At 36.3% G+C, this 72,089-nt stretch overlaps 1 protein-coding gene across 2 annotated transcripts; it reads left to right on the forward strand.

Moving 5' to 3' along the window:
• Positions 1–4,211: 4,211 nt before the first annotated feature.
• Positions 4,212–46,480, forward strand: EIF4E (eukaryotic translation initiation factor 4E). Of its 2 annotated transcripts, XM_032861221.1 has the most exons (8): positions 4,212–4,230; positions 5,210–5,256; positions 27,938–28,044; positions 38,255–38,350; positions 41,016–41,079; positions 41,772–41,885; positions 43,153–43,292; positions 45,385–46,480. In XM_032861221.1, exons 2-8 carry the CDS (start codon positions 5,239–5,241, stop codon positions 45,497–45,499), a joined length of 654 nt encoding a protein of 217 aa, XP_032717112.1. In that variant the 5' UTR covers positions 4,212–4,230; positions 5,210–5,238; the 3' UTR covers positions 45,500–46,480. The 2 variants fall into 2 exon arrangements, with proteins under 2 accessions (XP_032717112.1, XP_032717103.1); XM_032861212.1 differs by lacking the exons at positions 4,212–4,230; positions 5,210–5,256 and adding an exon at positions 5,869–5,940.
• Positions 46,481–72,089: the final 25,609 nt, after the last annotated feature.

Below are 72,089 nucleotides of genomic sequence, written 5' to 3' on the forward strand. Positions count from 1 at the left end.
CATCTCATCAACCAAGCCTCAATGTTAATGTTAATTAGAGGTTGCTTTAGATTATATCTGAAGTTAATAGCAGATTGAAGAACAATCAACCAAGAGATCCATATTTTAGCACCAGAGCACCTTGTCTGCAGAAAAATACTAGAGACAGATCATCAAATATTGTTATTCTAGATTTCTCTTCTATAGATAGCAAGCAGACCATCTGCCACCCATTAATACATTTCTGTCTTTAGACAAATTCAATGCAGGCATTTACTCACATAGGTGGCAATGACAATTCAGTCATGTCTCCCTGGGAGTTCCACTTAAACATCTGAATTTTGGGTGTTTACAATCTTGCAGGTTACTTCTAAATACTATAGATTCCTCTCATATGTTTACATTTTTCTTGATTTGTTTTAAAAGGCAAATTAAGGTAGATCATTTTGAGAGCTACCTTATTGTTGCCCAACATACTACTTATATGAATTTTTCATGTACTCTTTGCATATTATTTCTTTCTCATTATTTCAGACAATGATTTCCCTTACTAGGTGGTCCAGTCACAATCCAGTCAATATTATATAGTGTTAAGAGCCCTGAAAACCAAACTGTGTTTGTGGGGAAGTTATTTAACTGCAGTTTCCTTATCTATCTCAGAATGTTGTTTTGAAGATAAAGTGAAGTTATTACTGTGGCAAGTAAACTGCGTAACATGGTGCTTGACATATAATAATTTTTCTATTACTTACATTATTTATTTTGAGGCTAGAAATTTTACATAGTTTTACAAATTATATTTGAATTTTCCCAAATATTTGTTAGCAATCTACCTACAAATCATCAAAAAGCTAATATTTTAATACTGGATACCACCTATAATTGGTTAAACAATGTTTTATATACTCTTGGGTGTTGACCTGGGGTAATGAAGTAGTCTGAAGAAAAATAAAGCAAAGTAAGGAGATAAAAAGTAATGAGCATGCTAACTTAGGTAGGGTGATCAAGGAAGTCTTCCCTGAGGAGATGGCATCAGAACAGAGACCTGAGTGAAACAAGGGAAGGAACTGTGACTGTCTCATTCATTAGATGAATTAGTGTTTGTTTTGGTGTTTGTTAGCTGCATCCTTTTGGTTCTTAGTCACACTTCTTTATATGGGTACTGAACTATTTATATTTCTATGACTTAGGATGCCAAGCAGATTTTACAGTCCAGGAAGGAAGTGCCTGGGCTTTCCATGTGCTTTAAATATCTGCCAGTGATTACACATTTCCCATTACTGACTTAGTACTTCTTGAACGGTTTGTCAGTTCTGTAAATGAACTTAGTATTAGAAGTCCTTTGAAAAGGACTTTGGAAGGCATTTGGAAGAACCTATCAGAGGAAAGCCGCTATGGTATGGAGGAAAGAATCTTGAGTCAAGAGAATTGGGTTTGAATTCCAGCTCACCATTGGCTGTGTGGATTTGCATATGTCCCCTAACTTTAAGGCATTTGCTCTTTATCTATAAAATGGGGATGATAATGCTTAATTCACATAATTGTTGTAAAGGTCAAACAAAGTAATTGATATGAATAATACTTAGTATGTTATATGAAATCAATAAATGTTACTTGAATTTGAAAGCTTAGAGTATCCTTAAAGATAATGGTCTGGGGTTGTTGGTTCTCTGCATTCAAGAATTCTTAAGCATATTAGACTAAACTAAGAAGTAATAATAACAAACTTATGTTACTACAATATCCCAGTCATAACAATTATAGTTAACATTGAGTGCTCACTATGTTCTAAGAACTATCCTAAGAATGTTACATGGATTAAATCATTTATTTCTCACACTAACCATACAAGTACTATTATTCTGCCCCTTTAACTCATGACAAAATTGAGGCTCAAAGGTGGGGCTCCTGGCTGGCTCAGTCAGAAGTGTATGTGACTCTTAATCTCATGGTCATGAGTTCAAGCCCCATGTGGAGTCTACTTTAAAAAATTTCTTTAAATGAGACAAAAATAGATTAATCTGCATACGGTGATATAGTAAGTGGTAGGATTGGGGTTAGGAATTAGATAAATTGACATCACAGCTCATTCTTAAATTTTATTAAACTATACAATTATAATTTAAAAGATTATTTTTCTTGTCTGAAGCCATCATCTCAGACCTTTCTTTAAGGAACCTCACTGTAGAAAGTGACATTAAAAAAAGATAGAGTTTAAGGTATGACCAAGTTTAAAAAGACAGTGAATAAGGTTAAAAAAAAAAAAAAGCAAAAAACCAAGCCTCAATGTTAATGTTAATTAGAGGTTGCTTTAGATTATATCTGAAGTTAATAGCCAACACTGTAATATTAAGGATCATTTACTTTATTATGCAATTTCATATCTTCTGTTTGAAGATCTACTCATTTTAAGAAAAATGCTTGCTTAATACTGACTAGAGACTAAGAAAGACATCTAAAAAGAACAGATTGTCTAAAATTCCAAGTCCTTAAAAAAAAAAAAATCCCAGAGGGTGAAACAGTAACATTTTTGAGGGATTGATTGTATCAGATGTGATCAGTTTGAACCACAGCTGAACAATGTCCAGTAAAACAATGATTCTGGCTATCTAGAAAACCTAAATAAAGTTCCAATGACAAAGAGGTAAATAAATGAAAAAAAAAAAAACCTGATGTATTCTATCAAATTATTTAAAATATTTTACCATGAGTTAAATCTATAAAGGCTGGTAATATACCAGCTTGTGGAATATATTATGTAGGAAAAAGATCATGACTATTTATACATGCTAAATGATAACCAATCATCCCAGGCTTATAAGTAACAGTTACCATGATACAATGCTGGGTCATTTGTTATGTATTAGCTAATTTGATGAAGTAAAATAGTATTTCAATGCTATTCCATTTCATACATTTCTTTATTGCCCTTTCTTTTCCTTAAATATAAGCATAAATATGGTATTAAGGTAACAAATGTAATTTTTTATATATTAATAACTAAAGTATAACATTTCTAGTCTGCACAATTCAGACTGACAAAAACAATACAATCACATAAACACATAGATAAAAATCTAATCACCAAATCTTTGACATGGTAGAATCTAATGGTGATATTAGGCAAAGACACAGAAATGTGCCATAAACACATGCAACAAACTGTATACAAAATTGAGATAAATTAAGCTACAAAGAATAGGAGCATATATAAGTATTATAGAAGTACTGGGATGATTCACAAAAGTGGAGAGATTTTTAGTTGAGAAAAGTTAATAAAATGGAAGCTATAATTAAAGTTTTAAGAATATCACTGGCTTTCAGTCTCATATGGGGACTGAAGTTCCCTTAATTTTTTGCTACTATCTAGTAGCACTATGAAAATACATCTATGCTATCCCCTCGAAGAAGATAACCAGATACTACAGAAGTTATCACTGAGATCAACTGTAATTACTTTGGGTAGTTTAAGTAACAGTAGATAGTTTCCATAAGTAGAAATTCATTTATTTATTTACTCAGAATTTCATATACTTTAAGCCTACTAGAGGTAAGCTGATTGGAAAAAAGCTTTCATTAATCACTTTTGACATCCAGGGAAACCAAAGCATATGAAAAGGCAATGGTTTTGTGTGTACAGCCTCAATTATGTGTTAGTCAACTCAAGCAACCATTATGTACTCAATAATAGGTATGACACAGCTCTGGACATCAGCAATACTAAAGCAGGCAGGCACAGGCAGCCTGCTTATACTGATGTTTCTAGTGTTGACATTCTTAAGAAGCATGGAAAATAATAACGATGTCTTCCTCATTAGAACTTTATAGCAGTGTTCTTTTAGATTTACCTCCATTTTTTATTAACAACCAGGCTGTCTAGAATAAACGGCCTTAAGAAATTACAGCAGAGTGTCTTAAAGGAAAAGGAAATGTACGATGCCGGTGTAGGGATAACTGCCAGTGATTTTTGCGAAAATAACAATATATTCCTGAACATAAAGCCTCTGTAGAAGGTAGCTACAGTAGTAACGAAAAAAGTCGTCTTGAAACTTTTTAAAATTTAAATTCCTTAGTCTACATGATAATGTAGCAAAGTAAACAGAAAAAAAATGAAAACATTGTTTAAGAAAACATTAGGGGAAGCAGCTTATCCTTAGGGAGGCATGAGGTTGCCTTATTATTAAGTAGTTAATAGAGTTCGATGCATTTTCAAAGCTGGTTACAATCATTACCACAGCACACCCTTGTGAGGTAAGTGTATTATCATCTGTGGTTCATAAATGACAAAGCTGAGGCACTGAATGATTAAGTCACTCGCCTAAGGAGAATGAGTCAACGTCAAGAGTCATAGTTGACCGACCTAACTTCTGACCGATCAGTCCAGGGCTTAGTCAGCGGGGCCCAGAGTGGCTTCCCTGGCTGGCACCTGGACTTCGGCTATTTTCGTTCTCGTTAAGCAGAGTAGTGGAACCGAGAGGACAAAACTTTCAAATAATTTTTACTTCTACTCAAGATTTAGCCCTGAGGTCTTAATCTCAGAATTTGGGACAGGAAAAGCTGTCGGGTGCACGCCCCCTCCCCCAATCTGTGGCTAGTGGGTACTGCGGGCGGTTCCGCCACCCCTTTTCGCAGCGATGGCAATGAGTGACCACCCTCTTTAGCAGAACAGGGAGACGGGGGAAGGTCGGTTGCTTTAAACAACGACTCTCCATCGCCGCCTCTTTCTGAAAGCAAGAGAAAATGGTGGGAAGTCAAACAAAATTTAAATAAACAACTTGTCCTAGGACCCCAACTAAGCAAATGAAGCCTCATTGTGCGTGCTGAGCCTGCAGTTCCCAACTTTCCGGGGAAGATGGGCGGACAGGGCAACAAAGGGCCCAGCAGGCATGCCTGGCAGTAAACGCGACAGCAGCTATCCAGGCGGAAGAGCACAGGACTGAAACCCACCGTCCGCCACGCTAGGGTCCGCCGCCGAGAACCGCGCACCCGACCCACCAACCACGTGACCAGTCCTTTTCTTTTTTTAATTTTTTTAAACTTCTTTGCCCTTAAAAAAGAGAGGGAGAGCGCGAGTGAGCGAGAAAGACTCCACTTCCCAGAAGCCTCTTGTTACCCACGCAGCCGCAGTCGTGCGCAGGCGCCGCCGAGCCAAACGGACACGTCCGTCACGTGGACAGTAGCCGGCCAATCCGGTTTGAATCTCATTTTTTTCCCCTCACCCCCCCTTCAGGAGCGGTTGTGTGATCAGATCGATCTAAGATGGCGACTGTGGAACCGGTGAGTATTGCCTTTGCCCCCCCCCCCCACCGGTCCCCGCGCTCCGTCTCCCTTCGGACTGGGGGACCCCGCGGGACGGCGTTCCCGGCGCGCACGCTACCCCTTGCTGCCCCCTCCCCCTCTTCTTGGGCCTGACCTTTCCGCGGGCAATTGGGGGCGCCCCGGAGGCTGGCCGAGGCGGCGTGTAGCGCACACGTTCTGGTGGGGGCCCGAGAGCACGGGGAGAGGGGTGGGGGAGGGGCGCCATGGCGCCTCCTGCGGATCCGTGAGGTGGTCTGCTAAGGTGGAGAGTGATCGGGGTCCTGGGCTGGGTGTGTGGGGTTTGTGTCTTCAGGATAGAAGGGCGCAGGACTGGCTCGAGCGGGTGCCGGGATCCGCAGGGTGGGTGGGTGGCGAGCCGGCCTGGAATGAGATGGAGGAGGGAGCCCCGGGTTAGCCTTTCCGTCCCTCTCTCCCTCCCGAGCTCCAGCCTGGGGGTTCGTGTGCGAGGCGCGCGCGGGTCTTTATACCGGTGGGCCAAGGGGCCGGTGGGCGCGTGTTGCGGGAGGGTGGGTTGGGCGGGAGTGGTTCCGCGGCACGCGCGGAGAAGCTTCGACCTCGCCGAGGGGAGCCGAGAGGGGCGAGCGCATGTTACTCCAGCGCGCCCGAGAGTTGCCGGGGTTGGCGGCAGGGGAGGCGAGAAAGGTTTGGGGCGGGGAGGAGAACCTCGTGTTGCGCGGTAGAGCTCTCAGAGTAGGTTGAAAGGTGGTGGTGAGAAAGGGGGATCACATTGTCCTCTCCCCTCCATGCTTGATACTGGGCTGTCATGGAGGAGGGAAGGGGGAGGAGCGAGGCCTACAGATCGCTGCTGCTGGTCTGGTTGCCGGCCGGACCTGCTGCATTTCACACGCGCCTGTCTTCCATTCATTCATCGTTTTCCGCGCAGTGCGCACGTCTCAAGAGAATGCGGATGGGTCTTGATCCATCTGTTCAAACCTTTATAGTTTGAAATATTTCTAAGACATAGTTTATTGGAAATAGGAACTTAACTTTTAAAATCAGTTTTCCGTTTATTTTTCCTTTACCTATTCTGCCGCTTTCTTTTCAGTTTAGGCACCATCTTAAACTTAGTGAAGCAAGCCGATCCCAGAACAGTAATTTGGTAGTTAACCGCCCGAAGGAGAGGATAACTTGGTCACGTTTGGTTTTGCCGGCACTGGCTCACTGAAACTTACAGGCCTGTGTTGCAGTTTTAGGAATGTCACATCTAAGTGAAATTGTTTTAGAGGCATAATGGACTGTTTTAACAACCTAGAAGACCTTTGACACTCTGGAAGCAATTCTAGATCTTGGTTGCTAGATATTTTTGTGTATCTTTAATGATAGTTTGTGATTTTGATAATGATTTAACCAGTTTGTTTTGACTTTTTAGAGACTTTTATAGCTAGATGAAAAATGAGTCATGGAAGGCTTGTAGAATACAAAAAGACTTATTTTTTCATTACGTTGGTGTGAACTATCCTTACCTTGTTGCCAGAGTTTACGGCAGTTCTTCTCTTTGGTTACTTGTTCTTCATTGGTGTGTGTTTTCATTTATGTTCTGCAGAACTGTCTCTTAACTTGCTGATACACCTTAACTGACTTAATAACATTAATGTTACATAAATAAAAAGGTAAAGGATGAAAATGAAAATACTCCCTTTTAACAGGTTCCCATGTCCACTTTTTACTGGATCTGCTCTCCTCCCTACTTTTGCCAATATCATTAAAAAGCATTACAGCGAGTAATAGGGGCAAGGCTAAAACCTCTAAGCTGTGAAATAATGATGTATCCTGTGAAGTTTAAGTAACATTTAGGCCCTTTGGATTTTGCAAAGCTATGCAGTTTTCTTTCAGCGACGCAGAACAGGACTACAAAGTGTTGAAGGACTATTTTGAGTCAGTGAACATTTATAGTCTCTGTTATGTTTAGGAGGCTATACCAAATGTTTTTTAGGATACAGAGTTATACAAAATGTGATTCTATACCTTGTTCAATTTAACTTTTAAGGAGCTTAATTCTCAGTGATGTGGTGGGTGATACAGTATAGTATTTGTTCTATTGCTGACAGAAGGAAACTTGGATACTGCATTTAAATTTGGGGAGTAGGGTACCTAAAAACCTCAAGTGTGTGAAAGTGGAAGGCTAGTGGTAGTTTGAAGATGTATGTAAAATACATTGACATGTTTATTTTTAGAGAGAATGGCTTTTTTTTTTTTTTTTGCACCTTTAATGCACCTTTTTCACAGGTTAGTCTTAGAATTCTTTGATGATTGTAAATACTGGGAGGTGGTTGTTTTTAAACCGCAGCTGATTAGTATTGATTGTACTTGAGGTGTTCCTGCTGAAGCCTACAGAAACCATACTTATATTTGTTCATTGCTATTTCATATAGCTTGTGAGTTTCCTTACTGCTTTTTTGTTGGGCATAATCAGTAAGCACTTAAGGAGTCATGGGCCTTTCCTGCTTGTCCCACCTTTTGTAGATATTTGGGAGATTTTTAACGATGGAAATTAGATAAAATATCATTTTCTGTTTGATATTTAATTTTTTTCAAATGTGTTTAAGAGATCAGTTACATTAAGATGTGGTTTACAGATACTAAATTTATTGAGAAGCTTGATAGGGCAAAGTAAAGGAAGCATTTTACCTCTCTGTAGGTAATATGGGAAAATTTTGAACATTGGGATAAACAGTGTTTTCCTGTTAGTCTCTTGGCATTTGAACTGTGGCTAGGTCAAAATTAGACTTTGTGGCTAGGTCAAAATTAGACTTTTTGGCTAGATCAAAATTAGACTTAATATTAGTAGTGAAGATGGCAAGGCAGTTTCCCCAGGCCATCTTGCTTCCAGTGGCAAAACGTTCCTTTGTAGCTATCTTCATTCTGCATTCTTCATTGTTTGGCTGGTTTTTGACTTGTAGTTCTTTTTAAAGTAAGAGGTTTTGGGGGTTTTGTTTGCTTAGTTAAACTGTAAGTATACAGTTACATTGTATCTCTTGGGTTTTTAAAACTACGTTAATTGCATAACTGGAATCAACTTGGACAATCGGCTGAACTAATGTTTCCATTTTTACCCTTTAGAAACATGTTTTGTACTACAAAGAGTTTATTAAAAGTAAATAAGGCTTGGGCCCCTGGGTGGCTCAGTGGGTTAAAGCCTCTGCCTTCCACTCAGGTCATGATCTCAGGGCCATGGGATCAAGCCCCACATCAGGCTCTCTGCTCAGCCAGGGAGCCCGCTCCCCCGCCCCCACCTGCCTCGCTGCCTACTTGTGATCTCTATCAAATAAATAAATAAAAATCTTTAAAAAAATTTTTTAAAAAAGTAAATAAGGCTTACATATATATTGACAAATCTGTTGTATATAATTCAGTGTTTTGGGTTAATCAAAGACTGTTGATTGACAAGCAGACCTTGCAAGTTAATATTATGTTTTCACCTTAATGAAAGAACCCAGTATATGTATCAAAGTTCATTCATAAACCAAATAAATTTGGTTCTGGTGTTTATATTTCAAATTTCACTTCATTTTATACCTTTGAATTAATACTATGCATAATCATTTGACCTAGAGAAATCCAATTTAGAAAGCAGTCCTAATTTATACACTGAAGTTGCAGAGCATACAGTGTTAAATGAATTAGGTAAGCTTGATCCAATTTGGACAGCAAATTCTAGGCAATACTAAAATATGTTGTTTAATTTATATAAGGTTGAAAATGTAGTAGAGTACCTGGATATAACAAGGAGCTTGTGAAATGGTTACTCTGGCAAAGATAATTTCTACTTTTCCTTCTCTGCTAGTACTGGAAATTTTCTTGCTCTTCTGGTACCTGTTAGTTTTTCCATCTTTGTTGTAGAGAATTTTTAGAGAAGTGGAAAAGAGCAGGGGTTGTAGTCTAATTTTAATATGTTTGACCTTGACTGAAATTTCTAAGTTTAGCTGAGAAAATGGGAATAAGATATCTTACAGTGATTTTGATTTTCAAGTTCAGTATTCAGGGATGACAGTTAGTTATGAAGACCTAGGTATACCAAGTTAATAGTCCATGAATGTGTTGCATGCAGGTGTATTCATGCATACGTATACTCACCTTTTCCTCTTTTTTGCTCAGAAATTCATGTGGCTGCTTTTTGATTATCAGTCCTTAGTCATTGCAAGAAATGCAAAGCTTATGCTATACAATCCTGAGATACTCTTCCCACTCCTATCCCTATCATAAAAATCACTAGTGTTTGTTCGAAAGTTCCTGTTTATGTCTGGAGAAAAAAGAAAGGATCACTTTGACTTGCAGGTACCTAGAATGTGGTCAGAAAATAAGTTCTTTTTCACCTCTAGTTGGAACTTTTGATACATTATTCCACAGAAACAATGGAAAGCTGTGATTTAGTCACATTGTTCAGTAAGTTTCTGTGGCATTAGGACAAATCTAACCAGCATTGAATTTCCAGGGAAATGGATATAGAGTTCTAAGCAATTGTCTTAAAAATGACTTTTAAGGGGTGCCTGGATGGCTGAGCCAGTTAAGCATCTGCCTTTGGCTCAGGTCATTGTCCCAGAGTCCTGGGATCCAGCCCTATGTGGGGCTCCCTGCCTGCTCCTCCTCTTCCTCCCTTTGCCATCCTCCCCTTCACCACCCCCTCCCCTCTCCCTTCTCTGTCTCTGTCAGATAAATAAAATCTTTGAAAAAAAAAAAAAAAAAACTTTAAGCAGAACCTATTTGTAACTGATTTTTAATGTAGGCAGATCTTCATTTCTTAATTAAAATGTAGCTTATGTATGTCAGGCACCACATTACTTTACATACATTAATTCATTTAATCCTACAGAGCCCTGTGAGGGAGATATTATTATCCGTAATTCAGATGAGGAAACCAGGGCACAAAGCGATTAAGTTACTTTGTGTGACTAACTTGCTCAAGATCGCACAGCTAATAAATGGTGGGGTGGAGTTCAAACTAAAGCAGCAAATTCCAGCATATGTGTTCTTAACCGTGACACAGTCTTTTCAATAGCCATGTAATGTGTTTTCCTTATGTGATTTGGAAAGATTAATTTGATTAACTAGGTATTTTGCTGCAGCTCTAAAAGAAAATGTGTGGACATTTTAGGCTCTTTTGTACTACAGTGTTAGATAACTGATAACTGAAGTACAGTAAGAAAATAGCACTGTGGTGTCTAAATCCAAGGACTAAACAAGTTGTTACACCTAAGTTTATATTTTAGAAACTGGTCCACAACATTTTGGATAGATTTCTGAAGAAAGCAAATGGTCACTTCCCTCCCCCCTTTCTCATTTGCTTTTGGACCTTGTCAAATCAAAATCAAATAATTTGCCAATTAAAATATTTCGCTAGTAAAGACACAGTAAGTTTTTAAGAATTTGTCATTATGGGCGCCTGGGTGGCTCAGTGGGTTAAAGCCTCTGCCTTCGGCTCAGGTCATGATCTCAGGGTCCTGGGATCGAGGCCCGCATCGGGCTCTCTGCTCAGCGGGGAGCCTGCTTTCTCCTCTCTCTCTCTATGCCTGCCTCTCTGCATACTTGTGATCCCTCTCTCTCTGTTTCAAATAAATAAAATTTAAAAAAAAAAAAAAAGAATTTGTCATTATGGAATTTACTAATAACTACCTTTGTACTGTTAGTAATTTTGATGAAAGGACTAAGAGTTAAGTAGTTGTTTTGAAAATGTTTCAGTATAATAATTGCTAGCTTTTTTTTTTTTTTTTTAACAGATTTATTTATTGTTTAGAGAGCAAGTGAGAGAGAGAGAGTGCCTGCGTTCAGGGGCATGAGCGCCTGTTGGGGAGGTGTGGAGGGAGAGGGAGAGAGAATTTCACGCAGACTCCCCACTGAGTGTGGATCCAGATGCTCAATCTTATGAGATCATGACCTGAGCCTAAGTCAGGAGTCAGTTGCTTAACCAGCTGAGGCACCCAGGCACCCCTAATGTTGCTAGTCTTAGAAGCTCAGGTGTTTGAGGAAGATAGTAGTAAGACCGTTTCTCTGAAATTCAAGGCTTTGCAGTAATTGTTAGAGCTAAAATGTATATTTGCATGTTTTTAGCTGTATGTTTTAAACTTGTTACTATAAAATGCTGAACAGAAATTAGTCTTTCAATGCTCTGCTTATTACAGTGACCATCAATAAGATTTTTATATTTATATGAACTAATGTCAGTGTTTTGGGGTTTTTTTTAAACATTTTATTTATTTAGAGGGAGATAGCACCAGTGGGGGGGAAGGGCAGAGGGTGAGAGTAAGAGAATATCAAGTGGCTGTACTAAGCATGGGGTCTGAGGCAGGGTTGATCCCAGGACCCTAGATTATGACCTGAGCTGCAGTCAAGAGTCGGACACTTAAATGACTGAGCCACCCAGGCGTCCCGTGTTAGTGTTCTTATGAAGAATTTTTATGGGGTTTTAAATAGTCATCTTAGGGCAACACCTTATGCAGTCACAAAGTCTGATAACTTTAAGTATTAACTAAGGAAAGAAAATTTAATATTTTAATGGAAAGATGAAACATCTTTTTCTTGTAGTTTTTCTCCCTAATTCTCTTAATATTTTGAGATAAATAATAGCTGGGAAATTCATATTTCAAGTAATTTTTTTCCCTGCCTAGCTTAGAACTCAAACTCAGGCCCTTGGGCCCAAGTTGTGTTACTATTCTATTAAAAAAAAAGAAACTGAAATTCAAGACTAAAAGTCTAAGTCCTTATTGTCAGTAGAACTCCTACCTTAAGCATAAATTGCTATATAGATCATTTTGCACAAGTAAATTAAATATAAAATTCTGTCTTTGAGGGGCGCCTGGGTGGCTCAGTTGTTTAAGCTGCAGACTCTTGATTTTGGCTTAGGTCATGATCTCTGGGTCCTAGGTTTGAGCCCTGGGTCAGGCTCCATGCCCAGTGGGAGGTCTGCTTCTCTCTCTCCCTCTGCCCCTTCCCCCACGCATGTGCATGCTCTCTCAAATAAATTTAAAAAAGAAAAACCCAAAAACCCATTGTTGAAAAGATATATCAAATGATTTATGGGCTGTGGTATGGAGCAATTCGGGTTTTTCTTTTCTTTTTTCTTTTCTCTTCATTTGAACTTGTACACTGTATTTTTTAATAATGTTCAGGATTGTAAAATCTCATTTGGATTTCAGTTTATAGGTAATTACCATTTAGCTTTTATTTCTTTTTTTTTTTTAAATTAACTTTTTTCTTGAATTAGTAATACATGCTCATGGTCCAGAATTCAAATGGATCCCTTTAGCAGTGAAGTCTATGGCTCCGTTGTCAGAATAATGTTTTTAAATGCATTAAGTAAAATACTTAGGATTACAAAAGAAACTGTATTTGAAGTACAGTAAGGATTAACTGAGTTAACATGCAGCATTAAGGATGCTGCCTAACCCAGGCTCAGTCCTGTCTACCCCCCCCGACCCCCAAAGATTTTTTTTGTGGGGGGAGAGAGAGTGCATGCTAGTGTGCACGAGTGGGTTGGTAAAGGGAGAGGGAGAGAGACTCTCAAGCAGACTCCCTGCTGAGTGCAGAGCCTATATGGGCCATTGCATGATCATGAGATCACAACCTGAACTGAAACCAAGAAATGAGGAGTTAAAAGCTTGACTAAACCACATGGGCACCCAGTCCTGTCTTTTTATGGTTTAAAACCTATTTCCTATCTATCTTTCCAGCCATCTAGTTCCCTTCTCCAATGCATCCGCACTGTTAACCAGTTTTTTGAGGATTCTTTTAGATAAGGGCTGTCCAAGAGAACTTCTGTGATGGTAGAAATGTTCTATATTTGTGCTATTCGGTACAGTAGCTACTAGCCCTACGTGGCTTTTGAGCACTTGAATTGTGACTGATTCCACCAAAGAAGTGAATTTTAAACTTCATTTAACTTTAATTTAAATGTCATTTAATTGAAATTTAATTTGATTTGTCATTAGTGGCTACCAGATTGGACAGTGTAGCTGTAGAATCTAGACCTATCTGGTATAAACATACGCATATTGTATTTGGCTTAACTTTGTAAGGTACAATCAACTATAACCAGTTTGGTTGAAGAAATTATCAAATTTTATCCTAGGGAAACTTCTGTCTGTATTTTAAACTTTCAAAGGCAATTATTTGTTCTTGTATGGATAATTAAAATTGTCCTGTAGCCTTTTTTGTGCTGTTTAAAAAAATTTGTGAATAGGCAGTACTTTATGTTGTTTGAAATTCAGATTTTGTACAAAAGACTATATAGTGAAGTCTGTGTCTCAAGCTGATCCCATTCAGGTAGATCACTTCTAGACACAGCCAGCATCATCTATTCTTTCCATGGAAATTTGTATATATATAAGCAAAAAGGGTATATATTCTTTTTTTAAAAAAAAAAGGTGGTCAGCTGTATACACTAATCTGGCACATTATTTTTTCACTTAATAATAGGTGTTTTAGAACCTTGCATATCAGCCCATAAATCTTTTGCTTTTTTTTTTTTTTTCCCCTAATGGTATGCATTGCATGGTTTGGTCTTAAACATAGTTATTTCTGTATTGTATTTCTATACATTTGGGTTATTTCCAACTATTTGCTAATTCATTTTATAATAGCCTTCTACTAAGGTTCCATACATGAGGTAGTATAGCTGCAAGGTAAATGTTTTGGCAATGAATTGAAAATTAAAACTCTGCTGGTTAGATAAAATACTTTGTGATTATAGCTGGCTATCAGGCTATAATTTTTTTAGAACTACACCCTTTTTTTTTTTTAAAGATTTTATTTATTTGACAGACAGAGATCACAAGTAGGCAGAGAGGCAGGCAGAAAGGGAGGCAGCAGTCTCCCTGCTGAGCAGAGAACCCTATGTGGGGCTCGATCCCAGGACCCTGGGATCATGACCTGAGCTGAAGGCAGAGGCTTTAATACACCTCTTTTTCTAATTGTGATCGATTTATATGTAAAAAACATAGAAGATGCACATGTGCATAAGTTTTAGAGTAATAAGTTGATGACCTGTGTATTCATCACCTAAGACATCATCATGTCTTTATGATGGTTTCAGCTTCCTCAAATCTCTACTAAAGCCCCACTTGAGGGAACCAGTGGGCAAGATCATGAACATATTCTGGGAAATATAGGACTCCACAATTGTTATCTGGCAGGTTATGGTGTGAGCCAGGCAAAGAACCTTCAGTTAGGAGAGTGTTTTGTGCTAGTAAGATGCTTTTGTGTTGTTTTAAGTGCAAGTTCCTCAATGTGAAATTTGTAGCTGTTTCAGGGGAAAGGGCACAAAGGAGACAAAGGGAACTTTGTCAACACAGGGTTAAGCTGAGTTAAGTATAGTTAAAAATCTGGGCTAGACTAACCATGGCAATCAGTATTTTGTTTTAAGTGTAGAATAATAAGGATCTTGATCATTACAGCCATCAGATGAAGAATGTAGCCTGAATCACATTGCTCCAATCTGGACGTTGCTCTCTATACCTGGTGCACACCTGTCTTTGACTATGCTTGTGATTCCCTCATCTGACTTCCTTTGTGTCCCTTGTTGTCTTACTTGGTTTTCTGTTTCATTTCAGTAGGTCACATCTCAAGTAATTTTTTGAGAAAAGATACATGAAGAGTTGGCTGTTTTTGATACCTGGCCTTTTAAGCAATGTCCTGTAGTTTGGCTGGGTGTAAAATTCTTTTCTTCAGAATTTTAGTCGTTATTTCAGGTCATCTTCTGTTGGTAACTGTTTAAAGTCACATATTCTGATGGCTACTTCCTTTTCTCTTTCCTTTCCTTTCTTTTCCTCTTCTCTTTGTGTGACTAGTTCTCCTACTTCAACCCCCCAATTTTTTTGTCCCCATTTCACAGTGACATGCTCCACTGTGCTAGGTACTCATTGCACTTTTTTATCTGGTAACTCCTATTCATCACTTTAGATTTATTTGTGACTTTCATTTCTCTTTTCTTTCCTCTCTTTAAAACAGTTATTCAGATACTAGGTCGCCTAGCATGGTTCTCTGATTTTTTTTTTTTTTTTTTAAGTTTAAATCTTGCTTTCATTTTCTATCTTTTGTTTTCTGGGAAATTTTATTTTCCAATCTTTTCTGTCATAATTTTAATTTCCAGATGTCTTCTTTTTTATCTTCTCTTTTCAGTGTTAACGATATAGCTTCCTATAATTGTGATGCAACATTTTATCCTTTGGAGGATATATATAGGTACATATTTTTGAAGGCATGTTCTTTTCCCTGTCTCTTCCCTCCAAGTTGCTTATTTTCTTTTTTATTTTTGAACTCATGGCAGCAATCCTGTGAAGGTGGAGGGAGGAAAGTGAAGAATCTAGTTATTTCTCAAATAGCTTTTGCCATATTCTCTTTATTTACCTCCTTTTTTATTTTTGAATCCATGGCAGCAATCCTGTGAATGTGGAGGGAGGAAATTGAGGAATCTAGTTATTTTTCAAATAGCTTTTGCCATATTCTCTTTATTTACCTCCCTCTTTCACTGTCAGTTCTTTTTTTTTTTTTTTTTTAAGATTTTATTTATTTTTTATTTGACAGACAGAAATCACAAGCAGGCAGAGAGGCAGGCAGAGAGAGAGAAGGGGAAGCAGGCTCCCTACCGAGCAGAGAGCCCGATGCGGGACTCGATCCCAGGACCTGAGATCATGACCTGAGCCGAAAGCAGAGGCTTAACCCACTGAGCCACCCAGGTGTCCCTCACTGTCAGTTCTAAAGGTGCTGCCAGCTTTTGAGACTTTTAGGATCTAGCTATATATATTGATTAGTGACCACTTGTTCATCCGTGTTCCAGCCCTTTTCCTTTTTTCCCTGCTCTTCCCATAGTTGTGGGCTTAGAAAAAAATCTGTTATAGTTTAAGTGGGATTTTGAGAGGGAACAAAATTAAAATCATTTATTCAAACATTTGAGTACCTGTCATGTGCTAGACACTTCTGAGTGCTTAACTCAGCTCTCCTTTGAGCCTAAAGTTACTGAATTACTAAATAGCAAAAAAGAAAGAAAGAAAGAAAAAGTAACACTTAGTATGACATTTAAAAAGTAACTTATTGTTTCATTCTGATAATAGAACACAGTATTACAGTTTTTCTCTAACTAGGCAGAAAGTGCCAGGAATAGTAAACCTAGCAAGTAATTGGCCACTTTCATGTACCCAGGAACCAGTGCCTTCAAGTGCCCAGAAATTATAAACCTAGTAAGTAATTTGCAGAATTCATAAATGAAAGCTATACAGTTCTATTGAGGAATACAGTGGAGGGCTTTAATAAACAAAGTCATAATTTGCTTTTGGGAATGATTCAGTATTGGGAAGATGTTAATTTTTCCTGAATTTAATGCTTAAATTCGGTATATACTGAATCAAAATGCCAAAATCATTGCAGGGGGACGGGGAACTATATGCTGAGGTCCACAAACTGGCCTTAGTGCTATTCTTGTGTGGCCTGCTAGCTAAGAACATGTTTTGTTATTTCAGAGGGTTGTAAAACAAAACAGAATAAGTGATAGAAAGATCATCAGCCTAAAATATTTACTCCTTGAGTCTTTATAGAAAAAGTTTGCAAACTCCTGCTTTATAAAATGATTATAAGGGCGCCTGGGTGGCTCAGTTGGTTAATAAAGCCTCTGCCTTCAGCTCAGGTCATGATCCCAGGGTTCGGGGATCGAGCCCCGCATCACGCTCTGCTCAGCAGGGAGTCTGCTTCTCACTCTCTTCTGCCTGCCTCTCTGCCTACTTGTGATCTCTATCAAATAAATAAAATCTTTAAAAAGTAAAAAAATAAATAAATAAAATGATTATAAAGTTTATTTGAAAGGATAAATAAATGAGAATTGGCAGTACATTTTTAAAGAGAAATGGAGAACTTGACTTACAATGAGAAAAAAATATTGAACAAAGTTAACTCTTAAAAATGTATTGGTGTAAATGGGACTGACAGATCACTGGGACAGACTGAGCAGTCCAAGAGATTCAAATATATATTTGGTTTCAGTACAATTTTGTTCTAATAAATTTGGAACATTTAGATATGTGTGAAGAAAATAAGTCTTTTGAAATCACAACAACTAGATTTTCTTTGGTAATATTTTGGTTTTTCTTGTTTGTGGGCTTTTTTCCCCCTTACCTCATCTTTTGTACCTCTTTTCCTTTATTTATTTATTTATTTTTAAAGATTTATTTATTTACTTGATAGAGACGGGCTTATGAACGGGAGGGCAGAGGGTGAGAGAGAATCTCAAGCCGACTCCACAATGAGCCCGGAGCCTGATGTGGGGCTCCATATCTCAGGATCCTGAGATCCTGGCCTGAGCTAAAACCAAGAGTTGAAGGCTTAACAGACTGTGCCACCCAGGCTCCTCTTTTGCTTTTAAATAACAGTATTTTTAAGAGCAATTTTTGATTCATTATAAAATTGAGAGGAAGATAGGCTTCTGGTATACTTCTGTATGCACAGCCCCCCACCCCCCACATCCCATACCTGAGTGGAACATATGTTATACCAAATGAACCTACATTGACACGTCATTGTCGTCTGAAGTCTCTAGTTTACATTAGGTTTCACTCTTGGTGTTGTACAGTCTTTGGGTTTGGACAAATAGTGACATGTATTTACCATTGTATCATACAGAAGGAGTTTCACTGCCTAAAATCTTTTGTTTTCTGCTTATTCATCCCTCCCTTCTACCAGCAACCACTGATCTTTTTACTGCCCCTATAGTTTTGCCTTTTCCAGAATGTCATATAGTTGGAATCATTCAGCATGTAGTCTTTTCAGATTGACTTCTTTCACTTAGTATCATTCCTCCGTGTCTTTTCATGGTTTGATAGCTCATTTCTTTTTGCGCAGAACAATATGTTAACCATAGTTTATTTAGAACTTGCCTCCCCTCCACTGGAAAAGTGAAGTGATTCTTGTTTGTACAGTTCTGTAATCTACCTTTTCTCACATTTACATTAGCATTTTAAGATAATTTTCTAAGAATCACATTTAGTGCCTATATTGTGAACACCATAGTAGATCTCTTACTTTTTGGTCTTATCTTTTGATATATGTTGACTGTACTTTTTATTTACTAACATAAAATACACAAAACTGTTAGTGTCCTGGTACGTTTTTTGAAGAAATCTGAGAAGTATAATTACTGAGTTAAAGAATAAAGCTCTTTTTATATTTGGAAGCTTGTAGTTCATTAACTTAAGCTCAGTAAGTGGAAGGGTATAACCTACTCTGTAAACCTGGGGACATTTGAAACTGTGACTGTCTCTAGTTTTCTAATTTTTTAAAGAAATATAGGTTGATTTCTTCTGGAAGATAATTTAAATATTTGAAATAAGGAAGGACAACTCTAATTTTCTTACTAAAATTATTGTTTTGGGGCCCTGGCTGGCTCATTTGGTAGAGCATGACTCTTGATCTCAGAGGCATGAGTTTGAGCCCCTCCCTGGGTGTAGAAATTAAAAAAACAAAAACAAAAAAAAACAAAACTAGTTTATATCACAATTTTAATCTTTAACTTTTAACATTATAGAACTTCTAAAAAAATGTAGAATTTAGAAAATTCAGCTGTAAAAAAAGCAGCTGCTTACTTGTTTAACTGGGACTAAAGATTTCAATCTGTCATGAAATTTTAGTTACAATTTTAAAAGGTATAAACTTAAAAAGAATCAGTAGTTAAATTATTTAAAATGTTTGCCTTACAAATTATAATTATGAAGCTTTAAAGAATAATTGAAATAGAAATTGCCATGCTGCTGGAACCAGTGTAATTTTGTGCAGTGAAAATGCTTGTCCTTACATGATTTTAATGTTATTTGGAGCACTTTTTAATTTTGTATAATGTTTAACTCCTATAAATTTCCTTAGTTGTTATAATGTGAGTCTTTTTATATATGAGTCTTTTGGTAGTCTTTGGTTTAAGTAGCATTGACATTTAAGTTTTATCATTAGCCTTATCATTCTATTCACACGTTTATTTTTTATATCTCTGTCATCACATTTTCCTTTCTGAATTTGGAATCTTCTCCTAAGCTACATAAGATGTGCAGTGTAATTTGGCTGACAGATTTCAAATGAAACAAGATGCCTCCAAGTCTTTCTAGTAAAGAGTTAAAGATACATGCATCCAAGTTTTAAAAATTGTATTCCATAAGGTCAGAAATTCAAGTGTGGCCTGTAGGGAATTTTTTTTTTAATATTAGTAAAATGTGGTTAAGTATATCTTGCTGTCTATCCAGATATAACCATTTTTAGCTATAGAGCTGCAAACTTAATCAACTCTGTTCACTGAAAAGTTTAGTGCTTGCTAGTCATTAATTTTAGTCAGGTAATTAGGGTATTGTTACTTAAATAGATGAACAGCTATTAAATTTTGCAGTACTTATAGATATGACACAATTTGTACAAATCATCACAGCTCTTCCTTTCTATACCTCAGCTTCCAATATTTTTTGTTGTGTAGATGCCATTTTACATCAGTTGAAAAGAATGTTAAAAAGTACTGTCTTTTGAATCAGAATTGATATTTAGGGTCTCATAGTCTTTTACATGGAAAAAAAATTCTCCATTTGAACAGTGCCTTTAAGTTTAAAAGGTTTGTATTTTGCTAAATCTGCTTATGTTGTTTTTCCACCTGGACGTTTTAGTTTAGAGCATGAAAGTCACTATTTTGATTCTTCATTACAGACAAGGAAGAATATCTGCAAAATCCACAGCCTCCACTTTTGTGAAGAGTGATGTCAATTAGCTGATATTACTTTAACAACCAGAATAATTGTTTTAATTATTTGTGGTTAATTTTCAGTGTTTACACCAATTTTTTTTTTATTCCTTACAAGGCAAGTGGTAAGACTACTTGTTCTTATGTACTAGTTAATTAGTCATATTAATTTACATATGGAGTGTGCTGGGGGAAATGCATTGTTTGCTAAAAAGGGACCTGGGAGCTGACTTTTTGGAGACTAAAGGGAAGAGTAATATATCTTGAGGTCTGTTTACGTATCTTACTTACATGAAATGATTTTCTCCTTTCAGTTATTTGTAATCATAAAGAGAGGATTTTATTTATACTTGACTGTATTTTTGAGGTATTTGACCATATAGGCATTTAGTATGCTATCTTACATAATACTACAAACTCACTATAATTGATCATTGGCATTTACTTGCTCTTTTTCCGGTGGAGTTTTGTGTGTGTGTTGGGAGTAAGGTATACCATTCATGCCTTTTTTCTAGTTTATTGACAGTGCCATGCATTTGCAGGATAGTGAAGGTATTGAGTCCGAGGCTGTGGCGCAAGGCATAGTACATACTGTAGTGTTGTGCAGCCTGGAAAGAGTACCTTGATAACCTTTTATAATTTATTATCCAACTCTGGGCACTTTTGGGAGTGAACGAAGATTCTGACACACTGAAACAATAAACAGGTAAAAACTAGGACATATGATATCCCTAGCTGTGAATCGTGATGGTCCTGGATTCAAATGTAGCATACAGCTAGGCCACATTAACTTCCAGCACTTAAATTTGAAGAGCAGAGAGCATTAGTAGTTTCACAGTATTGTGAAGATTGAATATATTGAGATTATGTAAATATTGAAATAATGTATGTAAAAATATGTAGCACATTATTTAATAGTAACTGCTTGGCAAATATTACTATCAAGTAAAAACTCATAGTTTAGATGACGTGTGAGGGTGGGTGTTACCACTTTAAAAGTCACAATGCACCATTCTTTTCCATTATTTTGCATCTTTAATGTATGTAGTGCTTTCAGTTTACTGAAATGTTGGGTGAGTAACTTGTAGAGATAATTACAACTCTCTTTGCCAAAATAGCATTTACATTTCTCTTAAGGCCACAAATGATCTTTTCTAACTCAACTAAAGAACAGTGAAGCAAGGGGTATATATAAGGAAGTGCTACTGAAAATAGGATATTATTATCCATTATTCGGTGCTCTGTTGAACTTGCCTGAAATTACACAACTGTGAATGGCAGAGTTGGGATTCCAACTTGGATAGCCTAGCTACAGAGTACGTGATCTAAACCAGTGTCTCTCATACCCTGGTAGAAAGTGAGTTATTTATTTATTTATTTATAAAGACTTTACTTTTTAAGTAATCTCTATACCCAATGTGAGACTCGAACTTACGGCCCCAAGATCAAGAGTCAAATGCTCTACCGACTAAACCATCCAGGCCCCCCTTTTGTTTTTAAACAAGTGCTCGTGTAAGGTTTTTATAAATCCTAAAAGTAGGATAAAGAAAAATGAAAAAATGCAAAAATGTAAGCCCAAGTTTGCTGTTACTAGTTTTGACAGGTACAAAAATACTGTCAAATTGTTGTAAAGTTTTCTAAGTACTTACTTCCCATTTCTATACCTACCCTGGTTGTAGACTATAACCAGCAGAAATCTGTGGACTGCATTTTGAGTTACTGCTTTAACTCTTTTTAGTGCCAAGGGAACTGTCTTCAAATTAATTTTTAGGTGATGTCCTAAAGCTGTGTGTGTGGAGGGGGGCGGGTGGAAGTTCTTAGTAATATTTGTTCAATGAAGTAATGGAAGACACTAATTGAGTCTTCTGAGGGGAAGGCTCATTGTTATTTCTAGAAAAGATAGTTTGTAAGTGTGTTTGAGTTGAGAGTTAATGAAAAATCGTGAGTGTTTACAACCATGGAAAAGCATACCATGGTTTTTGGAATTCAAGCTCTGTAGATTTGAACATGGCTAGAAGCAAGAATCTAAACTTTAGTCAGATTAGAGAAATGATACTATATCTGGGAAGTATTTAGCTTTTTTTTTTTTTAATTAAAGATTTATTTATTTATTTATTTAACAGAGAGAGAGAGAGAGAGAGAGAGGGAGGGAGAGAGAGAGAGAGAGATTGAGAGAGAACTCACGCATGCAAGAGAGGAACACAAGCAGGGGAGTGTGGGAGAGGGAGAAGCAGGCTTCTGGCAGAGTATGGAGCCCAATGTGGGGCTCGATCCCAGGGTCCTGGGACCATGACCAGAACTGAAGGCAGATGCTTAAGGACTGAGCCACTATGTTAAGCTTTATTATATTAGGATTGTCCAACAAAGTTAATATTGTGTTTGATATATGTGCTAGTTTTCACAGAATGTTACTACATTCTGAGCTGTAGCAACAATTAGAAGCTTCCTGAGATTATTTGTAGCTGATTGTTAAACTTGCCTTACTCTTACTCTACTTTTTTTCAACTTTTCTTGTTATGACAGTTACTGAACTCTGGGACCACTAAATTATAAGACTACATTTTTATTTGAATCTCATAAACTCAGCAAATCTAAAACCATGTTTAATATTTTGCACTTAAACTGGTTGTCTTTTCTATTCCCATACTTGTCATCAGTATTTAATCACTTTGATCTGTCAGTGAATGGCTTCCATTGCTCACAAGATGAAAGGTTAGCTTGACTCTTAAGGCTTTTCAGTCTCCCTTCAGCCCCACTGTTCTAGTCTGTCTTTGGTTTCATGAGCCCTCTATTTCGGTCTCATTGGTTCCTTACCGTCTTCTAGTTAAACCCTGTACCATCTAATAGCTTTGTGCTCTCCATTCTACCTGACTGAAATAGGTTATACAAGAGTTTTTCAAGTATAGTTTGTCTTATTTAGGTTAAAAATGTATTTGGTAACTTAGACCAAAATTAACACAGGAAACAGCAGGTGTTGGTGAGGATGTGGAGAAAGGGGAACCTCTTGCACTGTTGGTGGGAATGCAAACTGGTGCAGCCACTCTGGAGAACAGTATGGAGGTTCCTCAAAAAGTTAAAAATAGAAATGCCCCATGATCCAGCAATTGCACTGCTAGGTATTTACCCAAAGAATACAAAAATACTGAGTCAAAGGGATACATGCACCCCAATGTTTATAGCAGCATTATCAGCAATAGCGAAATTATGGAAAGAGCCCAAGTGTATGTCAGTTGATAAATGGATAAAGAAGATGTGATTTCTGACTTTTATTAGATTTGGTTTGTGCCATGTTAAAGAGTATTTTCATTCTATCTTTGAAATAATTGGCTATTAAAACCATTGTTGCTTTATTAAAAGAGTTTGAAAAATTCTTAAGTTAAAAATTTGAACATGAGGGGCGCCTGGGTGGCACAGTCAGTTGAGCATCCAACTCTTGGTTTTTGCTCAGGTCATGATTTTAGGGTCATGAGATCAAGCCCTGCTTAAGACTCTCTCTCCCTTTGCCCTCCCTTCCACTGTGCGCGCTCTCTCTCTCAAATAAATAAAATCTTTAAAAAATAATTTGAACATGAATCTATTAAAATTGCAGATGGTAACTTAAAAGGCTAAATAAAAGAAAAGTCAGTCCACTGCTTAAAATCTTTAAATAAAAGGGAGGTGGGTGCCCGAGTGCCTCAGTAAGTTAAGCATCTGCCCTGGGCTCAAGTCGACTGAGCCCCCAGTCAGGCTCCTTGCTCAGCAGGGAGCCTCCTTCTCCCACCTCTGCTGTCTTCCATGCTTATGCTCTCTTGCTCTGTTTCCGTCAAATAAATAAATAAAATCTTAAAAGTTTTAAATACTGAAAGATGATTGTGTTTAATATTTTGGGTGGGGTGTTTTAGAGTATTTGTCTTAACATGTCGTGTATTTGTGTAATATTAAAAGCAGAGGTTGAAAGGTTTTTACATTTTTATACAATCACACACATTTATTTAAAGTTGAGTACTTATTTTTAGTTATAAAATTCAAAATTATAGATTCTTAATGTAAAGACTGAAACATCAGTTAAGGTAGGACTTTTAATTCAAAAGAAACTTAAATTCTAGGAACTTAATATGCTTTTTCCTGAGTTATTACCTGCTTTTAGTTCCTATGTGTCCAGAAATTTTTAATACCATCTAAGTCTTTGATAATTCTCCTCATTGTGAAAAGATTCAAGTAACCAAAAAGGAAGGAAAATACTAAGTTTAGCAGGTGACATTTTGGATCTCATGAAACTTGTGATTATTCATACTGAAATTAATTCATTGTTTTTATGTGCTGCTGACATAAACTGTTTAAGTAAACATTGTGAAAGTATTGTTTGTATTGAGGATTTGGAACTTAGGAGTAAATTTTACTCGTCTCTTAATGTAGGTAAATAAGATCATTTATAGCACTTAACTTCTGAAGGAAGAATGTGCTGTACAGCCAACCTTACAAATTTATATATACCCAGTTCTTTTCTAGAACCATCATTACTATTTTAAACTCCATGAGACATCATTATTATTTTCTTCTAAACTGTTCATAGTCTTCCAGTGATTTTCATTCTTTTTTACATTTTCATGTTCCTACCTGGACTCTCTAGCCTGAAGACTTTTCCTTTGGTGTTTGTTCCTCTTTATTTTGGATCTGTATTTATGTGTTGAGGAAGAGGGGGTTGTTTCTATCTGTGCATCTGTGTATTTATCCAGTTCTGAAGGATGTTTTTCCTAGGCACTGAATTCTAGGTTAACAATTTTTCTTTCAGTGTAGAGATGTCATTCTGTTGTCTTAGTTAGGCTTCCATAGTTTCTTTGGGAAGTTAGCTGTTAATCTTATTATTCTTATGAAAGGGGTGTGTGTGTTTGTGTGTCTGTGTCCTCTTTCCTAATAACTTATAATGTGACTTCTTTAGGTTTTCAGTAGTTTGAATTTGATATGCCTAGGTATAATTTTGTGTGTATTTTACTGCTTGGAGTTCCTTGAGCTTTTTGAATCTGTGACTTGCGTTTCTGATGAGATTTGGTAAATTTTGGTCATTGTTTGTATATTGCTTCTTTCGATTCTCTCATCTTGTCCTTGAACTTTTTAACCATTTTCCACAGTGTTTACCATCTATTTTTCTCTCTGTCTGTATTTACTTGAGTATCTTCTGCTGACCTATGTTTGAGTTCACCAATCTCACATTCTGTAGCGTTGAATTTGTTGTTAATCATTCAGTGAACTCTTTAAGTTTTTTTGATTTATTTATTTATTTATTTATTTGAGAGCTAGAGAGCTTGAGCAGGGGGAGAGCAGAGGGAGTGAGAATCTCAGGCAGATTCCTTGCTGAGTGTGGATCCCCAGGTGGGGCTCACTTTCATGACCATGAGATTATGACCTGAGCTAAAACGAAGAGTTGGATGCCTAACTGACTTTGCCACCCTGGTGCCCCCCATTCAGGGAAGTCTTAATTTCAGACATTGTACTTAGCAGTTCCATAATGCTTATTTGGTTCTCTTTAAAAATAGATTTTCATTATCTTTTCAAAAACTCCACCTTTTTTTTTCATCTTTTCCCCTATCTTTTCTCCTATTTTACTAGAGTAATTTTGGTTATTATGTCTTTGTTTGCTGTTTTCATGTCTCGATGTCTTTCTGTGGACAGGTTAATCTCTTGATCATTAGTGACTTTAAAAAAATTCTTTGCAGGGGCCTGTGGGTGGAACAGTCAGTTAAGCATCTGCCTTCATCTCAGATCACAGTCTCAGAGCCCTGAATTGAGTCCTTCATCTGGCTCCTTGCTTAGCGGGGAGCCTGCTTCTCCCTCTCCCTCTGCTGCTCCCACCTGCTTATACTCTCTCATTCTCGCTCTCTCTGAATATATAAGAATACATAACATATCTTAAGACTTATTTATTTATTTATTTGAAAGAAAGCAAAGAGTAAGATACAGCACAAATGGGGAGCGGCAGGCAGAGGGAGCGAGCAGAGGCAGCAGTCTCCCTGCTGAGCAAGGAGCCCCATGCAGGGCTCAATCCCAGGATTCTGGGATCGTGACCTGAGCTGAAGGCAGATATTTAACCGTCTGAGCCACCCAGATGCCCCATAAATAAATAAAATCTTTAAAAAAAAATTCTTTGCATGTCTAGTAATGTTTGATTGTTGGATAGGATATTGTAAATAGCATTCATAGAGACACAGAATTATGTTCTCTTCTGAAGAATGTAGAGTTTGGTTCTTGAAGGCACTTAATTTGTAGGTAGATTACCTTGATCCTGTCAAAGATTGGTTTTAGGATTTGTTAGACAGATGTATTTCACCTGATTTCCTTTCTAGGATTTCATCTGAAAGCTGAGGATTTTCACTCACCCACTCTGGTGTGAACCCAGTCTTGCTAATGGTATTCAGCCCCTGAAGTCTTGGCTGAGCTTTCTCTGCTAGACTACCCAGAGCTGTACTCTGAACATCACAGCTTAGGAACTAGCCAAGGATCTCTGAGGGACTTTTACATAGATTTTTGAGGCTTAACATCTCTCTAGCCCACTTTTCTCTACTACCCTATCTCTCTAAGCCCACTTAGTCTGTAACTGTTGCCTGTTTCTTGATCCATTGAGACTGCCTCTCTCTGGAAATTATTAATTTTAAGCTGGTGGGTTAAGGAATGGCATTTTGTAGTTATCTATATGCAGATGTAAATTGTGATAGAAAAATCCTGGTAAAAAATGGTGATTTTAGGGCATTGACTGTATAAATTTTGGAGTCTTAATTGCTTTTAAACATTTACCTTTATTTTATTTCTTATGTAATCAAGCCAATAATATCCTGCTGTGCTCATTGGCATTACAGTTGTGAGCAAAATCAAGGCATAGCCTCTATTATAAGCGACTTCATAGGCTAGTAGAAATTAGCTCCTAGACATGTCATGTTAAGTAAAATGTATTTTGTAAAATGAATACTTAACACCTGTCTTATAGATCCTCCATCCCTGATTTGCACAATCCTGTTAATGTGAACATACATCTCTGTTGTTTTGCTAGTTCAGTTGAAATATGATCCCTAGACTCTTTTTGTGGTGCACTTTTTGAAAAAAATCAGTCTTTGTTTTAGCTTCTGGTGCCTTTCCGTGGTATCCAGCTGTGTTGACAGTAGTTTGTAATTTGGTGAAGAGCTACATGGAGCAATGTGGAGAACGCAGATTATCCCCAAGCTCCTTTTTTTCCTGAGAGTTTTTAAGGATTTTTTTTTTTTAAGAGTTTATTTTTCTGACAGAGAAAGAGAAAGGACAAACAAGGGGACTGGCAGGCAGAGGGAGAAGCAGGAATCCATCCCAGAACCCTAGGATCGTGACAAGAGCCAAAGGCAGAGGCTTAAGTGACTGAGCCACCCAGGCATCCCTTTTCCCGACATTTGTAGATGACAGTACTATGTCTAACCTAGAAGATGATTTAGGATCAAGCCAAATCAAGCTTTTTTGCCTGGAGCCTTTGAAAGTGATAGAAGTTGCTGAACTTTTACCATATAATAAATAGTGTGACAAGAAGGAAGAGCCTGTGCAGTATTGGCTTCATCAGTTCATAAGCTTTCTTTTGTCATATTACACTCTCCAAACTTTAGGCACACTTCCCCCACCCTCCAAACCCTACATAGTACTTTAGTGGTATGTTAGGAATGACAGCTGATTCCTTAACTTTGTTGCATCGTGTCTAACAATCTTTCTGATACCAAAATGTGTAAGTGACAGATAATTGTATATAGTATTGTTACTGTGTTTTTATTGAGAAGCCTTTTGCTCTTAGAGAAGAGATGCTAGAATGGAGAATCTGGTGGTTTTCTCAGCATTTGTTTGTGGCCTATTTTATGAAATGCTTTTAAAATTCTTAAAGAATATTGGCAGTATTTGATTTAGAGTATTGCTATCATAGTTATGTTAAGAAGTTTAAAATAATATTTTATTATTTTCCATTAGGAAACCACCCCTACTCCTAATCCCCCGCCTACAGAAGAAGAGAAAACAGAATCTAATCAGGAGGTTGCTAACCCAGAACACTATATTAAACATCCTTTACAGAACAGGTAAGCCTTCTGACACATTATGTTCTTCTGACTGAGGCAATGAGGTGAATGAATGGTAAAATAGGACAGGTTTGGGGGGAACAATTAGGTGAGACTAGTTTTAGTTATATTAGGTTGGCTATTCCATTTTCACTTGGATAACCTGTTTTTAGTAAGCAGTTGTATGTGCGAGTCTTGAGCGCAGAAAAGAGAACTGGTTGAGACATTGGGTTTAAAGTCTTATCAGTAATTGGTGGTAAGTGAAACTATATAGCAAATGAATTCTCTTTGAAGTGAACTTGACTCAAGACAGAGAGGTTTGGATACCAGCTTATAACGGATTTTTTGGAGGGATAATGCCTATGAAAGGTTTAGACATAAACTGTGTAAACTAGGACAGAGTGGCAGTCAGGGAAACAAAGAAAATGGTTTGTTTCAAGGATAGGTGGTCAATAGCATATGTTACACAAAAAGGTCAAATATCCATTGGAATAAACAATTTGAAAAAGGCTCAAAATGGCCATTGGATTGAATGATAAAGTCCTTGCTAATGTAGAAGAAAGTTTAGTAGAATGTAGATGATGGAAAAAGCTTGGAGTAGTTGGTATAGTGAATACAAACGTATTATAGAGCAAGAGTAAGCAACTTGAAGTCGGCCTGTGAAGGAGAAAAAGCTGGGGGATGTGGAGTCTGGAGGTTGGTTGGTTTCTTTTTAAGACAAGTTAGGAGAGGAAAAGAGGAGCGGTTAGGATGAATTAAGTTTCAGGACACCTAGCTGGCTCAGTTGGTAGAGCATGCAACTCTTGATCTCAGGGGTTGTGAGTTCAAGCTCCATATTGAGTGTGGAGCCTACTTAAAAAAAAAAGGATGAGTTAAATTTCATAGTCAAGTAGTAGCTCATTATATATTTTCCCAATTCTACCCCACCCCTTCCCAGTATGTTTGTGTTTTTATGTTTTGTGTTTTTATGGTTTTTATGGTGATGAGAAGTAACATGAATGCTCTGAGAGCTGATGGTGGGAAGAAAAGGGCAAGGCAGAAATATTTTAAGAATTTGGAGGGAAGTAAATTAGAATTTATTTGAGGATATTTAAATATTTCAATTCCATTCATTCCCTTACCCCAAGACTTTTTAACCCTATCTACTTTAAAAATCCCATAAGCCTGTATATGTTTCACAGGCATCCCTTGTTTTATTGCATTTTGCAGAAACTTCTTCTTTTTTTTTTTTTTTAAAGATTTTATTTATGTATTTGACACAGAGAGAGAGAGATTACAAGTAGGCAAAGAGGCAGGCAGGGGCGGGGGGGGGGGGGGGGGGGGGGCCCCCGGTGCAGAGAGGCCGACTCAGGCCTTGATCCCAGGATCCTGAGATCATGACCTGAGCTGAAGGCAGAGGCATAACCCACTGAGCCACCCAGGTGCCTGAAACTTCATTTTTTTTTACAAATTGAAGTTTTGTGGTGACCCTGCTTTGAGCAAGTTGGTGCCACTCTTCCAGTAGCATTTGTCTGTTTTGTGTCTCTCTGTCACATTTGGGCAAGTCTTAGAATCTATCTCAAACTTTTTCATGGTGTTTGTTATGGTGATCTGAAATCAGTGATCTTTGATGTAATTACTGTAATCATTTTGGGGCATCATGAACTGTGCCCATATGAGATGACATACTTAATAAATACTGTGTGTTCTAATTGCTTTACTCACTAGTTGTTTCCCATCTCTTTGCCTCTCCTTGGGTCTCCCTTTTCCCTGAGACAGAACAATATTGAAATTAGGCCAAGTAATAACCCTATAGTAGCCTGTAAATACTCAAGTGAAAGGAAGAGTCCTATACATCTCACTTTAAATCAAAAGCTAGAAATGATTAAGCTTAGCGAGGAAGGCGTGTTGAAAGCTGAGATGGGCCAAAAACTAAGTCTCTTGCACTAAACAGCCAACTTACGAATGCAAAGGAAAAGTTCTTGAAGGAAATTAAAAGTGCTACTCCAGTGAGCTCATGGATAAGAAAATGAAACACCCCTAGTGCTGACAGGGAAAAAGTTTAAGTGGTCTGGATAGAAGATCAGACCATCCACAATATTCCCTTAAGCCAAAACCTTATCCAGAGCAAGGTCCTAATGCTCTTCAATTCTGTGAAGGCTGAGAGAGTAGAGGAAGCTGCAGAATAAAAGTTTAAAGCTAACACAGGTTTGGTTCCTGAGGCTTAAGAAAAGAAGCTGTCTCTCTAACATAAAAATGCAAGGGCTGATGTAGACGCTGCTCCAGGTTATCCAGAAGATCGAGCTAAGATCATTATGAAGCTGGCTACACTGAATAACAGGTTTTCAGTGTAAATGACAAAGCCTTCTGGTGGAAGATGTCATCTGGATGGACTTTGATAGCTAGAAAGAAGTCAGTACCTAGCTTCCAAGGACAGGCTGACTCCTTTTAGGGTCTAATATAGCCAGTGACTTTAGGTTGAAGCCAGTGCTTATTTACCATCCTGTAAATCCCATAGTCCTAAAGAATTATACAAAATCTACTCTTCAGTGCTTAGTAAATGAATCAGTAAAGTCTGAATGACAGCACTTCTGTTTTACAAAGCAGTTTACTGAATATTTTAAGCCCACTATTCAAACCAATTCCTTTCAAAATACTAATGCTCCTAGAACAATGTACTTGGTCACCCAAGAGTTCTGATGTACAAGATGCATGTTGTTTTCATGCCTGCTAATATATCTGTTTGGCAGTGTATACAACATCTGAACAAAGAAGTAATTTTGACTTTGAAGTCTTACTGTTTAAGAAATACATTTTGTAAAACTGTAGCTGCCATATAGATAGGAGTTCGTCTGATTGATCTGGATAAAGTACACTGAAAACCTTCTGGAAAGGATTCAACCGTTCTAAAATGCTGTTAAGAACATTCATGGTTCCATATGTAGAGGTCAAAATATCAACATGAATGACGTTTGGAAGAAGTTGATTCCAGCCTTCCTGGTTGATTTTGAGGGCTTTAAGACTTTGGTGGAGAAAGTAACTGCAGATGTAGTAAAGAAGTAGAATTAGAAGTGGAGCCTGAAGATTAGGACTGAATTGCTGCAACTCATCATAAAACTTGAATAGATGAGGAGTTGCTTGTTATGGATGAGCAAAGATGTTTTCTTGAGATGGAACCTACTCCTGGTGAAGATGCTGTGAAGATTGTTGAAATAACAACAAAGGATTTAGAATATTACATAAACTTAGTTGATAAAGCAGTAGCAGAGTTTAAGAGGACTGACTCCAATTCAAAAGAAGCTCTGCAGATAAAAGTATCCAAACAGCATTGCGTGTTACAGATAAATCGTTCGTGAAAGGAAGAGTCAATTAATGTGGGAGACTTCATTGTTTGTCTTACCACAGCTACCCCCATACTTCAGTAACCACCCCCTGATCAGTCAGCAGCCAGCATCATCAAAACAGGACCTTCTATTAGCGAAAGGATTTTGACTCACTAAAAGCTTGGATGATGGTTTTTAGCAATAAAGTATTTCTTTTAAGATTTTATTCATTTATTTGAGAGAGAGAGAGAGAGAAAGTATGAGAAGTGGAGGGTCAGAGGGAGAAGCAGATTCCCTGCTGAGTAGGGAGCCTGATGTGGGACTCGATCCCCGGACTACGGGATCATTACCTGAGCCAAAGGCAGTTGCCTAACCAACTGAGCCATCCAGGCGCCTCTACAACAAAGTATTTTTAAATTAAGGTATATACATTAGGTTTTTAGACGATGATATTGCACCCTTACTAGAATACGGTATAGTGTAAACATAACTTTTATGTGCCTCTGGAATCCAAAAAATTTCAGTAGTCTGACTTCCTTTATTCTAATACGTACTTTAGTGTGGTGTTTTAGAACCGCATCTGCAGTATCTCTAAGATACACCTATAGTTTCCCTTACCCAGACAATACATTTTCCCTTTATGGCCTGAATATTTTTTTCACCATTTCTTCATTATCATGGTAGACATATTGAAATAAAGTCCAAACATGTTTTAGGTAGTTTTTTCATAAGATACCTGTTTCAGCATATCCTGTAGTGAGGAAGAAATTCATTGTTTATACAGTGGGGATTGTCAGCAAATGAGTGAGCCATCAAAGGTCAAATAGTCCATAAAGGGTAAAAATCCTTCCTCAGGGGAAAGCATTGTACCAAAGTTGAACAATTGATTAGTGGCAGTTTCATATAATTCAACATAAAAGTTGTACCAAAACCCTTAAGGAAGGTATTTTTTCAAATTTTTTTAAAGATTTGCTCATTTTAGAGAGAGAGGCAGATGGTGAATGCATGTACAAGCAGGGGAAGGGGCAGAGGGAGAGGATCTCGAGCAGACTCCCCACTAAAAGTTGGAAGCTCAATCGACTGAGCCACTGAAGCACCCCTGTTTTGGTTTTTTTGTGTGCTTTTTTTTTCATATTTTTAATGTTAACTTACAAAAAGCTAACTCTGTATGCCTTTTGTCTTTGAAGCTAGTTTTTGGTATTGCTGTTGCTGGGAGAGGTAATCAAAGCATATATCCCTCACAGCTTGAATAACATTCAAGAAGAGCCTGAAAAATGTCATTAGTAGATAAACTGATTAACCCTAAAATGAAGTCTGTGAGGATTTCAACTTTTCTATGAATTCTACTTCAGTAATAATATCATTGTGTAAAATATTATCATTTGGAAAAATATTCCAAGATGTTTTATGTTCAGATCAGGTAGTTTCCTCATTATTTACTTTTTGTAAATATTGCATAATTATGCATTATTAAAAATGTATAATAATTATAAGAGTAAATTATCAGGGTACAAGTATGTTAAGTAAAAGTTCTCTGTTTTCCTTAGATACTTTCTTTTCCATTTTACTTTTCTTCACTCCTGGAGTAGTCCGTGTTAATTTTGGTTTGTAGTCTTCCAAAGCTTTTTAGTGTGCAGGTCTGTTTTTTTCTTTATACAAGTGACAATACTGTTAACTTTTTTGTTTGTGCAGATTTTGCCCTGTTATTTTAAACTTGGTGTTAAATGAATAGTCACATATTTTATCAGGCTTATATTAATGGGTATTTAGACCTTTTTTGTTTCCTTTTTACACTGTTGTAGTATATGCATTCCTGTATGTTTTTTGTGTACTTGTAGGAATATATTTATTAGCTAAAATTTCAGATTTTTAAAAAAAGATTTATTTATTTGAGAGAGTGGTGGGGAAGAGCAGAGGGAGAGGGAGAAGTAGGTTTCCAGCTGAGGAGGGAGCCTGATGTGGGGCTTGATCTGAGGACCCTGAGATCAGGACCCAAGCCAAAGGCAGATGCTTAACTGACTGAGCCACCCAGGAGGCCCAAAATTTCAGATTTCTTAGGTGAAAGACTATGCTTTAACAGCCTAAATAGATAATTGCCAAATTATCCTCCTTTATCAGCTTAGGCTCTTAGCAGTGTGAGTTCTTGGTTTCTACATCTTTGCAATTGGTTGGTCCTAGTCTGATTTATAAAAAGATAATGTCTTCTCATTTTAAATTTGCATTTTAAAAAAGATTTTATTTATTTCTTTGTCTGAGAGAGAGCACATAAGGAGCAGGGGAGAGAGAAGCAGGCTGGAGAGCTCAATACCAGGACTGGGAGCCAAAGGCAGATGAGATGGTTAACCGACCCAGCCAGCCAGGTGTCCCTAATTTGCATTTCTTTTAACGTTGCACAGCTTTGTCATATATATGGAACATTTTTGTTTTTATCTGTGGACAGTCTGCTCAGTTCTTTGGTCTAGGTATAGGAAGCAGGTATTCTTTAAAGTTTTATTTCCAGGGTGCCTGGGTGGCTTGGTTAAGTGTCCCTCTCCTGAGTTTGACTCAGATCGTGATTTCAGGGTTTTGAGATCAAGCCCTGTATTGGGCTCTGCACTCAGCAGGGAGTCTGCTTGAGATCCCCCCTCCGCGCCCCTCTGGCAATCTTTCCAAAATAAATGAATCTTTAAAAAAAAAAGTTTATTTCCTGGCATTGTAATTAGGGTTGCTAACTTACCCATGTAGGACATTAAGGTGAAAATGAATTATCCAAATAATTTGTCTTTTAACATTGTTTGTGGAATTACATTTTTTTAAAACAGGTTTTTTCTTTTCTTTTCTTTATTTTTAATAGGTTTTGGTTTTTATGTAGTCCAGTAGCACCTTTCCTCCATGGCTTCTGGGTTTCATGTCCATCTTAGGAATAACTTTATCCACATAATTATTCTGTTTAATAGCTGCATAGTTCTGTTTTATTGGTGTATATTTTATTTAAGTCCGCAGTTCTTAAATTTTTGGCCTCAAGACCTTTTTATTGAGGACCCCACAGAGCTTTGGTTATGTAGATTTTTATCTATTTCCCTTTAGTATATTAGAAAATAAACCTGAGAAAATGTAAAATTATATATTCATTTAGAAAATCCATTGCATGTTAACAAATATTTTTTATGAAAAAATATTCAAAAATATAGTGGGAAGAATAGCATTTTTATAAATCTCTTTAAGTGCCTGACTTAACAGAAGTTAGTATAGCTGCATTCAGTCTGTGAAGAAGATAAGTTGTTTCATAGGAAGTATAAGAGTATATGTCCTCATACAAGTACATGGTTGGAAAAGGAGGATTTTTAATAGCCTTGTAAGTTAATTATAGATACTATCCTTTGATAATACGTTTTTTATAGGTCAGCTGCAATGTATAATCTGAAAATATATCCAAGAATCTTTCCTTCTTTGTTTCATTAATATCTATTGGCCTGTCTTGCATTTGGCATGGACCTTTTACCCATGTATGATTTTGAAACACCAGGGGTCCTTTGGAAAACATTGGTTCAGTGAGTTATGCAGATCTTCTAGATACTGATAGTTCTTATTATGCAGTATGAAAACAGTAATGTCCATTAATATCACTACTAAACTCATCAGAAATGTGTTTTAGTTGTAGTAAGTTTGTCACAGTAGCACATGCAGTCTTTCCAGACTTCTGATATTCTCCTGGAAGCTCACTCTCTTCATTTTCAAGAAATAACTGTGTTTATCTATCAGTCATGGTTAAAATGGAGTTCTATGAAAAAAGTGGCTAGTTTACAATTCAGTTCCTTAAGCATTGATTATACTTTGGTATATGGAAATGTTTTGTTATTGATTTTGATTTTTTGCAGAATATGAAAAATATGTAGATAGATTAAAATTCAGTGAAACCAATTACTATGTTTCATCAGTGGCATTCTTAACTGCAACTGACGTTGTTACCGTCAGAGGTGGTGAAGGTAAAGGGTGCAGTGACTGCTAGTACAATTTGATACCATTGTATGGAACTTGCTAAGATACCAGCAGATTTAGTCCACCATTGCTTTTGTACCATTAGTACAAATGTCAACACAGGGAAAAATAAAATAATGTCTTAGCATTATTATGAAAATAGTTCTTACTTAATCAGAGTTCCTGAAAGGGTCCTAAAGTCCCCTAAGCATTTGCAAACCACATTTTGATAACTGGATTTAAATGACCCCTTGTTGAAAGTGCTTAAGATGTTTCCAAATTTTCCAACATGAAGAACATTCTTGTACAAACATTTTTACCTAATCATTAATTATTTTGTTAGGATAAATTTTTATATGTCCAATCGCTGGATGCAGTTAAAAAAAAAAGGGAAAAAGAATTTTATTAATCATTTTTAATTGAGGTATAATTCACATATAACATTAGTTTCAGGTGTAAAACATGACTCAGTATTTGTGTATTTTTTTTGTATTAACATATAATGTATTATTTGCTTCAGGGGTACAGGTCTGTGAATCATCAGTCTTACACAATTCACATCACTCACCATAGTACCTACCCTCCCCAATGTCCATAACTATATTGTGAAATGATCACTGTAGAAAGTTTACTTAATATCTGTCACCATACTTAAAAAAAGGTTTTTTTCCTTGTAATGAGAAGTTTTAAGATTTACTCTTAGCAACTTTTCATATACATAATACATTGTCATTAACCATAGTCTCCATGTTGTATATCATTAATGACTTAAGTATTTTATAACTGGAAGTTTGTACCTTTTGACCCTTTTCACTTCTTTTTACCCAACCCCTACCTCTGGCAGCCACCACTCTTTCTGTGTTTATGACCTTGGTTTTTTTAGTTTTTTTTGTTTTAAGATTTCCCATATAAATGAGAAACATAACAGTATCTGTCTTTCTTTATCTGACTTAGTTAACATGTGCCCTCCATGTTCATCAAATGTCTCAAATGACAGATTTCTTCCTCTTTTTTTGTGGGCAAATAATACTCTGTTGTGTACATACAACATTTTCTTTATCCATTCACTTATTGATGGGTACTGAGGTGATTTCCACACGTAACAATGCTGCATGAACATGAGGGTGGTGCATACATCTTCTTGAGTTAGTGTTTTCATTTTCTTCAGGTAAATACCTAGAAGTGGAATTGCTGGATGATATGGTCGTTCTATTTTGAATTTTTTCAGGAAAGATTTAATTTTGGAAAACCAGAGTATACAGTACTTGACCTTATTACATGTGTCTTTAATAATTTCCGTGCCTTTGCTTTTTTTCTTTTTTGTCCTTAGCGGCTTGGCAAATTCACATGGTCAAATGGATGTTGAAATGCATCTCATTTTTATGTCAGATTACCTAAGCGTTAATTACGGAGTTTTGAAGTATATATAATGTGTTTGGAAACCTGTCTTCAGACAACCTTATTCTCAGTGAGAAAATGAAATTTCCCTCTTGAGTTACCTTTGGTATCGTAATTCAGATAATTGTACTAAAGATGTTATCTTGGGCTATTTAAGTGTAACTTTGATGTGACATGAGTTTGTATTCCAGGTATTAGAATAAAACTTTTTTTAACAGTTATATACAGATATGTAGAAACTAGTATACATTATTTCAGAGCATGTGATAGCATTACTCAGTGAATCCTTTTATTTTGTTATTTTCTCATTTGTGTGCTTGTATAAAGAGAAAATTGCATTTCATAGTCACCCCCCCCCCTTTTTAGGAGTCTCTTATTTTCCACTCTTGGCTAATACCTTTTCATTTCTCTGAAAATTCAGCTTTCTTGCTCCCTGCTTTCTTTTCTGGTTAAGTGCTTCTGCTGTTTTTCTTAAGTAACTGCTTCATTATCTCTGTCAGAGCAGTTGGCACTCTGTAATTGTCTATTAAACATTTCTCTGAATTACTCTAACGGATGAACCCAATGGGTCTCTAAAGTATAGCAGAGAATCTGTTAGGAAGTAGGTACAAAATACATACTTATATTTTTTCCCTTTAAAGATCTTTTTTAGGGGCGCCTGGGTGGCTCTGTGGTTCCACATCTGCCTTCCGCTCTGGTCATGGTCCCAGGGTCCTGGGATTGGGCCTGTATGGCGCTCCCTGCTCAGTGGGAGGCCTGCTTCTCCCTCAGCCTCTCCCTCTGCTTGTGTTCCCTCTCTCCCTGTGTCTCTCTGTGAAATACACTCTCTGAAATAGACACACAGGGAGAGGGAACACAAGCAGGGGGAGAGAGTGAAGGAGAAGCAGACTTCCCGCCGAGCAGTGAGCCCCATGCAGGGCCCCATCCCAGGACCCTGGGATCACGACCAGAGCCAAAGGCAGATGTGGAACAACTGAGCCACCCAGGTGCCCAAAATACATACTTTCTAAATGAAAGAGCGAAAACTACTCATTATTTGCTACTATAATATTATCTACCATTTAAAATTATTTTTAAATTAAAATAAATTTTTAATTGTGGTAAAATACACCATAACAAAATTTACCATCTTAGCCATTTTTTAAGTGTACGGTTCAGTAGTGTTGAGTACATCCATGCTGTTGTGCATCCAGTCTCCAGAACTCTTTTTCATCTTGGCAAAACTAAAACTCTGTACCCATTAAACAGTTGTCCATTGCCTTTCCTTCTAGCCCCTGCCATTTTACCTTCTATCTCTGAATTTGATTACTTGAAATACCTCATACAAGTAGATTTATACTGTGTGTCTTTCGTGATTGGCTTATTTCACTTAATGTAATGTCCTTAAGGTTCATCCTCAGACTTTGTTTTTAAGTCTGACACATATTCCACTGTATATTTAAACCAGATTTTATTTATCTACTCATCTGTCAGTGGACACTTGGGCTGCTTCCTTCCTTTGGCTGTTGTGAAGAAAGAGGCTAGGAATGTGAATTTAAAAACTACCATGTTTGACGCTGACTTTTTACTTTTAGATGGGCACTCTGGTTTTTTAAAAATGATAAAAGCAAAACTTGGCAAGCAAACCTTCGGCTGATCTCTAAGTTTGATACTGTTGAAGACTTTTGGGCGTAAGTAACCATTTTAGGATGTTTGTTTTATTAAGTGTGTAATTTTTCATTTTAAGTCACATTCCCAAAATGGAGGATAAGGTAAACAATAGATGTTCATCTGTAGACCTACCTTTTTATTTGTCCATCTCCTCAGAACTGTTTGAATTGGAAAGCTTCAGTCTTGTCAGCCTTTAGCCCTGTGTATATTCTATATTCTTGTCCTAAGAGATCCTTCCCTTGGGAGTCCTTTGTTGCTTCTAGAACTTTTGACAATATGTTGGAACCTGTCCCCTTTCTTGGTTGCCTAGATACATTTGCCCCATACTCCGGAGCTTTGTTAGGTTCCCTTTTTGCAAATTTTTTTTGGTGTAACACCTAGGATTTCCTGTGATATGGATTCTGAGATTTTTCAAAGGCTGAAAGGTTTGTCCAAGTAAAATTTAGGTAAAGTAAAATTTAAAATTTGTAAAGTCTTTTCAAGAAGTTTTGTAGTATTGATTCTCGAAAAACAAATTAATTTAATATGTAATTTATTTGAAAAATGATTTTCATTTCAAAGATAAAACTTGTTAAGACATTTTTAAGAGGTGTAAACTTATCTAAAATTCTAATTTGTGCATCTAGTATTTTTTTGGATCCTATATATGTTGAATCAGTGATGTAACTCTTATGTATTAACATAACCCCCGAGTGTATTTTGCCCACAAAAAAGAACAGATTGTCAGAAGATTCATATATGTATACTTCTTCCAGGGCAGAAACAGTATTCTTCTGTATCTTTGCAGTGCTTTGCCCACAATAGATATTAAATATGCATTTGAATCACTAGGGGAAAAAAGCATAGAATAATTAGAGAAAACTCTTAAATTTTGAGCTGTGTACTTTGAGTCGTCACTTTATATTGAAATCATTATCTTTTTTTGAAGTAATGGAACTGTATTTAAATCCCCAGTAATTCATAGGTTTAGTTGTCTAATTAAACTAGGGTTACCGTGTTTTGCCCTTCATCAAAACATCAAGTGATTTTCTTCTTTGATTGTATTTATTTGAGTCCTCTAAAAAGTCTTCAGTCTCCTATGGAAGAGGAAGAACAAGAGTCTTGGGAACCATTTCCCCCTCTGAACCAGATCTGCATTTATCTGGTTTGGTAGGCTTTTCACCGGTTTACATAATTGGGTTTCTAAGTGAGCCTGTACTTACAGCATGGTCCCATACTTTAGTTATGTGTAAGCATTGTCATTGCATAGTAGACTTTCACACTTAGACATATGAAGGAATTCTTTAGCTTTCTGTAAATACCTAAGCACTTAATTTCTCACTTTTTTTCCTGGCAGATTTAGTGGTAAACAGCTGTTGAGCCCTTTGGGATTTATCCAGTCTCATCTGTAGTGCTCTGATTCTGTTTAAATGTGTCACTACAAGTACTCATTACTATAAACTTAATAGACTTTAGAGCACATTGAAGGAGAAAGGAGAAGGCATAAAGAAGCATTGGGCATTTCTACCTTGAGTGCCATTGAAGAAAGCATTTCCACCCTCTCCAATAATTTCATAAAGTGGTGGTGCTAATTATATAGTTACTGTTACTATCCAGGCCTCTTCTCTTGCCTAGTGGAAGCTGCCAATGATAATGTAGTTTGGAAGAGTGACCGATGAGTAACTCTGCAGATCTTATTCAGCCTTGGGCTACCTTCCCCCAGATTGGATTTGTATGTAATCCTGTGGAATGTGATCCAAAGGATGCCAGAATCTTTCTTAAAATTCTGCTTGAAATATTTCTGGATTAAAATAGCATCAGGAGAGTCTAAGGATAATAGCATTGTCCATGGTCTGCAGATGTAGCAAGATCATGTTTTTGCATCTAATGTTGGAGACGGGCAAAGCATCCTTAAATCTGTTGCCAATTTTATTATAACATTGCAAGAAGAAACTTCAGGAGGTCAAATAATTTAGCCTTCTACCTTCAGGCTAGTGAATATTTAAGTTATTTCAAGTGTTACTCTGTTACATTGATACTTGGGGAAAAGTTTAAAAATATAGATTCCAGGGTTCCACCCTATATATAAAGGGATTAAAATCACAGGAGTAGGGCCTGGGTGGTTTTTGTTTGTTTGCTTGCTTGCTTGTTTTTTTCCAAAGCTTTCCAAATAATTGCTATGCTGACTGACTAGTGATGACTGCAGTATTTGAGACCCATTGGTCTTTTCTAGGACAACTTCAAGGATAATAATGCTGTCTTCTTTCAGTCCTGCAGTGCTGATAGTCAGGAAGTTTGTCTTGCTTTCCCTTGATTTGTTTTTTTGTGTGTTTAAAACTGCTCATTAGCATCATGAATACTTTCATGTACAGAAAGCAGCCTCATACCTCCTATTCTCAGTTTCTTATATATACATATGTATGCACTGAGTTAACTAATACATCAAAATATACTTTTGTCAGAATAAAATCATTAAAAATATTTTCTTGAAAATGATCAAATGCTGATTCTTGAACTGACCATTATTAAGATACCTTTTTGGTCCATTATGGATATTGACTCAGTAGAAAAACAAGCAAATGAACTTTTATCTTTTTATTTTATCATATTCTCTAAATACATTTAGTATTTACATTTTAGGTACATAAGTACCTAAACTCTGCATTACATATTCTGTGTTTATAATTGTCCTTTTCTTTTACCTAGTCTGTACAACCACATCCAGTTGTCTAGTAATTTAATGCCTGGCTGTGACTACTCACTTTTTAAGGTATGTTTAACTGGTGATTTCATACATTCATTATAAGACTGGACCATTCAGTTACTCAGTAAGAAATCTTGTCAGAAACTTAGGAATAGTAATGCTCTGAGTTTTGGAGAATAATTAAATTAATTTTACTGGGCTTTAGCCTAAACAAATTTTGCCTTACTGCTATAAATAATTGCAATTGAGAATCTTACTCTGTGGGCACACACTGTGATTGATTTTTGACCATCCAGTCCAGTCTCTCTCTTACACATTTGAGTAGACTGAAGTGTAGAACTCCAGAGTTCATCAGGAATTCTTAACCTTGGATGCATTGGTCTTTGGGATATTCATATTTACAAATGGGTTTTGTCAAGTGGTAGGGGGTGGGGCATTCATTAACTCTGAAATTGCATAATTTTTGCATATATTTTCTATATATAGAAATGTATGTAGCTTCTCAAGGGTATCTGTTTCTCGGTGTTTAAGAACCTCAACTTAAAGGAACCCCAAGGTTTATAGCTAATAATTATGTCAGGACTCTAGTTCTGCAGTCCCATAGCTTTAAATCCTGCCTTCTTTTTTCCCCACTACATCAATAACAGCTTTATGGAGAACAAAGTAAGAAGTTGACAGAGTTGTTCCTTCCTCTTTGTAGTGCTCTCCTCAATTAAAGTAACAATTTTGTCTAATATTGTTACCTACTAACCTTGTAGGATGGTATTGAGCCTATGTGGGAAGATGAGAAAAACAAACGAGGAGGAAGATGGCTAATTACATTGAACAAGCAGCAGAGACGAAGTGACCTGGATCGCTTTTGGCTAGAGACAGTAAGGTTTTAAAATTATAAAGCAGTTTTGGAATATTAAAACTTAGTTTGGATTACATTTTACGTTGGTTACTTAATTTAAGAGATAAGGATGCCCACCTGTAAAATCTTAAGCCAGCAATTAATTTTGTACTATCAGTGTATACTGTGTATTTTACATACGGTACAGTGAAACCTCATACCATATTACAAATCAGATATAAAGAGATCGGCAGTTTACTTTCACTTCCATAGTAAGCTCATCCTGGTCATTTCATTAGCCTCAAAATTCTAGAACCTTGCATTTTTGTATTATACAAGTTTTACAGCCCTCTTAAGAGTATTACTTTCTATACTAAATTTTTTAGATCATTGAAGCAAACAATGAAATTGATCCTATATATTGTGCTATAACCTGGAACTTTTGGCTTTATAAGACATACATTAAATGTGAGGTAATTGTCATTTTCTCTAGTGAAAAGTTCTAAACCCCAACCTCTATCAGACATAAGGATAATAATCTCTTTTGGATTCTTAGCACTTGTCATAGCGTTTCATTTGTAGTTAGCACTTACGAAGTTAAGCAGTTCATCAGTATTTCAATAAATGGTTTTTTTATTTGTTTGGTTTTTTTTATGAAGAGATTAATTTTGTTTTGAGGGGAGATTATCAGTAAATCCATTTTAGAATTCCACTTTAAAGTCATTTCAGCTCTTTAAGATGACAGACGTTCTGGAGGTGGATGGTTGTGATAGTTATACTATGTTGTCAGTATACTTAATGCCACTGAACCATATCCTTAAAAATGGTTAAAAGTGATTTAATGTCGTGTCGTCCATACTCAAATCAAAAAAAACATTTTTTAAATAGTAAAAATGGGTAAATTTTTATATTTGCCACAATAAAAAAAATTGTGTTCATGAAAAACAGTGAGAACAAGAGGCAGCATGAGCAACTATTCAGTTATTCCATTAATATTTGTTTGTTGGGAAGTTGAAACAGCAGCATAGCAAATGACTATTAAGATAATTTGCCTTTTACATTTGCCCTGATCTCAATTGCCCCACTTGCTTAAAAAGCTAAAACAACTGTTAATGATCTCGATATTAAACACACAAATAAATTTTTGAAAAGTCAGGACAAAGAACTATATACATAAATATAATTTAGACGTTCAAAAAGTTAACTTTTGATTAAAAAACTGTTTTGTAAAGAGACATTTGTAGTTCATTAAGCAATGTATAATTTATTTAATGTAATTTGGGGTTGAATTTTTTTCTTTTTTAAAGCTGCTGTGCCTTATTGGAGAATCTTTTGATGACTACAGTGATGATGTATGTGGAGCTGTTGTTAATGTTAGAGCTAAAGGTGATAAGATAGCAATATGGACTACTGAATGTGAAAACAGAGAGGCTGTTACACATATAGGGTAAGTTTTGCTATTTGTATACTTCCTTGAAAATATTAAGATAAAAATATATTAAGATAACTAAAAGCAGAAGTATGGTTATTTATAACTTAAAAAAATACTTGGATTTGTAGATGATTATTTTCCTTATAATGTTTTCATGAAAAGTTATAATCAAACTGCTGTGTTACCATTTTCTTGTTCTTTTTTTTTTTTTTAAGTTTCTGTAAAATTTCTTTTTCCTCACAATGGGAGTATAGAATCAATCACCAGAGTGCACTATTTTGGCATGTAGACTTTTATTCATTTATCATATGACAGTATTATCTTTTTTCTATTTTAAAATCATAACATTAATATTATAATACTCTTAGTAATTCAGTGAGTATTGGCAAATAATGTATGTGCATTCTGTGTACATATGTGTACGCTGTACATAAACTTCCAGTCACATTTAAGTGATAGTATCTTAGTTCTGACCATATTTTTAAAACCCACGTGTATTATGTTTTTAATTTCTTTGTGAATATTATTCCTTGTAAAAATTGCCTGTCACTTCCACCCCACCCCACCCCTATATATTGGTCATGTTAACTGGGATCTTCTTTTTTTTACATTTAACTTAGTAAAATTTGATTTTAAATTTTGTTTTAAAATTAAATATTGGTCATAGGTCACAAAATGTTTGGTTCACCCTTTGTGATTTTTTTCCAAACATTATGAATTCTCCTATGAACATAATTTCTTTCTAGGTTAAAAGGTACGGAAATTTACCACTTTTCATTCGACAGAGGTTTTCTCTAAAGAGAAGTTGACTGTTGTTTGTGGTCATATTCTCAATCTTCCTGTCAGCATCAAGTTATTATTTGTGGGATTTAATATTTTAAAACAGTTTAAAAATAAGTACAAATTTCTTTTCTTTGAAAATCTTGTATTTGTGTCAGTATTAAAAATTATTAAAATCTTTGTGAAATATTTGACTTCAGTTTTTCAAGGGAGGATTTTTTTTTTTAAACCCTTCCAAGTTACATGGCTCAGTGCTCTGGCTTTCTGGCATTTTTAATGATTAAGTATAATGGAAGGGAATACACTGTATCATAAAATAAATCTGATAATAGTTATAATTTTGGTTATCACAAAACTGTTTTTAGAAAGTTTATTTGAAGGAGGGTAGTAGAATCTTCTGGAAGGTGTATGGATAAAAACTATCCTAGTATTCTCCAATATGTATAAACGTATATCTTTATTTTGGTGTTTATTTTTGAAGTGTTGCTGTTTTTCTTAAGAATAAATGCCTGGATTCGTAACTTTACCTGTGGTGCTCTCTGTGATCTGGCCTCAATTTTACATTGTCACCCTTTTTGCTATACTCTTTTTCTTTATGAGCTATAGCCGCACAGCCTTATTTTGTTCCCCAGCCTTCATATGTGCTTCTTTCTCTCAGCATTTTACTTTTAACCTCATGACTTTTGAAGGGGAGATTTCTCTAATTTCACAGACAAGATTAGATCATCCTTGTTATACAATATCACAGCCCCTACACTTACCCATTTTGGCACTCATCATAGTTTGTTCTTAAAATAGAGTCACATGTTATTTGAAAATTACGTTGCAGAGTTAGTATTTAAAGCAGAAATCATGTATGTTCTAAATTACCCTGAAAATACCATAAAGTAAGTGTGGTAAATGTAATTTGTAATAATATACAATATTTATTATGGTTTATATGTAAAATAAAATTGTAGCATTTTATATCAGCAAATTAGACACATAAGCAATTTTGTATAAATGAGTTATGCATGTGATACAGCTCCACTGTATGTATTTGTGATTATTTGCAAATAATCAAATACTATGAACACCCTGGGACTGTCCATGCTTTACTTATTATTGATTTATTAGTAATTACACAGTACCTCATAACAGGTCTCAGATACTGGTTAAGTGATTAACTGAAATTGCTATAAAATGAAGGGTAAATTTTACTAAAAGGAAAAGGGTGTGCAGTTTCCTGTTTCATGCTCTGGACTTTTTTATGTAAAGAACAGTAATATCAAATTTAGTGTGTGTGAATGAAAATTAATGTCTACTATTTTTATTTTTCTTCTTCTAGGAGGGTATACAAGGAAAGGTTAGGACTTCCTCCAAAGATAGTGATTGGTTATCAGTCCCATGCAGACACAGCTACTAAGAGCGGCTCCACCACTAAAAATAGGTTTGTTGTTTAAGAAGACACCTTCTGAGTATTCTCATAGGAGACTGCGTCAAGCAATCGAGATTTGGGAGCTGAACCAAAGCCTCTTCAAAAGCAGAGTGGACTGCATTTAAATTTGATTTCCATCTAAATGTTGCTAAGATATAAGAGAAGTCTCATTCGCCTTTGTCTTGTACTTCTGTGTTCATATATTTTTTTTTTTTTTTTAAATTTTGGCTAGAGTGTCCACTATCCCAATCAAAGAATTACAGTACACATCATCCCCAGAATCCATAAGCGTGTTCCTGGCCCACTCTGTAATAGCTTAGTAGAATTACCATTACAAACACATTTTACCTATCCACAATATTCAAAAAGAACTTGCATTTCTATACCTTACAGGAAAAAAATTTTGTTTATGTTCCATTGTATGCAGGAGCATATTTTGCTGGTTTGAAAGAGTATGATGCATACAGTTTTCTAGCAATTTTCTTTGTTTCTTTTTACAGCATTGTCTTTGCTGTACTCTTGCTGATGGCTGCTAGATTTTAATTTATTTGTTTCCCTACTTGATAACATTAGTGATTCTGATTTCAGTTTTTCATTTGTTTTGCTTTTGTTTTTTTCCTCATGTAACATTGGTGAAGGATCCAGGAATATGACACAAAGGTGGAATAAACATTAATTTTGTGCATTCTTTGGTAATTTTTTTGTTTTTTTGTAACTACAAAGCTTTGCTACAAATTTATGCATTTCATTCAAATCAGTGATCTATGTTTATGTGATTTCCTAAACATAATTGTGGATTATAAAAAATGTAACATCATAATTACATTCCTAATTAGAATTAGTATGTCTGTTTTTGTATCTTTATGCTGTATTTTAACACTTTGTATTACTTAGGTTATTTTGCTTTGGTTAAAAAATGACTCAAGTAGAAAAGCGGTCCCATTCATATTAAGACAGTGTACAAAACTGTAAATAAAATGTGTACAGTGAATTGTCTTTTAGACAACTAGATTTGTCCTTTTATTTCTCCATCTCTATAGAAGGAATTTGTACCTCTTATTGCCAGGCAGTCTCTATTGTGTCTTCTTGTAGTGTCTTCCACGTGAACAGCATAAGTTTGGAGCACTAGTTTTGATTATTATGTTTATTAAAATTTTTAATAAATTGAATAGGTAGCACCATATGTATGAATTAATTGATGTGGCTATCTTTGTTTTTTATGCAGGAAGGCATAGTCCTTCGGTCTTAGGTAAATAATGTACTCTTAACATGTTAAAACTCAAGAGAATTATTATCTTGGTGCATTACCATTTGATCAGAATGATAGTTGTAAAACTTGGTTGCTGAATTGAGATGTTCTGTTGTGTCAATATGATAGCATAGGGAAAGAGTATAGGTGGTGGGGATATATACATTAAGAATTTTGTTAGTGTTACTGTCTAAATAGAATGGAATAAATAGGTATAAAGACTTATATTTATATTGGTAAATTGGTGTAGTGTGGTTTTATGTAAATTTGAAAACTTGATCTACTCTTTGTAGGCATTTGAAAGCACATGTGAAAAACTTTGTACATAATAACTGTATTTCTGATGAGATAAAATGAAATATGGCTGTTATAGACAAAAAGGTAAGCTGAACTTACAGATAGAATGAAAATCATTAGATAAGAGGAAAATTTGTCTTTAAATGGTGATTATGAATTAATTTAAAAACTAATAAGCTTGACAAAAATCCTATGTATAGTAAACATGAAATTAATAGTATTGATTTCATTGAAGAATTTAAAAACAGCTTAAAGGGTACCACAGGCTACTGAGTACTCTCAATACCACAAACTTAGTATTCTTACTTAGTATTCTAGACATACAGAATCTTTTGTGTTTATAATCTCTATAGACTGTACCTGATATCTGCTGCTTAAGCTTGGGTGTTTGGTTAAGGTGATTTATTGTCTGTGTTGATATGTAGTTGTGAGCACTACAAGAGCTTATATATACATGATGGTGGTGGTGGTGTGTTGACAGTGGGTGCGATTGGAGTAATATATTAGAAATCAGTGCTCTGTTTCCTTAATTCTAAAGTGTAGTCCATTTTAAGAAGCATCAGCTTTCAGGAGTGGAGGAGGAATAATGAATTAAATGTATACATTTCTAAATTTGTTTTTAAAACCTGATTTATAATACTTATTTGATTATCCTTATTCTCACCATTTTATAATCATAATCAGTTTTATTTTAAGTCTTCTCCCAGTGGGTGGGGAGGATGATGAATTATTGAGTCACTTTTGGCAGATGCTACATAAGTATTACAGTGACTTGCAACTTTTCATAACTTCATTAGCATCTTTTCTAAATATAAGATTAGACTGTACATGATTTTCTATCTTTCTTCTCCCTGTCCAACAGATTATAAATAAATATATTTTCATAATAGAGAATTAAAATCTTTTAACAAAAGAATTGTAATTAATTGTAGGGATGTGACATATTTAACCAATTTAGTTGTTTATTCAGTTCAAGAGAAGGCTTTGAGACATACTGTGGAAGAATTAAATAATTACAATACTTATATAGTACTTAATACGTGCCGGGCAGTGTTCTAAGCACTTTACATGCACTTTAACCTGCACAATTATCCTTTGATGTAGGTGCTGTTGTCCCCATTTTATAGATGAAACAGAAGCAGGGAGGATGTAAGTCACTTTATAGCTTTTAAGTTGCAAAATGGATTTTGTTACAGAGACCCTAAAATAACATTATACTCTCTGAATAGTGTAGAGCCTATCTTATAGGCTATAGTAAATCACATCAGATTGTAGTCATGTTACAGGCCAGGCATTTTTCTTTCATTTTACTTCCTTTGGTAATGGAACTTAAAATAGGCCTCCTAGGCTCACCCTATTAGCAAGCAACTAAATCATTTGGGGGAGTTTGGAGAACATGGAGACAAAGATAACAGGAGTTTACAGATATATGAGTTATATAGTTATATAAGTTAAGTGAATATTTTCATATACTTTAAGTGTCTATATCCTGTTATCTTCTAAAATAAATGGTAAAACAAAGCAAAATTTTCAAGTCGATAGGAGTGAACATTCTTAAGAGCTATAGCTTGCATTTGAAAGGATAATTTTAATTTTCTGAGGTAGTATGATAATGCAATGTTTTAAATTTTAAAATTAAAACAAGTTAATGATCAGTCTCTGTGCTACTTTTTATCTCTAATTATTATGGATTCTCTTCATTATTTAGTGGGGGGAGAGCTGAATTTTCTCACTCAAAAGACTCTCTAGACTAACACGAGCTTTTAGTCAGATTGACATTAGAGAACAAAATGGTAGGTCATTGTTATCCAGTGTCTCTGTGGACCAGTGTAGAAATTGAGAATGTCTACATTCTATAGCAGTTTGATAGTACTGTCACATTAAAGTATGTGATCAGTAATCTAGTAATTTTTGAAAATACATTTTACAAAAATGTGTTTTTGGCAGAGTGCAATTTAAGGGTTAAAACTGGTCCTTCACATACAATTTGAGAAACATTACTCTTGGTGGTTTTCCTTAGGAGCCAAGGCCAGCTCATTTGCCCATCCTTCCCTGAAACAGCTAGGTTTGTTACTTCTCTACGCCTCATCTCCTCAAAATTATTGGACTTGGTGTCAAAATTTCAGTCCTAAACTGTAACATCTTTAAATAATGCTGTGGTATTAAATAAACAGCATTAAATAATGCTGTGGTATCCTGCTTATTATGAATTCCAAAGTAGACATCAGGCAACCTTCCTCGTACTTCGAGTAGTTTAGACTTTAATATTGCTGTCACTTTTCCATTGCTAGAAGCCAGAAATGAAATTGCAGGCACATGATCACATGTGGTACTGTGGTTTGCTATTTTTTTAATTGAGAGGAACCAATTTCACATTTTAATCTTGTCCTGTTTTCTTCTAATTCAGAACTTGTCATTTTTGCCTTTATAGTCAGTGTAAATTGTAGTCTTACCTTTGTATACTTGAGTTTTTGTGTTTGTGTAAAGGAAATAGTATTGTGTTCTCTAGCAGGGGCACATATTCTCTACCCCTTCCCCATCTAGACTGTTCTAATCCACATACATGAATCATCATCAGTTCTGTAACTGTGTCCTATAGTGCTTCTTTGCAAGTTTTGCAGTTTTGGGCCTTGTGATTTTTTTTTTTATTGGTTTTTAATTGCTTTACTTTCTTCTAATGAGCCAATATTTATGACTTGTTTTAAATACAATGGTTTCTTTGCTAGATTGTACTTCTTCCCAAAGACAAGCAGTAAGACCTATTGTATTTTAGGCCTGTAAACGTTGAAAAAGCTTGAATCAAATACATTGATACTGGACCCTGTTTTATTTTTAAGCAGTGTAATAAACTTAACTTCATAATTTTTGAAATGAGAGTATTTCCCAAACACATCTATGTATTGTCAAAACCATTTCCCTTGGCATTCGGTTTTGTTTTTAAGGGTATTTTTGTGCTTTATTTTTGTTTTCAACCTTTGACTCAATTTTGAGTAAATAGTTTCTGTGAAATGCTGTGGATTTTGTTTTTGTATAGGAGACTATAAAATATGTGAGGTACAAGATTTTGTTCCAACCTGACCCTGCTTTGGGTTGTCTCATGTCAAGGCCTTAAGTGTATTACATATACATTTGGGACCTTCTCTGTGTTCTGGCTTTGCCTTCCAGATAATGACTATGGCTAAATGTTGCAGTGTCCTGCACTTGCTCAAGCATAAAGGATTTGTAATTGAGCCAGAATGACATTTAAGGGAATCACGAGTTTTCATTTCACATGTTTTTTTGTATTTTCAGGAAACCGCTAATTATTTACCTCCTCATGCTTTTTATGAAGTGCTATTCTTCATAAAGTGTCTTTATTCAAATTTTGCATTTCTGCTAATCTTAAGTTATCCCTTCTGTCACTTTATTTGTGACAGTGACTTCCAACTATTTGTTCTTATTCATGACCTTTCTCTTGTGCTTCAGATTTGTTTATCCCTCACTATTAGGTATCTTATGTCGGAGGTTAGCAAACTGCCAACTCATAGGCTACATTTGGTCTGCATTCTGTTTTATAAGTAAAATTTTATTAAAACAGCCTCATCTGTTTGTTTACATATGTCTGTGGCTGTTTTGTGCTACAGTGGCAGAGTTGGCTAGTTGTGATAGAGACTGTAGCCAGCAAACCCCAACATGCTTACTATCCAACCCTTACCCTTTTTTCTTTTTTTAACATCTGATCCTTACTGTAAATGGTAGCAATGGTATTACTGGCAAAAGCCAAATATCTTCTCTTCCCATTTCCTTGTCACTTTTAGTAGACCCCTCACCCCATTTCCTCCTGATGGCTTTATTATCAATACAATTAAGTATGTGCATTGTTAATTATTTCCTTTCACCTTCCATGTATCTATGGTAGCTCTGAGTCCACTGCAGTTTCTCCTAATTTGTTCCTTTTAGTTTCTGGATTTTTATGTTATAAGACCTCCCCAGCTGAACTCCCTCCTTTTTTGCCCATGTTGTCAAATGGTTATTTTATCTGCATGTTAAGACTTACTGCTATTGTGAAAGCAGAGTAACCAGGATTTTCACAAACTGGAAAGTACTGGAGCTTATGTACTTGTTATTGAAGTGATAATTGGTGTTTTTAATTATAAAAATGATTGCAGAGTGTTTTTTGAGTTACCCAAGAAAGCTTGTACTCACTCTGTAGGACTCTTACTAATATATTTACTGTATTATGTAAAGCAGCATGTGGTATGCATTTATTTGTTCCTTGTTTTATTACAGGGAGTAGAAAATGAAGAAAGTGGGGAAATGTGAGAAAAGATTAAGCGAGAGTAAGGTTAGCATGAAAAATGCATTCATTGCATGAAATCACTCTAATAACCAAATAAAAGGGAGAAGCAAGTAATTCAGAGATACTAATATCATGCTTGGGCAACTGCCATTTGTGGCCACAATTTTTGCTGTAAGTACTTTAACAGGCTATGCCAAAGGAAGACAGGATCCAGTCAATATTCCATAGAAAGATCAAAGGAAAATACCTGCTCCAGAAAAGTACACACACACACACACACACACACACACGGTCTGGAGTCTGACAGCCTGAGTTCAGATTCTAGTTCTGCTCTCTATTAGGTACATAAACTTAGTCAAATTCGTTGAGCTATCTAAGTCAGCTTCCTCATCTGTGAAACAAGTGGTACTTCAGAGGGCAGTTGGGAGAGGTTGTGTGTACAGAGTATAGTGCAGTGTCTGGTGCATTGTGAATGTGTAATGACTATTAGTCATCTCCATGGGTCTTCAAAAAAACCTGCCATGTGCTAGAACACCTGTAGTGTATATAATACAGTGACTGACTTTTTTTTATCTTTATTTTTTAATTTTTAATTTTTTTATAAACATATATTTTTATCCCCAGGGGTACAGGTCTGTGAATCGCCAGGTGTAAACACTTCACAGCACTCACCATAGCACATACCCTCCCCAATGTCCATAACGCCCCTCCGACCCCCAGCAACCCTCAGTTTGTTTTGTGAGATTAAGAGTCACTTATGGTTTGTCTCCCTCCCAATCCCATCTTGTTTCATTTATTCTTCTACCCCCTTAACCCCCCATGTTGCATCTCCACTTCCTCATATCAGTGAGATCATATGATAGTTGTCTTTCTCTGATTGACTTATTTCACTAAGCATGATACCCTCTAGTTGCATCCACATCGGCACAAATGGCAAGATTTCATTTCTTTTGATGGCTGCATAGTATTCCATTGTATATGTGTATATATATATATGTATATATATGCATATATATATACATATATATATATATAAAACACATCTTTATCCATTCATCTGTTGATGGACATCTAGGTTCTTTCCATAGTTTGGTTATTGTAGACGTTGCTGCTATAAACATTCGGGTGCACGTGCTCTTTCGGATCACTACGTTTGTATCTTTAGGGTAAATACCCAGTAGTGCAATTGCTGGGTCATAGGGTAGTTCCATTTTCAAGTTTTTGAGGAACCTCCATGCTGTTTTCCAGAGTGGTTGCACCAGCTTGCATTCCCACCACCAGTGTAGGAGGGTTCCCCTTTCTCTGCCTCCTCGCCAGCATCTGTCATTTCCTGACTTGATTCTGACCGGTGTGAGGTGATACCTCATTGTGGTTTTGATTTGTATTTCCCTGATGCCGAGTGATGTGGAGCACTTTTTCATGTGTCTGTTGGTCATCTGGATGTCGTCTTTGCAGAAATGTCTGTTCATGTCTTCTGCCCATTTCTTGATTGGATTATTTGTTCTTTGGGTGTTGAGTTTGCTAAGTTCTTTATAGATTCTGGACACTAGCCCTTTATCTGATATGTCGTTTGCAAATATCTTCTCCCATTCTGTCAGTTGTCTTTTGGTTTTGTTAACTGTTTCCTTTGCTGTGCAAAACTTTTGATCTTGATGAAATCCCAATAGTTCATTTTTGCCCTTGCTTCCCTTGCCTTGGGCGATGTTCCTAGGAAGACGTTGCTGTGGCTGAGGTCGAAGAGGTTGCTGCTTGTGTTCTCCTCAAGGATTTTGATGGATTCCTTTCTCACCTTGAGGTCCTTCATCCATTTTGAGTCTATTTTCGTGTGTGGTGTAAGGAAATGGTCCAGTTTCATTTTTCTACATGTGGCTGTCCAGTTTTCCCAACACCATTTGTTGAAGAGGCTGTCTTTTTTCCATTGGACATTCTTTCCTGCTTTGTCGAAGATTAGTTGACTATAGAGTTGAGGGTCTATTTCTGGGCTCTCTATTCTGTTCCATTGATCTATGTGTCTGTTTTTGTGCCAGTACCATGCTGTCTTGATAGTGACTGACATTCTATAGTAATTCTTTCATGGGTTTTTAAAAAAAATGTTTGTCAGTGTAAGCTGATGAAGTGATGCAGACTGGTTCCGTAAATGTTACTGGTTAGGGGGCTCAACTACCTTTGGAGATTGAAGTTTATCATCCAGTGCAGTACATAGAGTCTCAGGGTATATAGTTTTTGATGAAACAAAGTTATATGTTATCCCCTCCAGGGTGTCTATGCGTATATAGAAAATTATATATAGTATTTGGGAGCTTTGTTGACCTCCTGAAGCCACTCCATGGATTAATTAGCATGAACATCCTTGTATTAAGGGCTCCTGACCTAGGGGGATGGTCATGTGCATAAATCTTTAAATCAGGGGTTCTTAAATCTGTCAGATATAGCACCCCATATATAAAAGGGAATGTATCATTGTACATTCTTATCCTGAAGTGTGAAATTCATGGACAATACAGCTTGCTTATCCACATTTTAAAGAAAAATTAACAAATACCCTAACTAGAGAATAATATATTTTTTTAAAGTTTTTGTTTATTTATTTGACAGATCACAAGTAGGCAGAGAGTCAGGAAGAGGGAGAGGGAAGCAGGCTCCCCGCTGAGCAGAGAGCCTGATGCAAGGCTCCATCCAAGGATCCTGAGATCAGGACCTGAGCCGAAGACAGAGGCTTAACCTTACACTGAGCCACCCAGGTGCCCCGAGAATAATAGAGATATTAATAGAATAACAAGAGAAGGGAAATTAGAGGGAAGTAGTTTTTAGTAAAATTATTATAGTTCAAGTATAACTACATAATGATGTCTGATAATTGACCTACCTACTATCAGTAGGAATGTGACAGCCCTAAATGTAAGCTATTAAGTTACTCTGAAATGGTGAATAATATTCAGTAAAGTTCTGGACTAAAAGTATCTTTTCGGGCGCCTGGGTGGCTCAGTGGGTTAAGCCGCTGCCTTCGGCTCAGGTCATGATCCCAGGGTCCTGGGATCGAGGCCCGCATCGGGCTCTCTGCACAGCGGGGAGCCTGCTTCCCTTCCTCTCTCTGCCTGCCTCTCTGCCTACTTGTGATCTCTGCCTGTCAAATAAATAAATAAAATCTTTAAAAAAAAAAAAAAGTATCTTTTCAATTTACATTCAGTATTTCTAGAAAATTCAAGAGTATGGTAAGATTGTGCAAAAATTGGTTCGATGACATTATGTACTATAGTTAAATTCAAAATTTCAATTCAAAATCTGTTACAAATAGATTTTTTTAAAAGGGTTATGTGAATGTCTGGCAGGATGTTTGAATGTTGTTCGAGATAATAGTCCTTAGATGTGTATATCTGTTCTGTGTATTGTTTTACCTGTACTGCCAGCATTACTCAACTAGTAATTGCTACAACCAAAGTAGCCCATAAATTTCCATAGTATGGTAGTGCTCAGTGGTACTGTGCCCATTGATAACCAGTCTTTAAGATTGTTCTCATTCTTCCCATGAATCATTCTCATTACACCTGGAATCAAACCTATAATTCTGCATTTCTAAGAAGTTTCCAAATGATTCAAGTGATTATTGTGATCCATGGACAATACCTTAAGGCATAATGCTCTATATCTTCACTGTCCAAAAGGGAAATTTTTCTTTCATTGCAAGAAGTTCTGTTAGGGAGCTGTGGCAAATATTGTTTCTCAAGTGATCTTTTAATTGGTTTCAAATACCAGTGAGTTTTACTTCTGGACATTTATCTGAAGAACTGTTTATATTTGTGATCATATGCTTTAGGAGCAGTGTTTGGAATAAGATTGCTCATTCTTTTTGTGAAAGTTGAACTTGATAAAGATGTGTACCTGAATGGGACGTCACCACATCTTCAGAGATGGATCTAGATTGTACTGAAGGAGTCCTGAATCATAAAACAGCATTTTTCAAAATCTTTCTTACCACAACCTACAATAAGAAATATATTTTATATTGTGGCTCAGTTTATATGTGTATATATATCCCAAAACAAGTTTTACCAAGCTGTACTCAACTTTACTGTGAGGGACCCATTCTGAGATTTTTCTGTGCTAATCTGTTGGTTTCTCTTCCCTTGTCTGTTTCTTTCTTCCTTTTTCGTTTCTCTTCCCTTGTGTCTGTCTCTCTCTTTCTTTCCTTCTTTCATTCATTCATTTCTTATGCTGGTCTTTATCTTCATCTAATTAGTCACAATCTGCAGTTTGAAAAAATACCATAGGAAATAACCTCGGTGATGTGAACCTATTAAAATTATAAAGCAGGTTTGTTTTGTTTGGTTTTAGGATTTATTTATCTGAGAGAGGTAGAGTCCCAAGCAGACTTTGTGCTGAGCACAGAGCCCTACCCAGGGCTCAATCTCATGGCCCTGAGATGACAGTCTGAGCTGAAATCAAGAGTCCAGTGCTTAACTAACTGCACCACCCTAAAATTATAAAGCAGTTCATACCATCTGGGCACATCAGCCATGGAAAAGTATAAAGCCTTCATTGTTTCTTTATACTTGGTTAGGTTAACTTTTTTTTTTTTTTCTTTTTTAGTTTTATTTAAGTAATCTCTACACCCAGCATGGAGCTGGAACTTAAAACCCTGAGATCAAGAGTTGCGTGTTCTTCATACTGAGCCAGCCAGGTGCCCCTAGTTTAACTTATTTAAAATTAAAGTAAAATTAGCATATAATACTAGTTTGAAGTATATGACATAATTCAATATTTGTATAAAGTACAAGGTGATCACTACAATGAGTCTAGTTACCATCCCTCACCATACAGTTGACTTCCTTCATGCACTTCATTCACCACCCAATCCTCATCCCCTCTGATAGTGATCAGTCTGTTCTCTGTATCTGAGTTTTGTTTGTAAGTTTGTCTTTTAGGTTTCACATGTAGGTGAAATTGTGTTATTTGTCATCTCTGGATTATTTCAATGAACATAATATTTTTAAGGTCCATCAATGTCTCATATGGTGAGATGTCTTTTTTTTTTTTAATGCCTCAGTAGTATTCTGTTGTGTGTGTATACCACATTTTGATTCATTCATCCATTGATGGACTTTTAGGTTGTTTTCGTGTCTCGGCTATTGTAAATAATGCTGCAATGACCATAATGGGGTGCACGTATCTTTTTGAAGTAGTGTTTCTGTTTTCTTTGGGTAAATACCCAGAAGTGGAATAGGTAGATCATGTGGTAGTTCTATTTTTAATTTATTTCTAAATCTATTGAGGAACCTCCCTACCATTTTCCATGTATATTTAGACTCTGCCCATTTTTTAATAAGGTTTTTTGTTTGTTTTTGTTTTTGTTTTTTTGCTATTAAGTTATTTGAATTCTTTCACATTTTAATTAGATGCTAACAAATACAAAATCTATTCTAATAGTACCACTGTTAAGTCTTAATCAGGTAAAACAGTAACAACATTGTAAGAACTGATAATGCTGATTGTATTATTTTATTTTTTAATTTTTATTTTATTTTGAGAGGGTGCAGGTGCGTTGGGGAGGGGGCAAGGGCAGAAGGAGAGAGAATTCCAAGCAGTCTCCACCCCCATCAAGGAGCCTGAAGCAGGGCTTGGTCTCACAACCCTGAAATCAGGACCTGAACTGAAATCAAGAGTCAGATGCTGAACCAGCTGAGTAACTCAGGTGCCCCAGTAATGCTGGTTTTGTTTTTTGTTTTTTTAATTTTATTTATTTATTTGACAGAGATCACAAGTAGGCAGAGAGGCAGGCAGAGAGGAGAGAAGCAGGCTCCCACTGAGCAGAGAGCCTGATGCAGGGCTCCATCCCAGGACCCTGAGATCATGACCTGAGCCACAGGCAGAGGCTTAACCCACTGAGCCACCCAGGCGTCCCAGTAATGCTGGTTTTAGATACATACTCTCTGGAATGCTTTTTGGGGGCGGGGGGGGGGGGGGGTTGGTGCGGTGGAAGCAATAATTACATTGCAAGCTACTTGCCTGCTTAAGGTCACAGTTCATGACAGTAAACCTAGATCATCTGCAATAACCTGAATACTTAACTTTGTATAACAAAAGAGCCTATATTCATCATCCCAAGTGTGGTATCAACTTACTAATTTAAACATTAAAAAGAAGGTGCAGGGAATATGCTCATTAACTTTACCCAGCTGGAATTCTGATCTATTTAAAGATAGTTCTTAGTACTCAGTCTCCCACAAGTATTAATGAGCAGGCTCAGTATTAAGCCATTCAACAAATATTGAGGACCTATTATATGCTAGACACTGCTAAGTCTTGAATAGACAATGAACAAAAGAGGGCATGGTGCCCCCCATGATGATGATAATCTGTAAATTTATATAATGTAAATGATAATAGGTTTATTAAATGGTTACTGTTTGCCAGGGTAGTTTATACTAACAAAGCAGAACAAAAATCTCTAACCTAATAATAAATCTTCTTCTAATAGATCTGTAGATATGTTCATTTTCCCTTTGTATTTGTGGAAGTTTTTGCCTTATCAGTTCAGTGTAAAGTTATTTGAGGCTAACAGATAACATTTCAATGGCTAATGTTTCTCCATTGCAGTAGATAAGCAGGGACATTACTTACCCTGAACCCCTCTCCTCTACTCCCTACTTCCTAAAGTCTCTACAGCTTTAGTGTAGCTTAGGATTTTAAATGGGTAGTTTATTTCCAGAGCAATAATTAGTTATCTATATGTGAATTCCAGAAAATATTTTGACATAATTTCAAAGTTACAGAAAAACTAATATAAAAAATTTCTACATACTTTCACCCAGATTCATCAGTGTTAACATTTTACCACATTTACTTTATTCTAGTACTTCTTTTGTGAACGTCTTGAGAATAGCTGATGTCCTCCTTTACCCTAAATACTTCAGTGTGTTTCTTAAAATATTTACTGCATGTTTCCTAAAAGCCAGGACATTTTCTTACCTAAGCATAATACAATGATCAAAATCAGGAATTTAGCATTGATACAAGGGTATAATCCATAGATCTTACTCAGATATTCTCATCTGTCCCAATAATTTCCTTGATAGCAACTGAAAACCAGTTTATATGTCATATCCCTTTAGTTTCCTTTAATCTGGAATTAAATTTAATCAGCCCTCCTTTTGGCTTAATGACAGTAACAATGTTGAAAGGAGCATGCCAGCTATTTTGTAATATATTTCTCAGTTTGGGTTTGAATGTTTCTTCATGGTTAGAATGAAGTTATGAACTTTTGGCAAGTATACAACCGAAGTTAGGTGTTTTTCTCAGGGCATCCTACCAGGGACACATGATGCCAATTTGTTCCGTTACTGGTGATGTTAATTTTGATCACTTGAGTAAGGTAATTTCTGTGGGTTTCTCCATTGTAAACTTAATAATTTTCACTTTGTAGTTAGTAAGTATCTTGTTGTGGAACTTCCTGTTTCTTCACAAATTTTACCCACAAGGTTTTACTACTCAATGATGGTATTATCTTCATTTATGATGATTGACTAATGGTGATTTTTCTACTTCATTCTGTATTAGTTGGTTTCCTATTGTTAGAGCTTTGTCTTATTTAAGTGCAGACTCATGCTTTCTATTTGATTTTGATGTTCATACTGTCCCAGATTTGACCAATGGGAGCTCCTTCAACCTGGCTCCTTGTCCTTTTGGCATGTTCATATCATTCTTTTGAGTGGGATTTACTTTTGGATACAAACGAATGTTCCAGACTTTTCTTGACCCATGTACTTTATCTCCTTCAGCTCTGATACTGGTGATTTCACCATGGAGCCCTGATTCTTTTAGTGAAGAATGGAATTTATAACCGAGATCTGGACAGTTGTTATACTCGTTGCTACCAAGTTGTTCCTTAAAAGTTCTCACAGTAGAACTAGGAAATAGAAGTATGTATGTACTTACATACATGTTTTTCTATAATCCTTTATATATAATTATATATATATGTATATATACACACACACACACATATATATAAACTGTGTGTGTGTGTGTGTGTATGTATATTAATATATATCCATGAGTTTACACTGGTATCTCTAATTCCAACTCAGTATCACACAGGGGTCTTTGTATTCTCTCTTTTCATATGTATAATTCTCTTCTGTGTGCAGTGAGAAAACAGGACATCATCCCCAATATATTTTTTGTTCTGTCCTGGAATAGAAAATAGTTTCATAATTGCTACCCTTTGTCTTTACAAAAAAATAAATCTAAGAATTCAAGATATGTTCAGAGTTCATTTGATCTTTTGATGTAGGGCTTTTAGTTCAAATACTGTGTTCAGAACTTCAGTTCTCGCTCCTACCCATCCCTTCCTTCAGTGTGGCTATGTTATCATTTGAAATGCCCTTTTGTTCATTGGTTTCTGTTTGTATTCTATTTTAGGTTCCCTTGCCCTATCACTTCTTGTTTCTCTCTTGTCCTTTCCCTTTCTTTTTCCTTTCCCTCCTTTTTTTTTCTTCCTCCTTTCTCCCCTTTCCCTTCTTTCCTTTCATCTTCTTGAATGTGTAAAACGTTAACGTGATTCCAAAAGGCAGAACTGCTTATGAAGCTATACTCAGAAAAATAATATCCTTGTCTTCCCCCTCATTCCTTGTGTCCTCCCCACTCCATTTTAACCCACCTCCCATGGGTAACTCAGTTCGTGGGTCCCTACATTGTCTTTCCTGTATTATTTTCGCACAAAGTAGATTCATATATATTTTCCTTCCTCTTATTTCTTACACAAAGGGTGATATACTACAGATACTCTTGTGTTTGCTTATTTTGCCTGACAGTGTGTCCTGGAGATTGTTTCACATCAATTCATAGAGATCTTATTCTTATCTATAGCTACAGAGTACTCTATTGTCTGTCCCATAGTTATTCAACCACTCTCCTATGTATGACTGTATGTGTTCCAATATATACAATTACAAACAATGCTGCAGTGAATATTCTTTAGCAGTTAAATTTTCTTGCATCTTCAGGTTAAATTCCTAGAAACAGGATTGTTTGATTAAAAGATAAGTGATGTCGTTTTTGTTGGTCCCTTAAAGTTTGCATCAATGTACGTTGCCACCTGCAGTAAATGAGAGTGCCTGTTTTTCCATGACTTCACCAACTGAACATGTTGTTAATATTTGAATATTTGCCAGTGGAAAGTGGAGAAGTGATATTTTGATATAGTTTTAATGTTCTCTTACTTTGAGTGATGTTGAATATACTTTCAGGGCTGAGTTTGTGTGTTTTCAAAATTTGTTCTTGTCTCTTATTTATAATTTTTCTGGTATATTTAACAGCCCCTCAGGCAGTTACCAGGTTATCAACTGTGCAACCACGACTGAAAATTCCCGCTCTGTTCTTATAACACTTTTCCATTTTGGCCACATTTATACTCCTTTCCCAAAATATGTGTGCATGTGTGTGCACACAAGCATGCATGCCCTAGAATCATTAAGGATAATGTGGGAACTGGTGGTTTCGGTTCCTGGTTCCAGTTGTTCCTAAAGCCCATATATTTCCCTGCTCTTTCTGTTTTTTGTTCAACAGTTTCTGCATTGGTGCAAATAAATCCGCTTGCCTTTCACTTAAGTTCATTGGATTTCATTGCTACCAGAATAGCCTAGAAAACCATTTGGTTCTTTTTTACCACAATTTTTCATATTCTCTGGAGGAGTATTCATGTATTGGTCAGTTTTGTTTTTTTTCTTTTTCTATTTTTTAAGATTCTTATTATTAGCATAATGAGGGGCTGAGAGGGAGGGAGAAGTAGATTCCCTACTGAGTGGGGTACCCGATGTGGAGCTTGACGAGGCTCAGTTCCAGGACCCTGGGATCATGACCTGAGATAAAGGCAGACCCTTAAGTGCCTAAGCCACCCAGGCACCGCTATTTCACTTCTGGTAGTATCTTTGTGTCCATTTAAAAAAGTTATTTGCAAAATGTAACTGTACTTTACTGGTTATTTCTCACATTTTCTTTTGCTGGGCCTTTTTGATACTGTCTAAGCTTTCCATTCCCCTTTGTCTGCGACTGTCCTCACTTTAGTTCTTGTGCTGGTTGTTGTAAAGAAAGCCATGCATTTTAGGGTACAAGTGTATTTTTTCTGGTGCTCTCTCAGGTCTGCCACTGCTGGGCTGTCTGTTCACTTCTGTGTAGGTTCAGGCGCTTTTGGCAGTACTTATCTATGTTTCGGTGTCTGCAGATTATACTTTTCCTATGTTTCATTGGGAGAGGCCACAAGGTTTCCTTTCTCCCTATATTCCTGTTTTTGTACAATTTCCAAGAAGAGAAAGAGAAAGATGCCGGGTTTTAGCTATTTCTAGGTAAATTTATCCTCAGTCTGTTATTTTCAACTGGAAACCAGATTTTGGTCATTTTAACCCTTTCCAAGATACCCATCTTTTTCATTTTTACTTTTTTTAAAGTAATCTCTATACACAACTTGGGGCTTGAACTGCAGCCCCAAGATAAAGAGTTGCATGCTTTTGCAGCCAGACACCCCTCATCTGCCTTTAATACAGATTAATGTATTCATATAACTAATGTGTTTGAGGACAGTCATCTTTTTAGTTTTTCTTAAATGCTTGATTGCTGCTTTTTTCAGTGTCTTGGTGTAAACTATTTGCTTTGATTTTGTCTTCCTAAAATGTGTTTTGTTTTTTATTCTTGTAGTGGATATTTTAAGTTTTCAAAGCATTCTTTAACTTGTGTTCTTTGTTAGTATTAACCATTCTGAGATTTAACATTTTTAGCTTCTTTTGTTTAAGAAAATACTCCAATTCTTAGAATTCTCGGGGGTTTTTGTACTGTTTTATGAACACATTCACAGCATTAAAAGTTATCTCTATTTTTTATTTACTACCTGACCCTGGAGGACATCATTTTTTTAAAAATAATGAAATCAGCTTTATTATTTTGGTCTGACTATATAAATGCTATTTGCTCATCAAAAATTCAAACAATTTATAAAAGTATGAGGACTACTTTTAATATTTTGGTGGTCAAATTTTCATGCATTCATAATAACCCAGTTAAACCCAGGGCTAGTTTAGATGTTAAGCTATAATTGACCCAAATATTTGACGAAAAGCAGTATCAACAATAGAGGTTTATGAATTAAATACCTAACATATAACAAGATTGCCAGTTGACAGTTACAGGGTTTATAGCAACTTAGCAAAGTTAGGGCTTTGGATTGGCTTCTCTTGATTTTCTTGGCTTTCCTCTCTTAGTCACAAGATGGCTCTCACAGTTCCAGCCATGGCTTACTCAGATAACTATGTTCAAAAGCAGGAAGCAAGGAAATAAACTACTTTTCCTTGTGTCTCTCTTTTTAAGGAAAAATGAAATCTTTCCTAGGAAACCCTAGCATATGCTTACTTTCCATTGGTCAGGTTCCGTGGTTATGCCTCAGCTGCAAGTGAGATTGGGAAAGAGTGCTTCTGGCATGTTCTGCTTCCATATTAACGGGTAGACTTTGATAGCAAGAAAGAATGGTAAGGAATGAGTGTTAGACAATCTACAGTGTTTGTCGCATAGTATACGTGCACTAGTATACAATGGTGCCTAAAATTATGTTTATTTTGGTGTGGACATTTTTCAAAAGTGAATTCTTTTTTTTCTTACCATATCCAAACCCCATATACACATTATTACAAATCTATTAGCTCGCATTTCACTGTGTTTATAAATCCGCCCAGGTATAGAGTGGAGGTTCAGTCATTCTTTTATAAAATGGGCTCATGTTCTATACATTAATCTGAATCTTCCTTTTCTTGCTTACTATGTAGTACAAATCCTCTAAAGTTGATGGACATAGGTCTAATTTCAGTCAGTCTTTTTTTTTTTTTTTTTTTTTCTGAGAGAGAGAATGTGCTGGGGAGGGGCAGGGGGAGAGAGAGAGAATCCTAAACAGGCTCCACACCCATTGCGGAGCCCCATGTGGGGCTCCACGTAGGGCTTGATCTCATGACCTAAAATCATGACCTGAGCCAAGGCACTAGAGGCAGGCACTAGAGTGAAAAAGTTCTGCCCACATGGAGTTGACAGTCTATTGAGGAAGATGGGCAATAAACAAGTAATGAATTCAATCTAATAAATATTGTACACATACGATGAAACAGTTACGAAAGATGACTGCTAAGTGCTATAGAGGGAAATAAAGTAGGATAAGCAGGCAGAGCATTATGGCAAGGGGGTTCTCTCTTTAGGGAGATGAGGACAAATTTCTGAGCAATTGGTTTTTGGGTAAAGACATGACTTAAGTGAAGGACAAACCATGGTAGTATCTAAGGAAGGACTATTTCAGGCAGACAAGACTGTGTTTTTATTAGAAGATTACTAGCTGGAACATATAGCTGGGGTGGAGTGATAGGGGGAGAAAAGAAAGAAATGATGGCAGAAGGGGTGGTCTAGGGCTAGATTACAAAAGGCCTTGTCAACTATAGTAAGAAATTTGGTAAGGTGCTGAAGCTTTTAATTCTTGATCATCTGATGACTATAGAATCTTAATGTCATTGGTACTTCATTTTTCTCTGTATAGTAATGTTTTAAAAATATTTTCCTATGTGTATTTGGATTTACTCTCCTGTCTCTTGCTTTTTACTCTTCTGCATGTTTATATCCTGAGTCCATGTTTCTGTCAAGTTGTTCTTTACTATTATTTCCTAAGAGTTATTTGTTTCACATTATAAATACTTACACAAGTATATCACTTAATGGCCTGAGTTTTTTCTTATTCACAAATTAAATTTTCTTAAAGTCAAACCTATCTACGTATGCTGTTAGTGCTTATAGATTTATGACCATTTTATTCCGCACGAATTGCTACTGTCTATATAATACCTCTTTATTCTGCTATGGCTTTTAATATTATATTGCGCACTGGCTGATATTAGCAGAAAGAAAGGTTTTGCCACTTATCAGCTTGTGGCTTTGGGCAAATTTTTCAATCTCTCTGTACTTCTATTCCTCATCTGTAAACTAGGGATTATAACAGCATCTAACTCATGGGGTTATGAGAATCAAAGGAGTCAATACTTCTAATGTGCTTAGAACAGTGCCTGGCACCTAGGTATTATGTAAGTCTCTGTTACCTAGCCATGATATCCTTCACTTGCTGAGTGAAGACAATATTTCCAGATAGGGAAATATTCAGAGACTATACCAGCCACCTACACCATCTTAGCAAAATACTCAAGAAAGAACTCAAACTTGATTTAGAAAGAAGCCAAACTGATTTTACCTTGTACTGTTAGAGATGAAAAGAAAAAATTCCGTACTGATGTTTTTAGGGGGAGTGAGCAGGGAAGAAGGGAAATGATTCTTTTTCTCTTTTTTCTTTCAGTCTAGAAGGCTGTATGATTTTATCTTTGAAATAGTTTTATAAAGCTAATCAAGTATGTCTGTTTTCTCAAACAATCCCAAATGGGATTCTAACCGCTTCAGTCTGTAGACTTATATTTTCTTTTGTTACTTTGTTTCATTATTACCTTTCCTCCATCTGTATTTTGTGAGCTTCTGCTGGCGCCTCTGTGATTTTTTTATGAGAGGTGCCTTTGGATCTGTCCCGGTCAGCTGTCATCTTTTCTCTCAAGTCACATTCTTTTGCATGCCTGCTGACTGTTTTGAGATAGGCCTCCTTACTTGACCTTTAATTAACTGAAGATCTAAATAGTTCACTTCCTGTGTTGATTTATCTACTGAATTTAAAATCTTTAATCCATGGTTTGTGATTTGTGATCAGATTTCCTTAAACACATTGACTTTGTACGTTTAAGGTGACTTTGCCCTTCAGGAGGTAATCTCAGTTCCAGGTGTTTTGCATGCTCCTTCTCAACTGGCTGCTAGGTTAGGGGCTCTGATGTTTGCCTTTGCCTCCGCTGAGCTCTGCCCTGCTCAGGGCCCAAGTCCTGCTACTGGTGTACCTCCCGTGGAACTCCTTGAGTTCTGAGAGGCACTGGCATTTTCCATCTTGCAACCTGCCTGTACGCCAGCCCGTACTCTAGTCGGTACTCCCTCCAGAAGGTTGTTTATCCCCTACTGAGAAGGGTCTGCTTCCTTGGCTGGGCAGATTAAGAGGCAGGAAGGATTCAGCCAGTTTATCAGTTCCCATCACTTACCGTCCAGGGCCAGAGATGTGAAAAGGAGTAAATTATGAGATCTAATATGATCACATTCTCAGTCTTAACCCTCATCCCAGGCCTCCTGCTCTTTCTGCAGGATCCCCTTGTTTCATCTGACTGAAGGAAAGGTCTTGAGTTCACTCTCTTGGAAGAGATCTGGGCACCCTTGAAGTTTAGCTTATACATGCTATCGGCCTACTCAGGGGAGGTCATTGGTATTTGGGCTGGAGTTGAGAAAGCTAAGCATTAGGAAAGCGACACTGCTGTCGTCCCAGAAATCTTCCAGTGTTGCGCTTTTAATTTTGGGTCAGTTGGTAGACAACTTTATGCAACAAGAAGGATTCATGGGGTGGTGTATTTTCTCAGACTTTGTCTATCTGAAATAATCTTTGATTTCTTTTTACATTTAAAGGAAGCTTGAAGAGGTATAAATGGTTTAACATTTTAGGATTGCAGGGTTTTCTCATTGAAAACTTACAGATACTGCTTAATTATTCTTGGCATTTAAAATTGCAGTCATGTCTACCCCTAATGTTCACTAGGCCCAAGGCAAGAATTCTAATGGAGATCCACATACAATATATCTAAATATTTAAAATGTTTGAGTCAAGCCAACAAACTTAAATACATTCTGTTCTCTCACCTTGGCCAGTAAATTTTCATTACAATAAAATTGAAAAAGATGTGTAGCAATATGGTTTTTATATGATGAAAAACTAAATGTCAAAGATGACTGAATTTAATTATTGCACATGTATGGGTTTTCAACACCAATGTTTGTGTGAGTGATAAAGACCTATGTCCTTGATGGTTCTGTTTCTTTTGTTCAGTCTCCTTCAGGAATACTGTTTATTTTGATTCTATTCTCTATATATTTGGCTATTCTTCCATTGTTTTTTTCCTTTCTTATCTTTTTCAAATCTTTATTCTAAAGAGCTTTCTCATTTGGCTTGCCTTCATTCTAGCAAAATCACTAATTACATTCTTATAAGAATTCTCTTATAATTTCTGTTTGCAGTAACATAAAGTATAAAGAATGTATTCCAAGTATATAATATTTAAATATATTTCATCAAAAATGAAAATTAAAATAAATACTAAAAATTATTTTTATGTTTTCAAAAAGTCTTAAAATATTCAGAATTATTTATAAAAACTAAAAGGTAAAATACAAATATAATTAATGTCTCAATTTTAAATAAAAATTAAAAACTTAATTTTTTGGAAATTTAATGAAATGTTATTAAGTGATTTATATAAATAAAATTCTTTGCAATTCTAATGTTCAATGTCCATCTTGTTGCCAATGTAGAGAGAACCAGTAACTCACTTCACACGTTGCCTCTATAACTATACACAAACTTAAGAGTAATAATGAACTGCTTAATATCATGAAGTGTTGTACTTTGTGTACTTGATGTGAATACTTGGCTATTTGTGTCATTCTGCCTTTTTAAAATCTAGTTTAGTGTCTCTTAACCTAACCAAGTCTCTGTCACTTCCCCCCCTTGACCTTTGTTGCCTACTAGAAGAAATCAGATCTTGTAGGATGCCCCATAGTCTAGATTTGTCTAATTGTTTAAGCCGTTCTTTTATCTTTGATATTCCCATTAACTGTAAGTTTAGCCTAAATGTTTGGCTAGAGTAATGTTAAACTCTTTTGGCAAGAGTGGTCCATGCTATTTATTTCATATTGCATCCCATCAGTGAGCACATAATGTCAAGTTTGATCACTTGGCTAAGATGATAACACCAGAGCTGTCAATTATAAGATATGTTTCTCCTCTGCAGTAAGCAAGTAATCTGTAGGGTGATCCTTCGGTCCTGTGCCAATATCACCTTCAACGACCTTTATCCAATGGTTTTAATATCCTTGTCTGAATTATTTCATTAAGATTTGCAGAAAGGTTTTCTAATTAAATACTTCCTTCTATGTTTATCAGCTGACATTTTTCTATAAAGAAGAAATTTCCCTCGTCAACAGGAGATAAATTCTGGTTCTTCCCCAAAGACAGGATAAAAGTTTAGTTCTTTCTTTTACAGAGTAAAGAAATGATTACCCTTTAAGGAATGAAACGGGCATGGGGAGAGGAGAGGATGGAAGCATGACTTTTATATGACTTTTATATTCTTTTACCAATGTGTTTTATAAACTTGAAACAATAATAGAGTGTAAAGTGTAAACATCCAAATTTAACTCCAGCAAGGGGCACCTGGGTGGCTCATTCAGTTGAGCATCCGACTCTCGATTTTGGCTCAGGTGCTGATCCTCGGGGTTGTGGGATCGAGCCCCTGGTTGGGCTCTGCGCTCAGCAGGAAGTCTTGAGATTCTCTTTTTCCCCTCTCCCCCTCTGCTACTCCCTGCGCTCGAGTATGTGTGCACACTCTCAAATAAATCTTCAGATTTAACTCCAACAATTAAAAACGTATTTTATTTTTATATTGTAAGGATCCATACAGAGAAAATAATTATTCCAAATGAGCATTGAACATAATTTTCGATCTGTACATCCTTAATGGGATGTATGCTAAGAACAAAAAGAAGTGCGAAGTCTTTTTTTAGGGGGAGGGGCAGATGGAGAGGGAGACAGAATCTTAAGCGAGCTTGGCACCCAGCATGGAGCCAAATGCAAGGCTTGATCTCACACCCCTGAGATCAGGACATGAGCCAAAATCAAGAGCTGGAGGTTTACCTGGTTGAGCCACCCAGATGCCCCAAGAACTGCAAAGAAATCTTGAAACTAAACTAGATAATTTTATTGCTGATAGTAATATTGGTGTTAGAATTATCAGACCCTAAGATTTTCACTGCCAGAGAAAAAGAGATACAAATGTAAAAGCTGAAGTTCAGAAATACCTTTATAGCAGTAAATATGGATTAGAAATATTAATATGAAGTCATTTAGAAGTATTTAAGTATTTCCTACTTTTGCCCATTCAAAGAGCCTAGAGTTAATGAGACCCCACCTGGTAAAAATAAGATTTCCAGGTATATATGATTACTCTCACAAAATCTGCACTAACACTCTAAAACTGCAAAGCTTATTAAATACAACCCTCTATCTCTTAGGTAACGGGAGAAAAACCCAACCAGGCTAACTAAATTCATCACCCTAACCTTAAGTGGGTCTCAACCACCTCATGTATGTGATACTAACAACCTGGTCCGTTTGCTGTGCTAACTCTCTTGATTATTCCACATTTCCCATTTCTCACACTTCCAAGTCACTTTCTCTACCCTGCGATGGCTTTGCTTCCTAATTCCCTGAGAAAATGAAACGAATCAGAAAAGAACATTTTAGCCTCCTACCACTGAATCTACCCACTTATACAATTACTTGTATTTTGGTTTATCTGCTACTATAGAACCTCCCTCTCTTTCACATAGGCAGAACGTTTCATGCCCTCCCATCCTGCTCAGAGACATTGCTCCATCAGTCCCTCTCTCTGTCATCCTCAGCTGTCTCACTGCTTAATTATTCCTACCTGTATATAAATATTTTGTCTATTCTCTAGGAAACCTCTCCCACTTTCCCTGCTCATTACTTCCCTGATTCTCTGCTTTGCAGCAAAACCAAAAAGAGTTACTTGTCCTCTCAATAGGATCCATGAATTTGTAGAACATTCTATCTCTTCAGAAGTTTTCCTTGTGCCCCTTCCTAGTAATACCACCCTCAAAAGGTAACCACTATTCATTCTGACTTCAGTTATTCACTAGTTTTTCTAGTTATTCGCTAGCTTTGTCTGATCTTAAACTTCATATAAATGCATCATCCATATGTACCATTGTGACTGCTTTCACTGAATACGATGTCTGTAATATGCATCTCTTGTGTTGCAAGTATCAATAGTTTAAAAACATTATGGTAGAGTATTCCATTATGATACTATACCATAACTGATTGATTCTTCTGTTGAACATCTGGGCAGCTCCTAGTTTTTGACTATTATGGATAATGCTGCTGTGGCCATTTTAAAAACATTTTGGAAGGTCTGTGCACAAATTTCTCTCCAGTATGTATCTAGGGGAAGATTTCCTGGATCAGAGGGGAGGTACATTTCATTTTAGTACATAGTGCCATCAGCTTTCATATTGGTGAACAGTTTTCCAAAGTGGTTGAACTAATTTACCTTCCCATAAACAATACATGAGAGTTCCAACTGTTGCTTCAGATCCTCAGTAATATTTGACATTGATAATCTTTTTAATTTTAGCCATTCTGGTAGGTTTGTTATTTTAATTATTATTCCTGTGACAAATGTTTGTATTAAATTCCTTTTCATATGCTTGTTGGTCATTTGAATAGCCTCTTTTGTGACAGACCTGTTTAGGTCTTATGCCTGTTAAAAAAATTGAGTTATTTGTCATTTTCTTACAGATTTAGATACGAATCCTTTGTTGAATAGGTATATCATGAAAATCTCTCATTCTGTGATTTGCCTTTTTACTAGTTTGTGTTTTTTGATGAACATAGCTCTTAATTTTAATGAAGTCAGTTTTTTATGATTAGTGTCTTTTGTATTCTATTTAAGACTGTCTTGAAGAAATTTTTCTGTTTTATTTTTAAAAATTTATTGTTTGGGGTGCCTGGGTGGCTCAGTCATTAAGCATCTGCCTTCGGCTCAGATCATGATCCCAGGGTCCTGGGATCGAGCCCAGCATCGAGTTCTCTGCTCAGTGGGAAGCCTGCTGTCTCTCTGTCAAATAAATAAATACAATCTTTAAAAAAAATTTATTGTTTTACATATTTAGAACTGTGGTCTATCTCACATTAAATTTTGTATACCATGTTTGATGGGGGTCAAGTTTCATTTTGTTCTGTACAATAGCCAAATGTTCCAGTACCAATTATTGAAAAACCATTCATCCCCTTACAGATTGCATTGATATCTGTCACCAACTGGGTCTTTCTCTGACTATTCTGTTCCATTGGTCTAGCTGTATATCCTTGTGCCAATCCCACACTGTTGTTACTGTAACTTTGCACTGAATCTTAAATTCAAATATGTTCTTTTTCAAGCTTGATTGGACCCCTTTGGTCTTATTTCTTCATACCTCAAAGCCAAAGTAATATATATTTATGGACCCAATGCCAATAAGACCAACTTTAGGTTATCAGCAATCAGCTGATAGGAAAAAACATATGGTGCTTGAGGTACATATTTTGAAAAGTTTCAGGTGGCAAATCTCAACAACAGTATTTTAAATTTCCATAGTCCACCTATTCTCATTCCTTCATTTTCTCCAGTCTAATCATGTACCGAAAGGTACCAGTTTTTAAAACGAGGGTGAAGCTATTGCATTATATTAGACCCATAATTTTCACAATGATATCTATTTTAAAAGCACAGAATAAAAATATGTAGGCAATAAATCCTCAGCTTTATCCTGTGTATTATCCCTGACACTACCAGGATCTATTAATAATATATTGAGGAACTTTACATTTTCACCAGTGGTTCACAACTGGGGGCAACTTTTACACAACGTCAGGAGACATTTTGGGGAGGGTGTAGTCACAATTGGGGCAGGAGATGGTAGGAAGAGGAGGGTCCTACTGACTTCTAGTGAGTAAAGGCCAAGAATGTTGCTCAACACCCTGTGATACACCAGACAACACTCAACCACAACAAAGAATTATCCAGCCCCAAATGTCATACTGCAGAGGTTAAGAAACATGATTACGTTTTTCTCTCGCTGAAAGATCAGATCATCAGGCAAATAACCCACCCATTTAATTGTGCTATGGTATTTGCAGAATAAAGTCAAAGAGAACAGCCAGCATGTGCCTTGCTGAGTGAATGTGGCATGAGGGGTGGAGAGGTAGGATTTAAATGTTAGATAAACCACATCCAGTTTATTAGAGAATAAAATCAAGAACTGAAGGAGGAAATGGCGGTAATGTGAACTAGGGAGTCAACAGCACCTCCCCCATGGATATTAGAGAAAAGGCTGACAGGCTCTCTCTCTCTCTTCTGTGGGAAACCATTCTCTTCTGGCACATACTTGCAGCATTTACTATGTGGAAGGGGATGGAGATCTATGCCAGTCTACTGTCAGTTTTCCCAACATATTTGTTGATGAGACTGTCTTTTGCCATAGAATATTCTTGCATCTTTTGTTGTAGATTAATTAACCATGTAAGCATGGGTTTTTTCTGGGCTCTCTATTCTCTTCCATTGATCTATATGTCAATTTTTTTGCCAGTACCATACTGTTTTGATTTTTACAGCTTTGTAATAGAGCTTGGAATCTGAAATTATGATACCTCCAGCTGTGTTGTTCTTTTTCAAGATTGCTTTGGCTATTTGAGATCTTTTGTAGTTCCATATAAATCTATAGGATTATTCTAGTTCTGTGAAAAACATTGGTATTTTGATAGCGATTGCATTAAACCTGTAGACTGCAGTGGGTAATAAGAATATTTTAACAATATTGGTTCATCCAGTCCATGAACATGGAATGTCTTTTCATTTGCTTGTGTCATCTTCAATTTCTTTCATCAGTGTTTTATAGTTTTCAGAATATAGGTCTTTCATCTCCTTGGTTAAGTTTATTCCTAGGTATTTTATTCTTTTTGGTGCGATTGTTAATGAGATTGTTTTCTTAATTTCTCATTCTGCTACTTTGTTATTAACATATAAAAAT

Source organism: Lontra canadensis, unplaced genomic scaffold (genome assembly GCF_010015895.1).
Source record: "Lontra canadensis isolate GAN:19392208 unplaced genomic scaffold, GSC_riverotter_1.0 scaffold1, whole genome shotgun sequence".
Taxonomy (NCBI): domain Eukaryota; kingdom Metazoa; phylum Chordata; class Mammalia; order Carnivora; family Mustelidae; genus Lontra; species Lontra canadensis.

What these genes read in the sequence shown, in the direction of transcription:
- EIF4E (XM_032861212.1), top strand. Translation starts at nt 5,884, where the DNA reads ATGTTACTCCAGCGCGCCCGAGAGTTGCCGGGGTTGGCGGCAGGGGAG. An exon ending in ACTGTTGAAGACTTTTGGGC is followed by an intron (nt 38,351 to 41,015) that starts GTAAGTAACCAT and finishes TCTTTTACCTAG; the next exon opens with TCTGTACAACCACATCCAGT. An exon ending in GAGGCTGTTACACATATAGG is followed by an intron (nt 43,293 to 45,384) that starts GTAAGTTTTGCT and finishes TTCTTCTTCTAG; the next exon opens with GAGGGTATACAAGGAAAGGT.